The sequence below is a fragment of the Colossoma macropomum genome, unplaced genomic scaffold (genome assembly GCF_904425465.1).
Source record: "Colossoma macropomum unplaced genomic scaffold, Colossoma_macropomum, whole genome shotgun sequence".
Classification (NCBI taxonomy): Eukaryota; Metazoa; Chordata; class Actinopteri; order Characiformes; family Serrasalmidae; genus Colossoma; species Colossoma macropomum.
In genome coordinates, this window is record NW_023494784.1 from 6,405,469 (window position 1) to 6,466,404 (window position 60,936).

A 60,936-nucleotide genomic window follows, 5' to 3' on the forward strand; every position below is an offset into this window, starting at 1 on the left:
CAGCCAAGATTGTCTGGCTTTAGAAGACGGTCAACTACAGCTCAACCGGCCAAGATTGTCTGGCTTTAGAAGACGGTCAACTACAGCTCAACTGGCAAAGATTGTCTGGCTTTAGAAGATGGTCAACTACAGCTCAACCGGCCAAGATTGTCTGGCTTTAGAAGTCGTTCAACTTCAGCTCAACCGGCCAAGACTTCAACTCAAATCAAAAGACTTCAACAAAATGTAAAACTCCACAAGTGAGCTTGTTTGTTTGATTCCTGCTGTCGCAAAAGAGACAGATGAAGATCAAAACTATGAAATGTACTTTACTAACAGCTGTACAGAAGAACTTTTCTGACATGGAACAAAACTCTCTTCTCCACTGCAGCACTACTCCATCCAAGTTAGCTAATGTGGCATATTTAGCTAATGCATTTTTTAAAATTTAAAATCAACTAGATTTTACTGATTTAACTGTTACAGTACATTTCACTCATTTACACTAACAAATACTTCATTCTAAGTAGGTTAGTCAGTATGATGAGTACTAAAAAATATGTACTCGGTCTGAAAAAATCATATCAGTGCATCCCTAAAAATACTTAAAAAGCATTTGATACCTTTGATAAAAGATTTGATGCCCTGATGACACATATTTTAAGCTGTCTCTCACAAAAAAGCATTGCTATAAAACAGTAGATTGTTTCATTATTAATATAATCTACAGTGAGAGCCCTATATGTGTTATTACAGATGTGTTATCACAGATAATAATACAAGAGGCAAAGCACTGCTGTTTTGGATATATTTAGTCTTATATTATGAAAATAAAATTAAGTAAATACAAACTTGACACAAACAACAGAGAACACAGTGTAGCATGTCATCATAAATCAACAGATTAAATAAATAGATTTTCTGCATTTCAAATTAATTCTACATTAATCAACTTTAACAAATGTTAAATGAGTAGCCTCCTCTATGTGCTCACTGAAACACGGCTGATATAACAGGGCTTCAAAAACGCAAATGAAAGCGTTTGTGATTTATAATTTTAAAGTGCAGAAGCAGATTTGATATACAGTCAACACAACACACTGTGATCCATCACCGCACAGAGAGCAGCGCCGTGAAGGTGTTCTGAGTGTTGAAACTGCAGGGGATTAAATATGTGTTTGCACACGCAGCCCTACCCCGGTGTTCACTCTGAGGAGCTGCCGGTGATCTGCAGCAGGAAGATGAAGATCTGTACGATGTCTACGTAGAGAGAAAGAGCTGCGAAGACGTACTCCTCCGGGCTGATGGTGTGAGCGCGGTTCCCTATCAGCACCTGAGTGTGATACGCCAGAAACTACACAAGACAGAAGCACAGAAGTTCAGTTCAGACCCAAACTAGCAGCCAACGACTGCATGAAGACTCTAGTGGTGAGCAAGTACAGTAAGGCTTTGTTCACACAGCAGGTAAAAGTGGCCCAAATCCGATCTTTTTCTTCATATGTGACACAGATGTGTGTCTGTGTGTCAGTGTGAACAGATAAACACACTGAATCTGACATTTTCAATTCTGATTTGAGACGCTTTCCTATGTGGTACTGAAATCCGATACGTATCCGATCTGCAGCAATGTGACTCGGTCTGAGCAGCCAGATCAGAATTCATGACTTTTGCGTCAATCCAGCTCCACATTCATCATAATTTTGCACTGCTGAGACTCATAAACATTTAGGCTGATGTTTCTGTACCAAATAATCAGAAGAGACTCATCCAAAACCCTCCGTGTTCAAAGAGATTTTGAAAGAAATGTCCGAACGCGGCCGCAGGAGAACGAGGCTGCAGCGTCAAAGAACAGTTAAAAGTCTGAAAGCAACGTTTAAAGAATCCGAGGACGCGAACCAAAGAAGTGACCACGCCCTTTTTACGCCGAGCTCCAACACGTTCTGGGTGACGAGCCCAGCTGTCAGTCAGTGAAGCTTCATGATGGCTCCTGTGATGCTGGTGAAGATGAAGCTGATCCTCCGGGAGCGACTGGCGTTCGTTGGCGGTTATGATTGTTTACCTCTGGATGAGCCGTGAAGCAGCGTGACGCTCTGTTCTTTTGCTCATGTGGGTCAGTTTAGGAGCTGATCTGTTCAGACTGATGTCACATACAATGAATAACAATTAAAACAAAGGAAAATAAACAGAAAACTAGAAAATAAATCAAAATAAAGCAATTTTCAACAGATCATATTTAAAGGATATTGTGACCAGCCAAACAACGAAATCGGATTTGGGACACTTTTACCTGCTACATGAACGTAGCCTAAGTTTGTTGTTGAGTACTCGGACGAAAAAAAGAATAAGTAATTGAACAATCACTCAAAAATCATGAAGTCTAGAACATGAGTGAAATGTATCCTGTGCTCTATTCACAGCACCAGTTTACTAAAGGAAACAGCTGGACGGTTATCTAACTTAATGCTTTTAACTTAAAAGCATTAGGTTAGATTTTAAAAACAGCAACTTTGTTATTTGTGCATTTCATATCTTATAATTTTATATTATTTATATATCCAGATCCAATGCAAATCCCATAGTAGTGCAGACTTCTACTCTGGATGTTAAAGAGCACAGGGCTGGGTTTTTTGGGGGGGCGTACCCTTGTTAGTGGCAGATTTCACCATAATTTAGCACCAAAAGTAACAAGTTTTCCTATACTCTAGTTATCAGACCACTTTGGCCCCTTGTGACTAACTGCTTTCAGAGCAGTTTAACTATTATATTTCTAAACTATGCGTAATAAATATTACATATTATATATCATAGCTAAACTATTACCAGTGGTATCAGAATCAGCAAATTTCAAACAACACTCGACCCTAGAGCTAACTTCCCTTCACAGAACGTTCTTTCTGTCTTCACAGAAATCAAAGTATTGCCACACTTGACTCCGCTGGACATGCACATGGCTATTCTACAGCCTAACATAACAATCTTTTGTGAAAATGTAGCACAACAGTACAGGAACAGTTTTACCTTAAGATCTAGGTGAGGTACAGATGGGGATTTTTATGCGGTCTAAAATAGCACAGTTTGCGATTACTTGTCAGAGAGGTGTTTATGTAATGAGTACTCGGTCAGTAGATTACTCGGGCCAATTCCTAGAAGATTCTGGTAAACTCACCAGGGTGTAGACTATCGCTCCGATCGCAGCGTACAGCATGTGAAGCCAAGGAACCTGAGAGGTTAAAGAAAGGTGGTTTTATTAACTGGACAAGCAAAAAAAGTGCTGCAGTGTGTTCAGAGCAGACAGCTCATATATATATATATATATATATATATATATATATATATGCAAATCATATATACACTACCTGTCCACTTTATTAGAAACATCTTTATTAGAAACACCACTCACTAGCCACTTTATGAGATCCCCCCACTTTATAGGTCCACTATTTTAGTGTACAGTTACAGTCTGTAGTCCATCTGTTGCTGCCCAGTTTGTCAGCCCACCCTATTAGGCTGCTGTGGTCTAGATAATACTTGGGCAGTATCCATTCTCAGCACCGCAGTAACACTGACATGGTAGCGTGTGTGGAGTTGGTAGGAGGGTATCAGCAGCTCTGTGGTCAGAAACTGACCACTGATGAAGGACTAGAGGATGACTAACGTAAACTGTGCATCAACAGACGTACAGATCTAGATGTAGATCATCTGTACGCCAGCAAGGTGGAGCTACAAGAGTGAGGAGTTTCTGATAAAGTGGCCAGGGAGTGTACACCAGTGTCCTCAGACTGGAAGTGCGCCAATGATCAGTAACACTTACATACTGAAAGGAGAGCACGATGGTTGTAATGATGCCTGTAACCAAGACAACGACTCCCATAACACACAACAGACCGGTGCAGGAGGTGAAGTCCACCTGGCCAAAAACACAACGAGTCATCCAGTCAAAAACCCTGTTACTCATATTAAAGCAGAAGTGCAGTTTTGGGAACATTTCAGCCTACAATATGTCCAAAAGTATCCGGACAGTCCTTCTAAGTAATGAATTCAGTTAGGTTAAGGTTTATCCATTGCTGATAAAGGTGTTTAGTTGCTGGAGAAGTCAAACAAGAGCATAAGGTAAACCTACAGGAGCTTTTATGAATCCCGTTCTAAATCTATAGGCATTAATATGGAGTTGGTCCCCCTTTGCAGCTCTAACAGCTTCCACTCCTCTTGGAAGCTTCTACAAGATCTTGGAGAGAGTCTGTGGGAATTTCTGTCCATTCATCCAGAAGAGCATTTGTGAGGTCAGACACTGATGTTGGATGAGAGGGCCTGGCTCACAATCTCTGTTCTAGTTCATCCCAAAGGTGTTTGACGGGGTTGAGGTCAGGGCTCTGTGAGGGCCAGTCAAGTTCTTCCACACCAAACTCACCCAGCCATGACTTCATGGAGCTGCTCTGTGCACTGGGGCTCAGTCATGCTGGAACAGAACAGGTTCTTCCCCAAACTGTTCCCACAAAGTTGGAAGTGTACAATTGTCCAAAATGTCTTGTTCTGCTGAAGCATTAAGATTCCCTTCACTGGAGCTAAGGGTTCTAGATCAACCCCTGAAAAACAGCCCCATATCATCATCCCTCCTTCACCAAACTCTACAGCTGGCACAGTGCAGTCAGGCAGGTAACGTTCTCCTGGCATTCTCCAAACCCAGACTCGTCCATCAGACTGACAGATAGAGAAGCTGATTGGTCACTCCACAGAATACGTTTCCTCTGCTCCAGAGTCCAGTGGCGGCGCTTTACTCCACTCCATCTGTTTGGCATTGTGCTTGGTGATGTAAGGCCTGCATGCAGTTGCTCAGCCATGGAAACCCTGCCTGGTGCAGTTTCTGTGCTGATGTTGATCCAGAGGAGGTTTGAACTCTGCAGTTATTGATCAGCAGAGCGTTGGTGTTTTTTATGCTCTATGCTCCTCAGCACTCGGCGACCTGCTCTGTAACTTTACATGGTCTGACTCTTCGTGGCTGAGTTGCTGTGGTTCCTAAACACTTCCACTTTTCAATAATATCACTCACAGTTGATCGTGGAAAATCCAGGAGAGGAGATTTCGCAAACTGACTCATTGCAGCGGTGGTATCCTATTACAGCACCACACTCGAATTCACTGAGCTCTTGAAAACAAACCATTCTTTCACAAATGTGTGTAAAGGCAGGCTGCATGGCTAGCTGCTTGATTTTATACAGCTGGGGCAGTAAGACCGAATGAAACACCTGAATTCAATGATTTAGGAGGTGTGTCCCAATACTTTTGTCCACATAGTGTATCTAAGTGAAGTGATATAAATGTTATAACAGACACAATTGCCAAGTTAACTGTTTCAGGGAGGAGCAAAGTGTTGTACTTGTACTACAGTCCTCCTGACATTGTTCAGACACCACTACTGGAACAGTTTCTGTTATTAATCAGGGGGTTGTGATGGGAAAGGCATGAGACATTTACCAGTTGGGCATGAATGTTTTAAGAGGGACAGGCGGTCATTGTAAGCTGAGACAAAGGGGTCATTCGATACGGCCAACAAAGGCGCGTTTCAGAGCCACCCAGTCGATCAAAGCTCCAAAGCCTACAGTACTGCAGTTTTTACCTTTGTCTGAAAACAGAAGACCGTCACAGCGACACAAACTATCGCTGTTATCCCCAGGGCCAGGAACACTGCTTTGGTGTCAAAAAAACTGCAACGAGAACATCAACTATATTATTATATTACATTATTATACACCGATCAGGCATAACATTCTGACCACCTCCTTGTTTCTACGCTCATTGTCCATTTTATCAGCTCCACTTACTATATAGGGGCACTTTGTAGTTCTACAGTTACAGACTGTAGTCCATCTGTTTCTCTGATACTTTGTTAGCCCCCTTTTACCCTGTTCTTCAGTGGTCAGGACCCCCATGGACCCTCACAGGGCAGGTACTATTTGGGTGGTGGATCATTCTCAGCACTGCAGTAACACTGACGTGGTGGTGGTGTGTTAGTGTGTGTTGCGCTGGTGTGAGTGGATCAGACACAGCAGTGCTGCTGGAGTTTTTAAACACCTCAGTGTCACTGCTGGACTGAGAATAGTCCACCAACCAAAAATATCCAGCCAACAGCGTCCTGTGACCACTGATGAAGGACTAGAGGATGACCAACACAAACTGTGCAGCAGCAGATGAGCTATCGTCTCTGACTTTACATCTACAAGGTGGACCGACAAGGTAGGAGTGTCTAATAGAGTGGACAGTGAGTGGATACAGTGTTTAAAAACTCCAGCAGCACTGCTGTGTCTGATCCACTCAGACCAGCACAACACACACTAACACACCACCACCACGTCAGTGTTACTGCACTGCTGAGAACGATCCACCACCCAAATAGTACCTGCTCTGTGAGGGTCCATGGGGGTCCTGACCACTGAAGAACAGGGTAAAAGGGGGCTAACAAAGTATCAGAGAAACAGATGGACTACAGTCTGTAACTGTAGAACTACAAAGTGCACCTATATAGTAAGTGGAGCTGATAAAATGGACAATGAGTGTAGAAACAAGGAGGTGGTCAGAATGTTATGCCTGATCGGTGTATTATTAAATGCACATTTTTCTATTCTTTGACTGTTCAAAACCCCAATATAAGTTGTTTCTATTTACAGTAACCATACAGAACAGACCGGATTGTTGTCATTTTAGGAATAAAACCTTCGACCCTTATTATGAGCTCAGATACTTGAGCTTTCAGTTCCATTGTTGAAACAGAAGCAACAACATAAGTTAGAGGCTTTGAATGAATGAAAGCCCTTGACAGTGGCCTACACATCATATTAACAGTGAGTAGGGGTGGGACGATATGGCAAAAATCTAATATCACAATATTTTCACGATACACAATATGTCACTATTTTTTTTTTATCTAGTTAAATGGGACTAATTTTGCTCTCTTTAAAAAAAAATGTGGCTGGTCAGTGTCCTATAAGTACTGACGATGTCCACAATATGTTCAAAAAACATATATTGTATAGTAAACATGATCATGATGATTTATTTGGGTCATTCTACAGAAACGTCCACTTTTCTAGCTCTCCATAGGAGTCACTGGTGTTACCGATCCTCATTGGTGTTACACATAAGAAAGGAAACACCAGAGACGTTTCTAATGAACAATGCATTTTACTAAACGGCTGCTACGGAGCATCAAACCACATGTTGTCAATCATGGAATATCCACCAAAATATGTAATTTAATCCGTTTGTATTCTATTTTTTCACAGTTACCCCAGAATAAAGTCGGTCACACCAGTGACTTCAGCTAAAAGCTTCATATGAAATCATGAGCTAAATGAGAAAATCTCTGATAACTGAAAGACACAGTGGACTCACCATGTGCTTTTCTTCACAGATCCTCAGAAGACAGGTAAAAGGAAGTTGTGATGTCATCAGCGTAACTTTTATTTCAAAATATTTTTTTTTTTTTGTTATGTGGTAACACCAGTGATACGACTCCTGGGGACAACAACTCTCATTATATATTTTATAATATTTATTTATTTTCTTTATGTCATTTAATTCATATATTTCATAGTCATGTATAGATTATTGCAGTTAAAATTGTAGAAAAAAACTTTTTTTTGCCTCAAAATATGGCCTCAGCCTTTACACATGACTATGGGGATGAGCTTTTCTGTGGTGTTTGGAATTCTACGTAATTTTTTAAAACCAATATTGCTAAATTGATGGCTCAAGAAGGTGTAACTGTTAAAATAACTTTTATTTTAAAATATTGCTAAATTGTTTTTCAAGTGTAATATATACATAAACACTAGGAACACAAAAATGGACGTTTCTGTAGAATGACCCATACATACTTATATATATGTATATATATATATATATACTTATATATATGTATATATATATATATATATATATATATATATATATATATATATATATATATATATATACAGTTGTAATACTACCCAGCCCGAAAAAGTGAGCCGTGGTGTGTATGTGACTAACCTTGCTATTGTTCCTGTCATGTAGGACATGGCAAGAGTCTGTGAAAGAAACATGAATGTAGCTGTGTTCATTTAAAAACATACATTCTGGTTTATCAAAGAAAACAGGAACAGTGCAGTCAGTCCCATCAAAAACTTGAAATCCTACACAAAAATAATCTTCTAATACTTTGAATTCTCACACTTACGAAAACTAAGAGAAGAACCAAATTCCAAGGATATCGTCTCCTGTAAATAAAGGCAAATATTAATCAACGCTGGATAAAATAACCTGAATTGGCCTGAGTGGCTGTGATGTAGTGACGCATATGAGGGTCAAACTCACCGTGGCTTCTCACAGCACACCAGCACAAGGTATACAACAAAGTACACAGCACTGTGAAAAGGATGAATCATTTATCACAGTCAGTTTCCTCACAATCTGTTCCAGTACAGTATTTTTATTATTATAAATGCGATTAAATATTGCACTGTATTAATACACTGTAATCAAATTAATAAAGGACAAAAACTCACAATGATGCCCAGTAAATGCCAGGATTCTGGATTACAAACAGACGTACGGGATCACTGCAGGATGGGACAGTAACAAACACACACACACAAAGGCTATTTCATGTGTGTAACACAAAAAAGCCTGCTTTAATTTAAATAGCTGTTTATTGATACTCACACGAATGTGAACACAGCTACAATTGAGGTTGTGAGCAAAAGCTGTGCTGCCAAAATAAGGTAGACCTGCAACACACAACATGAAAAACAGGTGAAATCTATATAACTTCTAAAACAAATATATATATATATATATATATATAATGATCTATATTCAATTTTACAGCATCTAAAAGTCACCCATTCATACAGACAGAGTTTGGGAGCATGAAAATAATTAATACTTTTAATACTTTTAAGTATTTCATACTTTTAAACTACTTTCAAGTACACACTTAAAAATGATGGTTCTTTAGTAAAGAAAATGGTTCTATATAGAACCTGAACACTCAAAGAACCCTTTACATGACTAAAGCGTTCTTTGAACAGAGAAAGGGTTCTAATGAGGAACGTGTTGTATATGTTTCTATATAAGGATTCTATATAGTACCAAAAAGTGTTCTTCTATTGTTATGAAGTGAGGCTTGTTACAATAGAAGAACCCTTTTTGGTGCTATATAGAACCCTTTTCGAAAAGGTTCTATACAGAACCATCTAGAGCACATTCTCCATCAATCTGAAGAACTCTTTCACGATGCAACGAACCCTTTAATCATGGAAAGGGTTGTTTGAGTGTTCATAGCTCTATATAGAACCATTTTCTTTACTAAAGAACCCTTGAAGAACCATCTTTTTTAAGTGTGTAGATTTACTAAAAAAGTAACATACATAGAATGTATTTGGAATACACCTTGATGAGGCACATTTGAGACATGACATTAATAATTGATCATCACATTGATTTATCAGTCTACTCAGGCTTTAGCAGAGCTCAGTAACACTGAGATTAATAACCGATCACATTGATTTATCAGTCTACTCAGGCTTTAGCAGAGCTCAGTAACACTGAGATTAATAACTGATCACATTGATTTATCAGTCTACTCAGGCTTTAGCAGAGCTCAGTAACACAGATTAATAATTGATCATCACATTGATTTATCAGTCTACTCAGGCTTTAGCAGAGCTCAGTAACGCTGAGATTAATAACTGATCACATTGATTTATCAGTCTATTCAGGCTTTAGCAGAGCTCAGTAACACTGAGATTAATAACTGATCACATTGATTTATCAGTCTACTCAGGCTTTAGCAGAGCTCAGTAACGCTGAGATTAATAACTGATCACATTGATTTATCAGTCTACTCAGGCTTTAGCAGAGCTCAGTAACACTGAAATTCATAATAAGAGTCCCTCTTTAGAGTCTGTTTAACAAGCATGTTTGTGCTGATTTTAAAATGGTTAATAATAAACAAGCATTGATGGTGTTTCTTTTAAAGACTGTATGTTGTATAAATTTAGGTGTGTAAGTTCTAAAAGTTACTAAAAATTAAAAAAGTAAATGTATTCTAAAAACTGCCTTTACCAAATGTAACATGGACTGAATGCAGTCTGTATTTAATTTGAATACATATCACCAATACTTGTATTCCTTTACATCCCAACCCTGTGTGTACAGTTAACGTTCTCAGTACCAGTCAATGCTTGTCAAACTGCGCATGCAGACCTCCTTTTGAAGAGTCACAGCAGTTCAAAGTTCATCTCACCTTTCTGATGAACGCATGCCGGACGCTCAAGCTTTCCCATAATCCACTTGCTGCGAAGCCTTCAGAGTCTCCTGCAACAACAAACATTGTTTGACTGTCTGCTCTGTCAGCTCTCTAAGTCCGTCTAAGAACGAGCAGCGACAGAAACTGCTTTGTCTGCCTTCTAAAGATGTTTTATTCTCTCCTGTAAATCTGACGCCGCTGTTTCTCAGAGCGTCGGCCGAGTAGCCGTGCAGGCTCCGCCGCCTTGCATCTGCACAGAAGCCAAACTGTTTCATTTACAGCTTTCAATAAGGCAAAAGCTCATAATGTAGAAACATCAAGTGTCTGTTAAGAGTGTCTAAACACGTCGTTCTCTCCATCTCTGTAGAGAGTGCAGACTTTCCTCCTGGCTTAGTGCCTCTCTGCTGTATTCCAGAATTCCCTTTGAGTATGAAAACAGGGCTGAGTTTGGAACAGATTACGCCTGGATGCTCTCTGAGTAGATTTTGAAAGAGTTTTGAATATAATTAATGTAGGTTTTTAATAGGGATGCACTGATGTTTTTGGCCGATGCCCGTATCTGATCTTATTTTTCATGTGCATATCTGCTGATGATACATAAAGATTTATAAAATGTACAAACTGAGGCTACATCTACTTGGATTAGCGTGGTGGACAAATATAAAACGTTTCAACAGGGTCACAAATGCAGAAAAAAACGAATAAAATGCACACATTTTAATGCAGTGACTCTTCGTTGGCTAAACATTGGGCTCTACTGGAGTTTAGTAAATACATCATCAAATATCAGTTTGAAATAACTGTCAAATCTAAATACCTGTCCGATGCCTCTAATTTATCTGCAGATATAAATGTGATCGTGATATGATTGTGTATCATTAGTTTTGACTGATCACTTTTACTGGGCAACACAATCTGGAAAACATCAGTGAGAGTTATAAGAAAAGGGCAAAAATGTACAATAATATAAGCCCACTCTGAGTGAGTTTACATGCACTCAATAATCCGATCATAATTGGATTTCCACAGTTATCTGATTATTCAAATGGTCATGTAAACCGCACACTTCGATTTCTTAGATCGGAGTAAGGTCTAGAAATCTGATAAAGAGGCTGGATTTTAGCTCAGTAATCAGATTTCTCAGTGCATGTAAACTCTTACTCTGATTTCTTTCGGATTTCTCAGTCTGAGCATGAGCGAAAACAGACGGCGGTACCGAGACGCAGCAAAACACTTTTGGAGTGACGATGAAACCAAATACATGCTTGACGAAATGAAGGATTTAAATATTCTTCGTCTTCTAGATGATACATGTTCATATTCAGATAAAGTGGTGCAATGATTTTTTAAAAAAAGCCACTCATGAAGTTTGAGTTTTACATTACGTTTACGTCGCGTCTTCTTCTGTGAGTTTATTGGCTGATTGCAAAGCAGAAATCTGATTACTGTCTGACTCATGTAAACCGAGAGTTTCCACATTATCTGATTACTCACATGCATGAAAATGCTTTGATCGGCTTACTGACAAAATCTGATTTTCTGCAGTTATCAGATTATTAAGTGCATGTAAACATCCAAAATCACACCAAATAAATGCTTGGTTTATGTTTACAGTGTATTCCACTCCAATGTAAATATTTCCCTTAGCCACATTTTTCTTAATAACACCAAATCGTACCAAAGTAAGCAAATTAAAATGGTGGAATTTAAGATTTTATATGGAATCACAATCGAATTGAACTGATTTACACCCTTCACAGCTTACCGGGGTTGGAGGAAGGCATCCCTGAAGGAGAGAAGGTTGGTATGACGGATGGCATCCCATGTGCTGGATATCCTGGTCCGTGCCACGTTCCGGCCGGAGGGTGCATCCCAGGCTGCCCTGATCCGGCGTAGACCCCTGGCTGTGGGGGGAAGCCGTACGCCGCGTATGGATAGCTACCCCCCTGCTGCTGAGGACCATACTGATGATGTGCGGACTCTTCATAACTCGGAGGAAGATCAAACTTAGACATCGTGACGTCCCTGTGAAAACAAACCATTGTGCAGTGGTCACCATCCCGATCTATAGGTCTACCTTCCGGCAGGTTTCACCTCCAGCCCAATCCAAACAAACCTCATTCAGCTAAACAAGCACTTCTGAAGACAATTAAGGACAAATAAAGGCAATCAAGGACGTCTGAGAGCATTAACTCAGTGGGGACCTGCTCAAAATCACCACACTGTGCAGGAATCTGGCCCTCCAGGAGCAGAGCTTCATAGACCTGTGATAATTAGATAATTAGATAATCTGGTGGGGTTGGTTAATGTTCCGCTCAAATCTGCGGGAAGGTTGATCTCGAGGAGAAGAACTGGAGCTGGTTTCTTTGATGGGCTGAGAACCAAATGTTTCTCTAATAACTGTAAAACAAAAAAGTACAGGGTGATTCAAAAAGATTCATCCGATTTCAAAGCGCCATGTTTTTACAACCGTGAGGCGCCAAGGAACCAATCACAATCCAACTGAAAGAGGGGGTCACAGAGTTTCTGACTGTCAGTGGAAGATGGCTCCCTTCAGTCTGAGAGAAGATGAGACCCCTGAGCAGAAAGTGTTCTGCGTTCTCCAATTCAATAAGAGAATCACTGTGCACCTTGATTTTCGTTGTCAGTGAAGCTCCAACAGCTCAGAGCGTTCGTCGTTGGTTCCACAACACTGGATGATCTCCGAAATCACACTGAAAGAGCCGTGAGTGCAGCGACACCCGACACGCTCAATCCAGTATGGGATGAGTTTGACTATGGTGTTGATGTCTGTACAGTTGGAGGAGGTTCATACTGAGACCTTGTACAATTACATAATAAACTTTATGCTCATTTAGACCATTTACAGTTCACTGCATTGATCTCTAATGATTTACAAGTGAAATGTATCATTTTGAAATCGGATGAATCATTTTGAATCACGTACTATAAACAACTAAAGGGTTTCATTCCAAAACACAGTAACCACCACACATTTTCATGATGTATGTTGTTGGGCTTTACACAAACAAAATATTTATGCTATATCATGCTTAATACTGCTTTTATTAGAGAAATATACATATTTTTTACAGTGCGTTATATGTCAGCTGTTATTCTTTTCAAATCTCTTCTTATTACAAATGAATACGCTGCATTATGGAATGAAACTCTTCAATTTCACAGGATGTTTTTACAGTCAATTTACAGTCAACATGAATCACAAATCATAACACTTTGTTCTCCTGCACTATGACGTATATCAGGGTGAAACTCAGTATCAGGGAGGGTCTGTGAGCCCAGCATTTTCTCTCCCCGACAGGTGAAACAGCATTGTCTTTCCCTGGCTGCTGGTGCATGGTGACGTAATCTGTTACAGGAACCCAAGAGTTCTGTCACACTGTGATGTGACACTGTTTCTCACCGTTACACAACTTTAAAAGCTGGTTTTTGTTAGTCTTCCTATTATCATCATAAATCATGCACTGAAAATCATGAAATGGTGTAATGAAAACTCATTAGTAGCAAAATAATTAACTAACCTACTGAAGCTGATCGTACACTCTCAAAAAACGTCCTCGAAACCATGAGTTCTATATGGAACCATTTCATGCTTAAATTGTTCTTTGAATGGTGAAATGGTTCTTCAGATTAATGGAGAATGCGTTGTATACGGTTCTATATAGCACCAAAAAGGGTTGTTCTAGTGTTACAAGCTTGAAATCATAAGAAAAGCAGAACCATTTTCGGTGCAGAACCATTTTCAAAAAGCTTCTATATACAATCATATAGAACACGCTCTCCATCAATCTGAAGAACAGTTCCATAATGCAAAGAACCATTTAGGATGAAGTGGTTCTATACAGAACTTATGGTTCTAAAGAGAACCATTCCATTTATCCTTTACTTAAGAACCCTTAAAGAACCATCTTTTTAAAGAGTGTAGCAAATATAGCCTGTTGCTTTAGGCAGATCATTAAAATATAAACTATCTAGATATCTTTAAAATTGTGTTAGTGTGTGTTGTGCTGGTCTGAGTGGATCAGACACAGCAGTGCTGCTGGAGTTTTTAAACACCTCAGTGTCGCTGCTGGACTGAGAATAGTCCACCAACCAAAAATATCCAGCCAACGGCGTCCTATGAGCAGCGTCCTGTGACCACTGATGAAGGACTAGAGGATGACCAACACAAACTGGGCAGCAGCAGATGAGCTATCGTCTCTGACTTTACATCTACAAGGTGGACTGACAAGGTAGGAGTGTCTAATAGAGTGGACAGTGAGTGGACACTGAGGTGTTTAAAAACTCCAGCAGCACTGCTATGTCTGATCCACTCGCACCAGCGCAACACACACTAACACACCACCACCATGTCAGTGTTACTGCAATGCTCAGCCAAACATCGGCATATTTTGTAAAAGCAGGTCCCGTCTGACTTTAACTCGAGCTCTAACTTAATCACATCAGCTACACAAATGTTTCCATAATGAAAAGTAAGATGGGTTTGAACTCTTAGTTCTAAGATGAGCTGAATCAGCCAGCCTTTGTTGCTGGCTAAGTTCAGAAGTGAGTGTGAGAGAAAACTCAGCTGTACTTGTTGGTTTGTTGGATAAATCAGCAGTTTTGTGGGTGTTTATCCTCACTGTGGCCTTCAGTGTAGGAGCGGCAGACAGAAGCACTAACCACATTAGCATCTCTATGCATAATTCATGTGTGCTTAATTCACATCTTTGTGGCTCACCGTCCAGCTACTAATGCCTTAAAGGGAAATTCCACCAATTTTTCCAATTTTCTCCATAATTCAGTGTGTGAGATGTAAACAGAGAGATTCAGAGTGGTTTGGTGTGAAATGGTTCAGATCTCTTTACAGTGGTGGTGATAGGAACCAGGGGTCGCCATGGCTACAACACAAATATAGACATTTTATTTACTATCCAGAACCACCAGTGAACCTACACGAGTCTTCTGAGTTTATATGGAATTTTGATGATGGAAAATAGTGGAACATCTGAAATAATTTAGTTTTATTTGGGGACTATTTTGCCTCACAACACCCTGCATATGATGTATCCCTCCACCATGAATGGATTAAAATACATATTAAGCCAAAACTATCATAAAACAGTGTCTCAGTCATCAGGCAGAGAATTCATAACCATTTCATGTAGTAACTTTCTGTGAGGGAGCTTTTAGAGGTGGACGTCTGGTTCCTATCACCACCACTGTGAACAGTTCTGACTCTGTAAGTTTCTCTAGAACAGAGCGTTTCACACCAAACCACTCTGAATGACTGTGTTTACAGCTTAACCTTTTAAAAGAAATCCCCTTTAAACCTAAAAAAAGTGTCCATCTAATAAGACACTTGCACATAAAACTATATTTCCAATGGTGTTTAATGTAATTTAAAGGTATAACTTATTTTTCCATCTAGTATTGCTGTACAACTTTGCTAACGGACACAGCGACCATTTGAGCCGTTGGTTGACATGGAGACCAACCGTCCTGTTTAGGTTTCAGTGTTAGTCTATAAGTGTTTCTCTGGTGCTGAAGCTGTTTCACTCACCGCTGTGTCTCCGCTGTGCTCACCGGTCTGCCGGACCTCCACCCTGAACCCCTCTGTCTGTCTGCCCGCTGCCTCCACTGCTCTCTCTCTGCGGCGCTCTGTGGAATCTGAGGCTGGACGCACAGCCAGGCTGGAGAGGAGGAGGGACACAGTAAGGGACATTCTCACTAAACGGCCTCCAAACATGTCCATAAATATTTAATCATCACCACCACGCAGACAAACAGTGTTCATATAATTTAATAGCTCAGCTGGAGCTCTAAACAAGATAGCAAAGGCATTAATAGCAAATTATTAATAATTTCCTATTTTCCTAAAGACCATTTTTTTAAATTATATATATATAATTTTACATAAGAACCCTCTTAAAGAACCATCTTTTTAAAGAGTGTAGCAAATATAGCCTGTTGCTTTAGGCAGATCATTAAAATATAAACTATCTAGATATCTTTAAAACTGTGTTAGTGTGTGTTGTGCTGGTCTGAGTGGATCAGACTCAGCAGTGCTGCTGGAGTTTTTAAACACCTCAGTGTCGCTGCTGGACTGAGAATAGTCCACCAACCAAAAATATCCAGCAACACACACTAACACACCACCACCACATCAGTGTTACTGCAGTGCTGAGAATGACCCACCACCCAAATAGTACCTGCTCTGTGAGGGTCCATGGGGATCCTGAACAAGATAGCAAAGGCTAAATCATTAATAATTTCCTATTTCAAAGACCATTTTTTTAAAATTATAATTATAAATATATATATATATATATAATACGTTTGTATTACTTTTAAAGGACATCTCCACCACCAATGTTTCAAAATTTCTGCATAATTAAGTGTTTAAGCTGTAAACAGAGTCGTTCAGAGTGGTTCAGAGTGGTTTGGTGTGAAACGCTCTGTTCTAGAGAAACTTACCGAGTCAGAACTGTTCACAGTGGTGGTGATAGGAACCAGACGTCCACCTCTAAAAGCTCCCTCACAGAAAGTTACTCCATGAAATGGTTATAAATACACTGCCTGATGTCTAAGACGATAGTTTTGAGAAGACTTTGGCCTAAAAAACATATTTTTAAAATGCAGTCATGTCAGAGAGCAGGGCGGGAGTGGGACTGGTTTTCAGACTGGGTCCCACTCCAAATTTCCAAACACGCTAATGTCCCACAGTGTAATTACATCAGGCTATAGGCTGTTCCCAACAGCAGTATAGTCATCACCCTACGTAATCCATCACTTCTGACTTGATATAAAAGAACAGCAACCCTTCAGAAAGCTGGATTCACATAAACACATCAAACACCGCGACACCCTTCACTATAAATCATATGTCTGCTCAGCACAGGTACCATACACAGGGGGTCCTGGGGGATCTGGGACCTCCAGTTAACCTCTTGGATCCCTTGAATGTCTCAAAATCATTATTATGACGTTATGCTGTCCGTTAGGGGACAAATAGTTACTCAAATATGGATTGAGTGAAGCTCATTGTTTTTCTGCTTCACCCACAATCAGCTTCTGTCTCTGGTGTTCTTAACTAACTGGAACTGCAGCACTGCTCTGCCTCAGGGTGGCGCTGTAGCAGACTGGTTCACCCAGTCGGTCCTTGATAGCCTAGAAACTGTAACTCTGCCCGGATTCCTCTGAAAAACTTCACAATGTGCTGCAGCAGATCTGAAAATCTGAAGGGAAACTTTGTACATTTCTGAATAATTCAGTCCTTCAGACGTAAACAAAGTCATTCAAAGTGGTTTGATGTGAAATGGATAATTTCAGAGAAACTTAAGACTCAGAGTTCTTTACAGTGGTGGTGATAGGAACCAGGGGTCGCCATGACTACAACACAAATATAGACATTTTATTTACTATCCAGAACCACCAGTGAATCTACACAAGTCTTCTGAGTTTATATGAAATGTTGATGATGGAAAATAGTGGAACATCTGAAATAAAAATAAGCTTTCCACCATAAATGGATTAAAATAAATATATTTTAAGCCCAAACTGTGTCACAAAACTATCATAAGACAATCAGACATCAGGCAGTGAATTCATAACCATTTCATGTAGGAACTTTCTGTGAGGGAGCTTTTAGAGCTGAACGTCTGGTTCCTATCACCACCACTGTGAACAATTCTGACTCTGTAAGTTTCTCTAGAACAGAGCGTTTCACACCAAACCACTCTGAATGACTGTGATTACATCTTAACCGTTTAATTGTGCACATTTTTTGAAAAATCGTTTCCATTTTAAGTACCAAATTTGCAGAAAATTGAGGACGACGGCGTTTTTATTTGTTTTCAGCTTTAGATTGATAGAAAATGACACACTTTAAGGTACAGATATACTTTTACACATCCAAAATTAGCAAACTTATAGCTTACAGTCGCAACTGGCGCTTCAAATTCAAGCACTGCTAACGCTAAGCTAGGTTAGCTAACTGGCCTGAAGTAACGGCGGTTAGCAACGGTTGCTAAGCAGCGATCGGAGACGTTATAGATAAAAGGCCCGATCATAATCGCCCTAGGGATTTTCATTTTTACCCATAATATTTTACCCAGACAACGCAGAATTACAAGGCGGCTGTGAGACGATGGTATATGCTCCAATTAAAGCCACGAGTTAGTCTGGTTTCAACTTGGTTTCTGAAAAATCGCGTTTTATTCCCCCATTTTAAAGAAATACATTACCCATAAGTCCTAGAGCGCGCTCCGCCAATCAGAGGCGTCGTTGTTGCCATGGAGATTCAAACAGTGTGGTTTGGCTCCGGAAAAGCAGTCTGTCAGCTTCGGAGCTGTACTGACTCTTTACGGCTTTTGGAAAGATATTTGTTCTTTTATTGTACAGAAATCTGATGGTAACTTTTGCTTTGCGCCTGTGTTGTTTGGTTTTATAAAGATCTCCCCGACCAGGCAGATAAATACTATATAAATGCTATATAATCAGTCTTTTTTTTTTGCCAGCTAAATGCCATGTTCATCAAGTTCAGTGAATTTTCAAAATAAAAGCCCCTTTTAATTTAATTTTTAACGTAGCCAAAGAGTATTTGAGTGTCTCCTTGCTCCTTGGAACTAAGTTGTAGTGGTTGAAATCTTTCCTCTGAAATGGGACCCTCAAATAAAAAGAGCATCACTTCATTAACAGCTACCAGCGCTGCTCTGTAGGCGACCCTGCCAGTCTGCAGTGACAGCAGAGGAGGGTAAAGTTCAGCTCCTCACTGCTGGGCTTTAGTTACATTTAGGGATCATATGCCTTCAAAGAGGGAGGCAATTATTTATTGTCACCCACCCCTAATTCTTCAGTGATATGAAGCTGAAGTCAGATATTCACCAGCTTCTCGTTCATATTTTTCAGTTCCACTTTAAATGGAGCAGCAATGTAACTGCTGGGAAATTTAGACATCAGCACTACTAGTAATTTTTTTGCTTGTTGTGAAGAAAATGACCATAATACATTGAAATGACAATAAATCAATATGATACAGTGGTTATTGTAATTTTTAACAAACAGAAATTAAATTTGTGGTTTCTTTGGTCACGTGTCCATCTTGCCTGTTTTTCTTTTTTTCTCATAACACTCTGGAGTCTCTTAAAAACCTCTGTTTGGAGGGTCATGTAGCTCTAACACTTCACCCAACCCCTCTATCTCAACAAGAATCAGGTTACCCCAGCCCTAGATGTGAACATGCAAAACAGAGGGATAAGGGCTAAATGGTAGGGCCGAGGGGTGAAATGGGACTGGGCCTTGAAAGCAATTACTGGTTCCAACAATAAACTGCCAAAACACTGAAATTATGTAGATCTTTTGATATTTTTGTATAAAGTATTTTTGTATTTTACAGACAGACATGGTGAACTCCTCACTTGCCCGGAGCAGTGGGCAGCCCTATCCACAGTTGGGGGTTGGGGGTTTTGTTCAAGGGCACTTCAGTCACGTACTGTTGACTCAGGGGATCAGACTGGCGACCCAATCAATCAATCAAGCAACCTTTATTTCAACTCAGAATTACATTGAGAATGACTCTCATTTACAATGTAGCTGAGCAAACACAGGAACTGAAACAGTTAAAATGAAATTTACCAACTAAAACAAATGGCAATAACTGAGACAAAAACATTTATTAAAATAAACAAATAAATAAAAATTTAATTAAAAGAAAAATAAAAGCTGAAATAGAAAACAGACATAAAATATTAATAAAATATACAATGAAAACACAATAAAATGAAGTAAAAAACATCTTAGATAGTAAGCAAAAAGAAAACAAAAACTTTAGAAAAATCTAATTATTTATATATATATATATATATATATATATAATATATATATATATATATATATATATATATATATATATAGTTTATAGCTCACAGTAATAGTGCCAAAACACTATCAGCACTGGGAATCCCCCCTGACTCTCCTGATTACCCACACTGACACTGGAAGAGAGTTTTTAATCATTTTTAATTATTTATTTATTTATATATTTGGTATATATTATAGTCCCCACATTAATCTTTTTTTTTTTCTTTTTCTACAAAATTCCTAACATCATCATTCCGTATAAAGCTCAGAAGACTCGTGTAGGTTCACTGGTGGTTTTGGATAGTAAATAAAATGTGTATATTTGTGTTGTAGTCATGGCGACCCCTGGTTCCTATAACAACTAATTAACTCAAGTTAAATGTAATATTATTGTATATTTTTTATATTAAATATTTCATGTCAGTGTTAATGTTGTTGTAGTAACTGCTGTTGGCCAGCAGATGTCAGTGCAGTATGGAGGACCAGATTTGCCAAAATGAAAAATAAATAAAATTAAAAATAAACGACTTAGTAAATTAATATATGGAGTAGAAGAATAATGATGATAAATAAACTAAAACTAAATATAAAACCAAAACTAAAAATAAATAAATATACATAATTAATATGTTAATAAATAAAATCTTATATGAATTAATATGTCTGCATTTATTTATGTTTATTTACTAATTTCCCCTCCTCACTAATTTTTGTATTTATTTATTTTGATATTTATGTTTCTTTATTAACAATTTTTTTTTCACTTTTTCTATTCATTTATTTCCATAACTATTAATTTATATATTTATTTATTTCCCTGTTTATTTATTTCTGTATTTCCTTGTCCTCATGCTAATAAAGGGGCTGTCAGTCAATGATGTTATAGCGTCTTAATGTTCCTATTGGTTGATCGATGTCAGATTCTGCAGATCGATTGTTCATGTCTTGCTCTCTCAGCAGTAACTAAGGTCCAGACAGTACAGTAACGGCTGCTTACAGCAGCAGACAGTCAGAGATCTGAGAGTCTCGGCTGATCTGGCTGAAAATGCAGGTCTGGATTATTGACTCTTCCGTTGGAGGCTGTGGGGACAGTTTGGTCCATTTTGCTGCCTCTGCTGATTCATGTCACACAGACATTCGGACGCCCTCCTCACATACAGCCTGTGGAGCCATCGAGAGTTATTCATCGGCAGGTTTGTCTGACACTGCAGCTCTTTATGGAGTGAAAGAACAGTTTAATCAGCTCTTCTCCTCCTGGGCCTGATTGCTGAGCCTGAACCTGAAAAACACGCCCCCTCATTATCATATGAACAAAGAAATACAGAAGTAAATAAATGAACTAATGAAAAAATAAATAAATAAAATACATGAATAAATGAAAAAATAAATAAATACATGAATCAATAAATAAAACGAACAATTGTTAAAAATATAAATACAGAAAAAATATATAAAAATGAACAGAGGCATTAATAAAAAAATTGATTGATTAATTTACTGAGCCATTTATTTTTTCATTTTCTTTATTTTTCATTTTGGCAAATCTGGTCCTGTATAAATGCCAAGCGTGGGCTAGAGGGGTCTAAAGCCCCCCAGCATTGGGCTGTGGAGCAGTGGAACTGTGTTCTCTGGAGTGATGGAGCTCCATCCAGTACCTTTGGGTCACCCTGGAGTGACCCAGAACTGACCATCCAACATCAGTACCTGACCTCAATAATGCTCAATCAAATCCTCACAGCAATGTTCAACATCTATTGTAAAGCCTTCCCAGAGGAGTGGAGGCTGTTACTGCAGCAAAGAGGGACAAACTCACTATTAATACCCTTCATATGTGTGTTATGAAGTCCCTATGTAGGTAGCCTTGGTTGACTGATGCTGTGAGGAAGAACAGGGAGGTTCTGTCAGGTTCGTTAAGGCTACCTTCACGTTACAAATCCGATTTTTTGCTCAAATCCGATCTCTCTGACAGGATGGTTCACACTCGTTTAGTTAAGTGACTCAAATCTGTCATTAATGTGATGAACCGGCGTCCTGAAATGACCCTCATGAGCTCATCCTACTCAGTAACGTCACATGAATGAATCACGGTCATCATCAGCACAAACTAACGAGCAGAACGAGCTTCGCTGAGAAGATAATTAACTCTGATCAGCTCTCAGCTTCATTATTAGAGTGAGACGAAGGAGAAAAAGGGGAGATGAGCTGCTTTTCCTCCGTTTACAGGCTTTAACCTCTGTTCGGCGCTGTTGCCATGGTAACGCTGAATGATGGCACAGTGGAAAAAAGCACATGAATTCCGATCTGAGCGTCACATTAAGGTCACATGGCTACGAATCGGATACGTGTCCGATCTAGGACCACATATGAAAGTGACTCAGGTTAGATTTAAAAAGATCAGATTTGTGTCCACACAGCCCTGAAAACATCAGATCTGAGTCACATTAGGGCAAAAAATCTGATTTGGGCCACTTCAGCCTGGTAATGTGAACGCAGCCTTTGATTTACTGTCACTGAGTCTGCAGCCCTGATCGGTCCTCTCTCAGCTTAATCTTGCTTAGCTGTCCATCCTTTTTCTACAACGTGGGCTCTTTAGTAAAGAGAATGGTTCTATATAGAACCATGAACACTCAAAGAACCCTTTGCATGATTGAACAGTTCTTTGCATGGTGAAATGGTTTTTCGGATTGATGGAGAACGTGTGGTATACAGTTCTATACAGCACCAAAAAAGCGTTCTGCTATTGTTACGATACAAGCTTGTTTGTAACTTTTTGGTGCTATATAGAACCCTTTTCAAAAAGGTTCTGTATAGAACCATCTAGAGCACGTTCTCCATCAATCTGAAGATCTATTATATGATACAAAAAGCCTTTTAATCATGTAAAGGGCTTTTTAAGTGTTCATGGTTCTATATAGATCAATTTTCTTTACGAAAGAACCCTCGAAGAACCATCGTTTTTAAGAGTTTACTATGAATCTTAATCACGATGAATGATTAGTTCAACAGTTCACATAAATATAATCTGTGAACAATGTCATAAACTGTGAATAAAATCTGATTACACAGGAAATAATAGATTACACAGACTGTCTAATAATAGACCACTGTAGTCGTGTCGTCATTTTGTAGTCGACTCCGTGTTCTTATGCCCATATTAGGAACTCCAGGTCTAAGCTCCATTTCTCTGTGGCCAGAATGAATAGGGTTTTCGAAAAATCGCCTCTATCGCCCCCTGTGTTCAATAAAAATGTTCAGAACCCGATACGTTCTGTCCTGTGAACATTCTTCTCTCGAATATCACTGGATCCTCTGAATTACGAGGTCGTTAAAGAGTTTAAATATGAATATTGCTACATGTGAGCTAAAGCTACTGCGCACTGAGTTCACGTCATTAGACTGGCAGCCTCCTTAATCAGGTTATCACCCCCTGATAAACTGATTTAGCCTCTCAGAACATCCTAATTATTTTAATGCTGGTAACATTTTTCTGAGAACATTTTCTCAGGACATTCCCCAGCTTTTTGTTTGACTTTTCCAGTTCCACCTTAAATGGTGCAGTAGTCACGTTCTGAACTGCTGCGCCATTTAAGGTGGAATGGGGAAATTCAAACAAGCAGCCGGCGAAAAAGAAACTGACTTCAGCTTCATGGAGGGTTGAAAGGCCTGATATGGGGAGGTTTCTCTATTTCTGCTGAACAGCTGAGTAACATTAACTTGTTTTTGCTGTTTCACAGAACCGACAGGTCAGTATTTTGTCTTGTTTGCTAATGTTCGTGATAACCAGTCACAGCTGCTGCACCATTTAAGGTGGAACGGGAAGATTCAAACAAGAAGCTGTGAAAAAAGAAGCTAAATTCAGCCTCGTAGTTTTAATGCTGGTAGTATTTGTGATAAGGCGGTTTAGCCCATCAAAATATCCTACCCACAGATTTTATTTACGGGTATATCTGTAATTATGCGCTACGGTAGGACATTTCGATAAGGTAGCACAGCTCGTTAGAGCACCACCACAGCCCGCCTTAGATTAGTGTAGCTTAGTGACATCAAATTGATGCGCAGTAGCTTTAGCTCGCATGTAGCAATATTAGTATTACGGCTCTTTAACGACCTCGTAATTCGGAGGATCCAGTGATATTCGGGAGAAGAATGTTCACAGGACAAAACGTATCAGGTTCTGAACATTTTTATTGAACACAGGGGGCGCTAGAGGCAACTTTTCGTAAACCCTATTCATTCTGGCCATAGAGAAATACAGTGTACTACAGTGGTCTATACATGCACATGTGAGTGTATGTGAGGCGGAGTCTGAGTGTTTCCCTCAGGGGCTGCGTTTATTGATTCGTGTCACGTTTACAGTGATGATGTCAGGAAGTCCCCCAATGACCAGCTGCTCTTTAATCTGTGAATAAACAAAGAAGCGAAAGTGTAAATAGAACAGATTCAGATCCGTTTAGCTCTGTGATTCTCTACCCTTAATGAGCTCATTTAAATATCACTTAAGTCCTTTGTTTTAAATTCCCTCTTATTTTTTATCCTACACACTTAAAAAAGTTGGTTCCTCAAGGGTTCTTTAGTAAAGAAAACTATTCTATATAGAACCATGAACACTCAAAGAGTTCTTATCATGGTGAAAGCGTTCTTCACATTGATGGAGAATGTCCTATAGATGGTTCTATATAGAACCTTTTTGAAAATGGTTCTACATAGCACCAAAAAAAAAGAGTTCTTCTATTGTTACAACACCTAAAAAGATGCTTCTTCAAGTGTCCTTTAGTAAAGAAAATGGTTCTTTATGGAACCATGAACATTCAGAGAACCCTATGCATGATTAAAGGGCTCCCTGCATCTCAAAAGTGATTATACAACCTTTTTGGAATGGGTTCTATATAGCAACAAAAAGGATTCTTCTATTATTACAATGTCAAGCTTGTTACAGTAGAAGAGAACCCTTTTGGTGCTATGTAGAACCCTTTTCAAAAAGGTTCTATATAGAACACATTTCCCATCGATCTGAAGAACTATATCACCATGCAAAGAACCATTTAAGCATGCAGATGGTTGTTTGAGTGTCCATGGTTCTAGATAGAACCATTAGGCCTCATTCACCATCTACAGCACATTCACCATCGATCTGAAGAACACTTTAATGATGCAAAGGGTTCTTGGTTCCATGCTCCATATAGAATAGTATATGTGGTATATATATACACATATATATATATCACAAAAAACATCTTTTTGGATATCAACTACTTGGATATCATTATAGTAACATCCTAGTAACACCTTAGCAACCACCCGGGATTCTGGGATACCATAGCAATGTGCCCATCAACACCTACCATCAAATAGCAGATAATGTTATTTATCCTGCACCTCTGTTTTCTCACGTGTCCCACACAGTGTGAGCTTTGAGTATTAACATGTAATCAGCCTTAAAGGTTCATGATCAGTGCAGTTCTATCATAACCCCAATCAGACGTGTTAGAGCAGGAACAGCTCCAGATCTGGTCCTGAGAACTGCTGGTTTACAGGCATGTCTTTCTGTTATTGGACAACACTTCATTTACCCAATGAACTTCATGTTAATGGAGCCAAACTGAAAACCAGTGGAGTGTTTCATGCACTTTCAGCACTGGGAGAGCAGCTCACCTTCTGAGACACCAGATCCCTGATCTCAGACTCTGACAGGTTCCTCCACGTCCTGAACGCCACCCTCAGTCCAACCACAGGATCTGTCTTCACTGAAAATCAACAGTTAAAACCACACTCACTCCCGGGATCTCATACAGCAGGATGTCTTGCTTATCTAGCCAAGTTAATTTGGTCTAACACTGGATTTTCTCTCTTATGACAGTGGATCAAATGCTCGTGGGTATATTTTGGTTTGTCCATCTGAATTTACATGCCTGAATCATAAGGCAAATTATTCAGTAACCGCATATAAATGAATGTACATTTTTATTTTATTTTATTTTATTTATTTATTTTTCTGTAAAAGCTCCCCTCAAATGAACAGAACATGTGTTTTATGATCACACATATTGCTATACACTTACAATTTACTGCTGAAAGCCAAAAATCTTAGACGCTCTTTGTATTATTTTATAAAAATAATTTTTACAGAGCAGATCACTGAAGAGACGCCATCTGTTTATAGTTTATAGCCCAGATTTGTGGATAAAAAAGTTGTGAGTTCAGCTTTTTTTATTATAAGAGTTTAAAATGACATCACCCATCTATTTGACTGGAAAGAAGACAGTTACAGCTCTCATACGACCCCCACCTTTAGAATGTAGCTTATGAAATATGAAAGTTATGAAGTAAAGAATATGAAGATGTGTGTTTTGGAACCACCGGTGGTTCTGAGGAGTTAAAAAGGTTAACCAGGCTATGGTAATTCATTCTGCTCCACAGCAGGTTAAGTTCAAGACTTCAGCTTGGAAAGGGCATTTGGACCAATCAGGGCAATCAGGTGAAATTGGACCCTCTTTGGTTTTTAATGGGTCACATTTATTGAGAATTGCTGCAAGTCATCAGTTATTACATTTTATAGTACACAATTTAAACCACTTAATTCAATGTTTCATGCAAATGTCTTTTCATCACAAACTTGACATTTTTACACTTTCATGTGAACATGCATGGAGATTAAAGGAGGAGTTTGAGTTTTTTTTTTCATTTCTGGAGAATTAAATGGTTAAAATATGGTTAAAATCTAAACAGAGTCACTTACAGAGTCAGAACTGTTCACAGTGGTGGTGATAGGAACCAGACGCCCACCTCTAAAAGCTCCCTCACAGAAAGTTCCTACATGAAATGGTTATGAATTCACTGCCTGATGACTGAGACACTGTTTTATGATAGTTTTGGCTTAATATGTATTTTAATCCATTCATGGTGGAAGGATACATAATGTGCAGGGTGCTATGAGGCAGAATAGTCCCCAAAGAAAACTTATTATTTCAGATTTTCCACTATTTTCCATCATCAACATTCCATATAAACTCAGAAGACTTGTGTAGGTTCACTGGTGGTTTGGATAGTAAATACAATGTCTATATTTGTGTTGTAGTCATGGGCTGCATTCACATTACAAGCCTCATTGCTAAAATCTGATTTTTTGCTCAAATCTGATCTCTCAGACACAATGGTTCACACTCGTTTAGGTAAGTGATTCAGATCTGTCATGATCTGTCGAAAAAAAGCACATGAATTCTGATCTGAGCGTCACATTAAGGTCGCATGGCCACGAATCGGATACGTATCTGATCTAGGACCACATATGAAAGTGACTCAGGTCGGATTTGAAAAGATCAGATTTTTGTCCACACAGCCCTGAAAACATCAGATCTGAGTCACATTAGGGCAAAAAATCTGATTTGTGCCACTTCAGCCTGGTAATGTGAATGCAGCCCATGGCGACCCCTGGTTCCTATCACCATCACTGTAAAGAAATCTGAACCATTTCACACCAAACCACTCTGAATCTCTCTGTTTACATCTTGACCAAATTTTGGAATGATAGTCATTGCAAAGTGAGTTAAACACAGCTGATCGTCTTAATGTGTTTAATGAAAAATCATATACAATGAAAAAGATTTCGGGGATTAATTTCTATTTGATGACTTTTTAATAAGGACAGAGCTGAAATTTACTCACCGCTGTGGCACACGAAAGGCCGAGTGTCCGTGCAGTAATTATCTGTCCACTTTCCGGAGTCGTAAATTGACGTAGCGGTACAGTACGGCGTTCCTTGATACAAATGTGGCTGCCCAGCAGCCCAGTATCTAAAAGTGGAGTTACTCCCGTCTGACCACGTGAGAGTGTTGGTCCTGTACAGGCCGATATAGAAATGGTGGCTGGTCTGAATGCTGGCGATCATGAGGTCCTCAGACACGTCTCTGGCGCTGGCGAGATCAGTGTAGTGCTGCCGGCAGTAACTCTGAGCATCAGTGAAGTTCATAAACAGCGCTATTCGGACGTAAGGCTGGACAGCGCTATCTCTCCCTGGAAGGAAGTGTCATCAGAAGATAAAAGGTTCTGGTTATAAGAAAGGTTCAGCAAAAAAAAACTCATTTACACAACTGTCCCCTGTTATGACCCCCATTATGTGGAGAGCTGTGATTAGCCAAATGGGGGCGCCCTCAAATATAAAAGGTGCCTGACAAGGCACCACAAGCAGAGCACTTGTAAAGAGGAGAATTACCACTCTATAGTGTCTTCTGGGTTTCTCAAACACTAGAGGGCGCTCCCAAGGGAGTCCAAAATGAATGTGTGAAGGTGGAGCATTTGGGCAAAATCATGGTGCCTCATGTAGTTTAACACACTGTAGTGACTGACCACTTCTGTCCCAGCTGTGTGGAGTGAACACATTTAGTGCTACTAAAGCTGGAAAAGGAAGCGTGACTCTGAGTCCCGAGTTCTTCTCAGAGAACCTTACCATCATAGCAAATGAAATACTGAAGAACGTCACAGCCGACGTCGGACCAGAGCCCGTTGTACAGAGGCTTTAGCTTCCAAATGCACTGTCCGTCCAGAGGTCGTCCAGGGTACCAGTTGGTGTAAGTGAGTTCCGTAGGACCGCCGGAGTTGCGGTCATCCAGGGACCACCTCCATGGATTTATGACGTTGTACAGTCCGATCCAGGCCGAGCCGTTGTAACTGCCGTTGACAGATGCGACCAACTGGTTCATGTCGTCCATGTTCTGCACCGTGGCCAGGTCATCGTACTGCTCTCTGCAGTACCTCTGGGCTTCTGTCCAGTTCCTGGACTCATTTACAAAGTGATAGCGCAGAGAGAGGCCAGAGGCCAGCGTGAAAAAACCTGTGAAAAACACTCAGATTTGTTATGAACCTCTCTTCATCTCTCACTATATGAGTTCTATCGACACTCTTAAAAAAGATGGTTCTTCAAGGTTCTTCCGTAAAGATTTTATTTTTATATCACTCTGTAATGGGTTTGGTCAGGGAACATAACTGAACCATAATCCACTGAAATGATATGTTCTAAGCTGTACTGACTCCACACACCCCGTCTCGTCTCCAGGCTTTTATTTTACTGTTCTGTTTTAAAACATTCGGTTATGAAAAGGTACAAATATGAACTTTTCACCTGGAAAAACTTATTTAAGGTTCACAGTCAGACCTTAAAACCACTGTTGTACCTCTGAGGGAACATTTACATTGTTTCTACCCTGATGAATGAGAAATGTACCTGAACAGAACCTTTATTTCTAACAGTGTGTGTTACATGTCATATGTGTGACTCACCAAGACTGATTCCCTGTTTGTGTAACACACCTGGCAAAATAAAGTGATTCTGATTCTGATTCTGAATCTGACGCAGACTCTTTCTTAGAACCTTTCTCAAGAACACATTTAAGAAAAAACTTCCAAAGATATTGGAGAATGTCTTTCATGAAGAACCATCTTTTTTTAAGAGTGTACCTTATAGATCCACCATGAAGGTGTGCAGTTATAGACAGTTAGAAAGTCACATAAATAGTAATAGACTAGTGACTCACCTGTGATCAGCAGCAGACCGATGCCCATGGTTGAAGTGCTGCTAGAGTGGACAGCTGGCTGCTGATATGTGGTAGACGTGTGGGGACGTCCCTCTCTTCACGCTTCCTCATGACAGTCAAAATATAGACCTTAACTTCAGTTCATCACAACAGATAAGACAGGTCATGTGTCTGGGCAGGGTGGTGTACTGGATTCTTTGCTCTTCACCTGAGAAATAAAGGACCTACACTCTTAAAAAAGGTTCTCCAAGGGGTTTTAGCAAAGAGAATGGTTCTATATAGAACCATGAACACTCAAAGAATCATTTGCATGCTTAAATGAATGTCTGTTTACATGGAAAGATTTTGTCCAATCCGATTAAACACATTCCGATTGTAGATTAAGACTGAGGTGTTTATGCTCACTCTACTCAACACTCTGATGGAAAACCTCTGTTTACATGCCAAAATGATGCACGTGTAGAGAACCACTTAGTGTAGACGTTACCATGACAACGAGCATCATGTGAGTCCAGTCAGAGTGAGACGAGCAGCAGTGAGCAGTGCTTGTGGTTTTAATGACTTTAAAATGATGTCAGACTCAGGAAAACGTCCTTCACCTGTCCTTATTAAAGAAGGCCAAGAGGAAGACGTCGTGTTCTGAGACACATAAGCTGGACGTCCGTCCCACCGCCGTCTTTTAAAGATCAGAGCATAAACTTCGTCTCCTCTGCAGACCAGTTTCTGCTCCGCCATGTTGAACGGTATAAACTCTCACTATGACGTGACGAACATGATCAGAACGGACTTAAACTTTCCGATAGGGAATGTAATCAGATACAGGCGTTTACATGGATATTATTCTTCTATTTAACAGATTATTTACAGGATTACCCACCTTGATCAATCGGATAAAAACTGTATTCCTAATGGCCTCAACTGGACTAGACTATTCCGATTGAGGTGTTTACATGGACGTATTCTATTCCGATTGAGCTATTAGTCAGATTAATAATGGATTATTAGGCTGCATGTAAATGTGGCTATTGGTGGAGAATGAGTATAGATTGTTCTCTATAGAACCTTTTTGGAAAGGGATCTATATACAGTGGTGCTTGAAAGTTTGTGAACCCTTTAGAATTTTCTATATTTCTCCATAAATTTGACCTAAAACTTCATCAAAGTCAACATGTAGTAATAACAGATCTGTAATATTGGACCATTTTCTTCAATAAATAAATGACCAAGTCTAATATTTTTGTTTCATTTGTTTACTTTGGTTCTCTTTAGGACTTGTGTGAAAATCTGATGAAATTTTAGGTGAAATATTTGCAGAAATAAAGGGTTCACAAACTTTCAAGCACCACTGTAGCAAAAAGGGTTACTAAAGAACCCTTGAAAAAACATCTTTTTAAGAGTGTTGAAGAGCTGATGTTTGAAAAAACTAACTAGCATAAAAAGGAGTGCAGATTTGATCACCTTTAACCCTCTGGGGTCCACAAACTCACCTATGTGCCATATTTGATGTTTCTATCTCTGTGTCTGTATCTTTGTGATGATCCAGCTCAGAAATCCAGTTCAAACACTTCCTGAATCTGTAGAGTCGCCCTTTCCATCCCATCTTATCACGAGATCATACGAGACTCACATCCGGAGTTATGAGCCTATATGAGGGGCTGATATACACGTCATCTGCCTCTCACCGTGTGGAACTGGTGGAGTCGGGTGTCTACATGTCTACATGTGTGAAACTGACCAATGGACACTCAGGAAATCACTAAGGACTGACCATCATGCCGGAAACCCTTCATTCTTCCTTCAGTCCACATCGGAGACTCATGAGCTCAATGGCATGTAGAGAGTTTACAGCTGCTGAAGCTGCTGAGGTTTGATATTAAAAATATGGGAATTATGTTGAAAGGAGAATTTAAGAAGCTATGTAAATATTGAGAAAATGCCCTCAGACCCCAGAGGGTTAATGATGTTTGAACCACTCTGTGTCTGATTCATGGAAGTTGTGTAGGACGTGGAAAGAAGCAGAGATTTGAGCACAAACGAATCAGCTTCGGTGCATGAAATCAAGCGCCAGCCTACCAACACCTCATTTACACATCAGTTACATAAAGCATGCATCTGTTTCGATGAGGAGCCAATAAAACAACAGTGTTCAGCGTTGGAGTTTGAGGTTGCACAGCTCCCCCTACTGACCAGACTGTATAATATATTAAAATTACGACCACTCGAAGAATAAAAGGTGAAAAAAGGTGAAATAAACAAAACATCTTAGTTGTTTTAAGATGGTAGTAAGATGCGAATTTGTATTGTAATTATTCTCCCAAAATATCATGTTTAAACGCTGTATTATTGTAACGTATGACACTAGCTGTGTTGTGTGTTGTTTATTTTGTGGGCGGAGTCAGTAGTATAACACAAAAGCACAGTGTAATATGTCTTTAAATGGATTGGGAACAGTTGCAGTGTTTGTTTATATCAGTGTGCTTGTAAAATAAGCACAACCACTTGTCCTGGATTACCATGTGCAAGAATTATTCAATTTTTATCCTTATTATTGGTGTTGTAGATTATTTTGGTAATACTCTTGGTTAGTCAATTTCAAAATCAAGGATTTTGTATGTTAGTGAGATAATTTTACTTAATAAAATGGCTTAAAACAAGTAAATAAATGTCTAGAAATAAGCTATTTTGATGACTAAGGACCATTGTGATAGCTTTGTACTGATGTCCTCTCTTGTAATATTATGAGCAGATTATATAGCAGGAAAATAATGACATTGATTAGCCATATATAAAAACAGTGCTGTTTTTCTGGTTGCCATAGCGACCCTGCATGCTTAACTTCTCCACTGTTTCCAGACTGTTCTACGCAGTTTTACCACCGTATCTTGAGGCCTCAGCCTGCAGGACACTCAGACACACAAACATCCATCCACCACTTATCTAATCTGAATCTCAGCCGACATGAATTTCTTCATTCTTATGCAAAAAAGCCACAGAGAACAGCAGCTCAAACAAATCCACCACAAACACTTCGAGCAGTTCTTGGAAGCTGATGTACACATTCACATACACTTTACACATGAATGTATCTTTTACATTGAGACATTTTGGGCACTTTCCCCTTTTTTGATGTATATGATACCAGTTTTTGGACTAAAATTCATATTCACACTTGTTTTTTTCAGTTAGTGTCTTCATTGTGAACTCATATGCACCAACACTACATTTTTAAAGCTAAATACAATAAAGAAAATATAAAAAAAATCAAATATGCTTCTTGCATAAGTTTTCAAACCCATGTGCTCTGGAGGCTCCAAGCTCAAACACACAACAAGCACACAAACATCGTTTTTGGACTGTTTGTGAACCATTAAATTATATTTTCTACATTTAAAAATCACTTTGAGGGACATTTGTCAGGGTATGCTGCTGTGGGAAAAGTTGTGAATGAAGAACAAAGACTACATTATTCACAACTTAAATTGTTCTGAATTCTAAATAAAACATTATTCAGAAGTTAAATCAGAACTATGTAATATTTTCTTGTTAAAACTGTTAAAAGTAGTCACATTACTAAGTATGGAGAATAAAAAAACACGTTAAAATATGGTGGGACTGCACCGCTGAGGCGCCCTGTAAAGCCTGAAATATTCATTTACAAGTCATAGAGTTTTTTAGACCACCTTGTACATCTTTAAGTATGAAGTGTTTGAATTCTCTTTCAATGCACGTTTCGGGCTCCGAAGCGCACCTGACATACAAAATGTTCCTCTGCATGTTGCATGCAATTACATATTTCCACCAGAGAGGTCTCCAAATCCCCAAAAAGTACATAGTGTTTCTTTAAAGTAGTATAGTACGCATGAAAGTCCATGTTTGGATCTCCTGAAGAGCACTACTGGATTAATAATCAGAATATTAAGGCTGCACAAGACCACCCAGTCGATAAAAGGCATTTATAAGGAAATGTGGGCAGCGTCCTGTGACCACTGATGAAGGACTAGAGGATGACCAACACAAACTGTGCAGCAGCAGATGAGCTATCGTCTCTGACTTTACATCTACAAGGTGGACTGACAAGGTAAGAGTGTCTAATAGAGTGGACAGTGAGTGGACACAGTGTTTAAAAACTCCAGCAGCACTGCTGTGTCTGATCCACTCAGACCAGCACAACACACGGTAACATACCACCACCACGTCAGTGTTACTGCAGTGCTGAGAATGATCCACCACCCAAATAGTACCTGCTCTGTGAGGGTCCATGGGGGTCCTGACCATTGAAGAACAGTTTTAATGTTCTTCTGGAAGTTTAACTTGTCCGTCAGGGGAAACTCTGAGTACACATCTGTGTTCATGATAGAAAAGGGAAGTAAATGACTCCTCCTGTGCCCAGAGCGGGGCAGGACAGGCTTCATATGTCAAATACCTTACTGACAGAGGTGCTTAAAAACATTCTGTAATGCAGAGATTGACAAAGCCAGTCATGTGGAAGACACATAACTCAGGAGGAACTTCAGAAGGACCCGATGCGTTGAATCAGGTGTATTAGAGGAAGAAAAATACAGAGAAATCCGATCAGAAGGGGATGTCCAGGTGTGGAACTGAGAACCACTGTTCTAAAGAACATGCAGGTGAAAAAAAACAACAAACAGGTTACTTGATACGTTTTAATCAACATCAGATCTAAAGAAAGTCACAGATAGAGCTTCCTCGTAGATGAAGCACAAAACTGAATGATTATTCCCAGCATATCATATAATATTAAAATAAGCATCATCTATCTAAGCTCATCTAACTGATACTTTGAAGTAAGCAGTTCCTTATTTGGCTGGAAAAAAACCCAGACAACAAGACTTCCTTCATGTTTGGGACCTGGGTTACGTTCAGTCTCGAAACATCGCACTGTTTTGTTACAGTTTCCGGGTTCAATGACATGTTTTGTTGAAACGGTGTGCAGCAGGCTTTGAGGTTCATGTTCTCTCATTTGATGGGCCTGTCAGAGGTGTTACCCAGTCAGCAGCGACATGTATATAAACCCTGTCATACTAAAAGTAAGTAAAGTTTATTTATATAGGGCTTTTTACAACAGGTGTTGTCACAAAGCAGCTTTACAAGGAAATGAGCATTACAAAAAGAAGTCCGGGTCCGAGCCCCCATGAGCGTCGCCAGTGGCGACAGTGGCAAGGAAAAACTCCCTAAGAGAAACAGGAAGACACCTTGAGAGGAACCAGGACTCAGAAGGGGAACCCATCCTCCTCTGGTCGACACCGGATAGTAAACATTGTTAGTATAAAGTATTATAGTACAAAAAACAGGGTAAAACGTGAAGGAAACAATTAATTTGAATAGCTCAGTTCATGCGGCAGAAGCAGCAGCATCAGTGGGGTCAGGTTGTGAGGGTGAAGTTTGCACGGTGAGCAGTGGCACCCGATCAAGGCAGCAGAGGCAGCAGCATCAGCAGCAGGATGGGCAGCTGTTCAACTCGGCAAAAGAAAGAGAGGAAAAACACAGTCAATGGGTGATTGATTAATTTGAATTAGTTTGAATGATTGATTGGTTCAAGTGAATAATTTTGAATAGTTCATGCAGCAACAGCAGTAGTATCAGTGGGGTCAGGTTGTGAGGGTGAGGTTTGCACGGCGTTGTACAGCAGGAGGCTCAATGTTGGTAACCCGGTCCAGAGGGCTGGCGAGCAGTGGCACCCGATCGAGGCAGAAAAGGCAGCAGCATCAGACGCACAGGATGGGCAGCTGTTCAACTCGGCGAAGAAAAGAAAGGAAAACACACAGAGAGGAAAACACACAGAGTTAGTTCTGTAATGGGTGACCGATCACAAATTACAGTGTTAGCAGAGACTCTGGCAGGTATAGAACTAACAGGGAAAACTAATTACCAAAGGCTTGAATATACAAGTAAGTTTTTAGCTTAGACTTAAACACTGAGGCTGTGTCTGAGTCCCGAACATTAACAGGAAGACTATTCCAAAGCTGGGGGGCTTTGTATGAGAAAGCTCTCCCCCCTGACGTAACTTTATTAATTCTGGGTACTAATAGTGAGCAGCACCTTGTGATCTAAGTAGGCGTGATGGTTCATAGTGAGAGAGAAGTTCACTCAGGTACTGAGGGGCGAGTCTGTTTAGTGCTTTATAAGTCAGTAAGAGGATTTTATAATCAATCCGAAATTTTACTGGCAACCAGTGTAAGGCTGATAAAACTGGGCTGATATGGTCAAACTTTCTGGTTCTAGTAAGAACTCTGGCTGCAGCGTTCTGGACTAGCTGAAGCTTGTTAATGCTTTTGCTGGGACATCCAGCCAGCAGGGCATTACAGTAATCTAGCCTTTAAGTAATAAATGCATGAACTAACTTTTCTGCATCCTGTAGAGAGAATGCATTTCTCAATTTAGCAATATTGCGAAGATGCAGGAAGGCTGTTCTAGTAATATTAGTTATATGTGTGTCGAAGGACAGATCAGGGTCTATAATGACACCAAGGTGTTTTACATATGAGCTTGATGCAACTGAGAAATTGTTAAGTTTAAGTGTTAAATTAGACAGTTTGTTTCTGGCTGCTTTTGGACCAAGAAGCAGAACCTCTGTTTTATCTGAGTTTAGAAGGAGAAAGTTACTCGACATCCAGTCCTTTATGTCTTGTATACAGTCTTCAATCTTGCTAAGGTTAATTCTATCATCTGGGTCGCTTGCTAAATATAACTGAGTGTCATCGGCATAGCAGTGGAAGTTTATGCCGTGTCTAAAAGGGCAGTTCACACAATGGGTTCTGATAAAGTCCCCTACAAATGCAGCTTGAAGTACGCAACTATTGAAGACATGTTTCTCATAAGTATTTTACTGTTTAAGTTTTTTTAAAAGAATACGCAAGAACACGTGTCAGGCTCGAGTCCTCGTGGGCCAAAACTCTGCAGACATTATCACAATGCCTCATTAACCCTTTTCTTGCCATATGAAGGCTAAATCAGAGAGCTATTAGCAGGTTTACAGTGATCTGGCTGTGTGTTTGTGCTGTATTTCTGGGTTGTGGGATGTTAGAGCTGGTTTCTCTCACTCTGGCTAGTGAAGGCAGGTTCCTCTGAGTGATCTGGTTTGTGAATCATGTCACTGTTTTAAACCCTTTGTTTATAATATGAAGGCTAAAAACAGATATAACAGTAGTGAGTGGGGTTTGGGTGATTTTGGAGCTGGATCTCTGGCTGATGGACAGTCACAGGTGGATGAAATCACTCTGGATGGTGAGGGCAGAGTCTGATAAGTGATCTGATGTGTGAATGATGTCACTGTTTTTTAACCCTTTGTCTATAATATGAAGGCTAAAAGCAGAGATATAATATAACAGTAGCGAGTGGGTTGTGGGTGATTTTGGAGCTGGATTTCTGGCTGATGGATGGTCACAGAGCTGAATTACTCACTGATGCTGAGGACACAGCTTGATGACGTCATGCTAGACAGTTTGGGTCGGGTCTGCTGAATGGTCTGATATGTGTATCATGTCTGTAGCTTAAACTGTTCTGAAGTTAGTAAGCCTAGAAGTGACCTATGGTTTTGCCTGCAAAATGATTCAGCTCATCAGCTAATTAGCATTCATCTACTGAATCCAGAGTATTAGATGAGGGTAAACGCTGATCTCCGCAGCACTTTGGCCCAGAGGGTCCTCAGTTTGACATCCCTGTGCTGAAGCACGCCAAGAATGGCCTTCTCAGCTGCCATAGTTGCAATGCTTGCGTAACACAGAGATTGTTCAACACAGCATCGTTTCCTTTCAAATAAACTTTTTGCTACATTTTGCTGGGGCTAAATGCAGCCCTGTAGTCAAAAAGAGCCCAACTGAACTACTGTTAATTTAAATATTTTGGTAACACTTTCTATGAATGTCACCTTTGTAAGCATCTATAAACACATTCATAACATGTTATAATGCATTCATAAGACATTATAAACATAGCCATAAATATTTATAAAATGCATTATACGTTATAGCCATGTTTATTATGCATTATGAATTGTTAACATAATACATTATAAGTACTGATCAAAACAAGTTATAAGAGCTCATAAGTCGTATTTGTCCACTCTAAGTAAAGTGAAGCGTACTGTACTAAAGCCTCCTCCAGTGTTCAGAGTGAGGCTTCAAGTTGAAGTATTTACTGAAGGATTTACTGAAACACTAAAACATTCACAGTAAAGCACATTACAGGCTTCAAATGTCAGAGTTTAAACTAGTGCTGCCATCAGTGTTTTACCCAAAGTGGGAAAGGTAATGTTCACCACCGTTAGCTTGGTATTTGTCTTTACTTTACGCTCTCCAAGCTGGGACTGACTTCTTTGGCACTGACATTATAACATGTTATTAACACTATTTATAATGCATTATATTAACAATTCATAATGTATAATAAGCATGGCTATAAAGTGTAATTCAGTGTAATTCTTTTTTATAAATATTTATAACCACGTTTATAATGCCTTATGAATACATTATAACATGTTATAAATGTGTTTATAGATGCTTACAAATGCGACATTCATAGAAAGTGTTACCATTATTTTTTTGCTTCCTCATGTTAATAAATAAAAACAATAAAAACACAAAGTGCATTCTTGTATAATTGCCCTCCATCATTATAGCATTACACTGTACAGTTTGGGCTAATAGTGCTATGAGTAATCTTATGTATTACACTCTAATTTAGCCAGAGGAACTGTGATTATAACAGTTACAGCAGTTCACAATTCCATGTTTTGGCTGTTGTAGGTTAATCGCAGACAGCAGAAGCTTGTAAAAGATATTCCATGTGTTTTATTTGAAGCTTGTAATAGATATTATCATATATCTGAGCTTGTCTGTATCAGTGTTACAGCGAATCTTTAGGTAAAGAGTTCTGACATAGAGCTGCTGCTGCTGTTTTACATTCCTAACAACTAACCAGAACCTGCTAGGACTACGACTTGTGTTTACAGTGAGTGACGTATCTAGAACTTCCAGAAAGACTAGCGTTCTTAATCCTTGCTTCCCAACTATTTTGTTAGTTACATTATCGCTAGATCCTGCTGGCATAGGCTCCAGCACCCCACCGCGACCCAGAAGGATAAGCGGTTTAGATGATGGATGGATGGATGGATGGATAGTTCCTGCTGGCGCCTCTATGGGGTTTTATTATTATGTTAGCGGTGAAGTGCTGGCTGAAGTGTGCCAGACGCCACTCAGGTGGAGATCCGGACTATGAGTGCAATGTGCCCTGAATGAATACGACTCATAACTCTCAATTAAATATACATAAAGGAGAAATGTGTTCTGTATTAAGATGCTTTCACACCCACCTTGTTTGGTCCGGACATTCAGACTTATCACTTTGGTCTGAACCAACAAAGCAGGTGTAAAAGGCGCCTCAGACCACAGTCCGGCCCAAAGGACCACAGTGTGGTCCGACCAAAAGAGGTGGTCTAGGTCCAGATCAAACCGCAACATGGTTTGATTCATTTGCAGTGTGAAAACACTTGTGATGGTTTGGACTTTCAGACCATTTATAGGAAGTTTATGGCAGACTATCATCACCCATTAAACAACAGAAGAAAAAGAAGAGAAGTAAAATGAGAGAAGTAAAAAGAAGAGAAGTGAAATGAGCCGCGGTAGCACACGGGGAGAGGAGGAGGTGAGATATTTGATTGTAATTTGGTCCATGAAAAAATAAACATGCAGAGACTTTTCCCTCATTCTCTGAGTGGATGAGAGAGAGACTATATGGGTCATTCTATAGAAACATCCACTTTTCTCTCCATAGGAGTCACTGGTGTTACTGATCCTCATTGGTGTAACACATAATAAATGGAACACCAGAGACATTTTTAATGAAAAATGCATTTTACAAAATGCTACAGAGCATCAAACCACATGTTGTCAATCATGGAATATCCACTAAAATATGGAATTTAATCCATTTGTGTTCTATTTTTTCACAGTTACCTCAGAATAAAGTCGGTCACACCAGTGACTTCAGCTAAAAGCTTCATATGAAATCATAAGCTAAATGAGAAAATCTCTGATAACTGAAAGACACAGTGGACTCACCATGTGCTTTTCTTCATAGATCCTCAGAAAACAGGTAAAAGGAAGTCAAGTAATGTCATCAGTGTGACTTTTATTTCAAAATAAGAGATTTTTTGTTATGCGGTAACACCAGTGACATGACTCCTGGGGACAACAACTTTCATTATACATTTTATAATATTTATTTGGCTTTTGTTTTCTTTATGTCATTTAATTTATATATTCCATAGTCATGTATAGATTATTGCAGTTAAAATGGCAGAAAAACATGTTTTTTATCTCAAAATATGGCCTCAGCCTTCACACACGACTTGAGGATGAACTCTTCTGTGGTGCTTGGAATTCTATATAATTGATTTATAAACCAATATTGGTAAATTAAGGCTCAAGAAGGTGTAACTGTTAAAATAACTGTTTTATTTTAATATATAAATAAATTGTAACCCTAACATGTTTTTTTTTAAGTGTAATATATCTGTAAACGCTAGGGACACAAAAATGGAGGTTTCTGTAGAATGACCCATCTATTTTTCTCCTTTTAAACAGAAAAGGCCGCCTGCCGAATGTACAACACGGCGACATCAGACGCTCCTCAATGAACCAATCAACCTCTATTTTCACTCAGAAATACACTGAGAGTGACCCTCATTTTCAGTGTAGCAGAGCATTTACAACATTAAAGGGACTGAAAAAGAAATTAAAACGGATTTTAATCTGGTTAGACTTGATGAACCAAACTACAAAAACAAAATAACAGAAAAAACAAAAGAAGATAAATGGCAAAAGAATTAAGAGAACGGTTAAGATTTGATTAAAAAGGAGAAATATAAAATAAAACTGAGATAATAAACCAATTAATGAGATTTCAACAAAGGATGAACAGCCAAACTAGAATTTAACACAGTCAAGTAAAAGGGTTATAAAAGGTAATAAAAATAAATAATAAAAAAAAAAAACAGGAATAGAGTTTAGATAAAATAAAAATAAAATAAAATTATTGGGAAGAAAAAAAAGGAAAATAATAATAAAATCTAATAAAAAGGAGAAAGGAAAAGTTAGGTTTAACTAAAACAGCTACAGGCTGTCTGAAGGTGGTTAGAGACTAGAAGTGACTCCAGCGAGCCGAGATTTAGAGACTCTTGCGGTGAATTCCAGCTGACTGGTGCTCTGTAGCTGACAAACCAATCAGTGTTGAGTTGAGGGAGGCACAGGCCACATAGGTGAGGACGACGGGACGCAGGTGTGTCATACAAAGCGCTTTAGTGCACTCAGACTTTCAGGAGTGAAAACACACTTAATCTCCTTAAGGCCCTCCTCAGACTGCAGACCCTCAACATGCACATTACAGACGAGGTCCACAGGGCCTGAGTCTGACGTTCCTCTTGGCTGTAAGGACTTTAAGGGAGTCCGTTTGAGATGCAGACTTTGCTTATGGAATTACCTTAAATTCATAGTGATGTACTTGGATATCTGTAATAGAGTCTATTTTTAAGATTTACACGTCAAACAAATTTGGAAATATATTACAAACACGACATGTATTTTGAAAAATATATGAAAATGACTTTTATTTTGAAGTAAAAGTAGAAGTTATCTATCTATCTATCTATCTATCTATCTATCTATCTATCTATCTATCTATCTATCTATCTATCTACCTACCTACCTACCTATCTACCTACCTACCTACCTACCTACCTGTGCAGACAGTAATTGTCAGTAATAAGTCCATCGCGCTACGAGGAGGTGCTGTAGTCTTCTAAAGAGACTTTTATTTTGAAGTCACACACCCGGACGTCACCGTCACCGTTGTCTTCGCCTGCTTGGGAAGCACAGAGGAAAGTAAACAGAGACAGACAGACAGAAAACACCGTGTTTACACTTCATACACAGCGATATAAAACCAGTGTAAATAACAATGTGTAGTATAAATGTCTGAGACTTTAGGAGATTTAATAACAGCGCTGATTCGTCTGAAATAAGAGCAGAGGATGCTGAAAGCTGTGATTCTGATCGGAGGCCCTCAGAAAGGTGAGACAGCTGCACAGTAAATAGCCTTAATATTAATATATCTGGATTAATATCGATATTAGTGAATATGAGGACAGACCTGACACCTATAACCCCACTTATACACAAACTATGCACTTAGATTTACCATGATCCTCGCCCTGAGCCCCGCGTTTCAGAAGGTAGTTCAGTTTCAGGTTTGTTTGTCATTCGCACAGCATGGCAGGACAGTGATGCGCTGAAATGCTTGTGGTGAGGCAGCAAAGTAAAAATAAAAATACAAGAAAATACTGAAACTGAAATAAATTAAATATACACAAAATATAGAGACAGCAGGGACCTATGTGAGGAGAAAAAAACACACCTCTCTGCTGTGTACAGATATATTTCTATTAAACAAGAGATAATCTGTGAAGAATATACACAGTTTAAAGTGACTTAAGTGACTCAGTGTTATTGTTATGTAAAGTGACTTAGTGTTAGTGTTATTTGTTTTACTTTATTACTTTTTTCTTCTCTTTAGTCTTCTATATATATATATATATATATATATATATATGTATATATATATATATATGTATATATATATATGAGTGCATGCATGTATCACATGTAACACACAGAAAATAATATTAAAACATAAAAATACCATTAATAGAATAAAGAAAATTTTTTTTCACACTATGTAAAGCATCCTTAGGTTTGTGAAAGGCGCTATATAAGTTGAACTTATTATTATTATTATTATTATTATTATTGTTATTATTATTATTATTGTCCATAGCAGTAATATGATACAATAATAATAATAATAATGACGAAGTGACTGAGTGAAATGGTAGTTGGGGAGTATGTTAGTAAATAGTAAGTAAAAACAGGGCTGCCAATAACCGTGATTTTGGTAAATGATATTTTATAATAAGAGTCTTTGTTTTCTTAAACTAAATTTGCTTCAGTTAAAGGTTAGATTTCTCTCGTGTTTTAGTGTGAAGTTGAACAGATTAACCGCAATGCATTTTATTATTATCCAAGGTGGCAATAATGATCAGAATTAGGTTCAATTTATTTTGCCAAGTATGTTACACACACACACACAATCAGTTAGTCTAGATGAGTGCATGCATGTATCACACTGAATTTAACTAAGAGAAAATAATATTTAAACATAAAAATACAATTAGTAGAATAAAAAACAGTAAAGAGCCAATGTGAATGGAGCTAAAGCGATAAAGAGGTAAAGAAATGTGTGAATATCTGTACATATGCAGGTCTGAGTAGACATAACTATTACATACAGAATATTACATACAGAATATTACAGAAGGATATGAACATCTGTACACTTGTGCATGTAAGCATTGTTACTGTAATGCAGTGAGGGAGGTTTTTGGAGCCGACTGTACTGGCGTCCACCTCTGTTACATGATTAAGTTGTAAAATCACATATATATGTGATTATATATATTATATATATATATATATATATATATATATATATATATATATATATATATAATATAATAATATATAAATATATATATATGTATATATATATATATATATATACATATATGCTAATTAATGTGTGTTTTGTAAATGTATTTAAGATTTATAATATAATACATACATATTAATAAAAAAAAATATATATATATACATATATATAAATATATATATATATATATATATATATATATATATATATATATTAATGTGTTAATATATAAATGTATATGCCAGTGTATGAAATGTGTTTCCACAATCCCACAATGCTCCAAAATAGGTAGCATATAAATGAAGCCCAGTGTAAACAGTGCACTGTGAATGCACTGTGACTTATACAGCAGAACTCTTAAAAAAGGTGGTTCTTCAAGGGTTCTTTAGTAAAGACAGTGGTTCCATATAGAACCATGAACACTCAAAGAACCATTTGCATGATTAAACGGTTCTTTGCATGGTGAAATCGTTCTTCAAATCGATGGAGAATGTGTTCTGTATGGTTCTATTTAGCACCAAAAAGTGGCCTGCTATTGTTCTGATGTCAAGCTTGTAACCATAGCTTGTAACCTTTTTGGTGAAATATAGAACACTTTTCAAAAAGGTTCTGTATAGAACCCTATATAACACGTTCTCCATCAATCTGATGAACCATTTTACCATGCAAAGAACCATCTAAGCTTTCAAATGGTTCTGTATGGAACCACTGTCTTTACTAAAGAACCCTTTTTAACAGTGTATAGTGCTCCAAAATAGGGAGTAATGATTAGGGGGCCATTTCGGTTCCCTTTAATAGTGTTCTAAATAGTGCTTCAGTGTGAATAGTGATTAAGGACTAGAGATTAAAAAAACAAAAACAAAACAAAAAAAAAAACGAGTGATTAGGGAACAGTGATTAGAGGATCATTTCTGGTCACTATAATAGTGTTTTATGTAGTGCTCCAATGTAGGGAATAGTGATCAGGGAATAGTGATTAGGGACTAGTGATGAAGGAATAGTGATTAGAGGATCATTTCTGGTCACTATAATAGTGTTCTACGTAGTGTTTCAATGTAGGGAACAGAGTTTAGGGATTGGTGATTAGGGACTAGTGATGAAGGAATAGTGATTAGAGGATAACTTCTGGTGACTATAATAGTGTTCTGTCTAGTTCTCCAATGTAGGGAATAGAGTTTAGGGAGTAGTGATTAGGGAATAGTGATTAGAGGATCATTTCTGGTCACTATAATAGTGTTTTATGTAGTGCTCCAATGTAGGGAATAGTGATCAGGGAATAGTGATTAGGGGATAATTTGTGGTCACTGTTGCTCCACTGTAGGGAATAGTGTTTAGGGAGTAGTGATTAGGGACGAGTGACATCACAGCGCCTGTAAGAGTTGGGAAGCGCTGCACTAATGTTATTGTTTTTTTAGGCACGCGGTTCCGGCCGCTGTCTTTCGAGGTGCCCAAGCCTCTGTTTCCGGTCGCAGGAGTCCCAATGCTGCAGCACCACATAGAGGCCTGTGCTCAGGTACGCACTCTCTCACTCATTAGTGTGTGTGATAAGTTAGAGTGAAATGATCTTCCTCCAGGGCCTCAGAACAACATACAAAACAAGACTTTTACATGAGACCACACGTTTAGACGAGTCAGGCAGGCGGGAATGTCCTTCGTGTATTTATTGCATAACACAAGAAAGCCAAAATAATGTTGAGCAATGTAAATAATGTGCTAAAAAACTCCACAGGTCCCAAACATGAAGGAAATCCTGCTGGTTGGGTTTTACCAGCCGAACGAAGAGCTCAACCGCTTCTTATCGTCCGCACAGCAAGAATTCAAAGTGTCAGTTAGGTGAGCACATTAGTAGATAATTATTATTAAATATTTTTATTATAGAGAAAACAAGTCACGTGTAGTTTGTCTCATCAGGTCATCATGACTGGCTCTGTGAGTCACTGCATTAGAGAATGTTTTTCTCTGCTGTATCTACTGCAGTAAGTCATTTGCTGTATGACCCCTGTTGTGGGAGCAGGTACCTGCAGGAGTACGCTGCTCTGGGCACAGGAGGAGGCATTTACCACTTCAGAGATCAGATCCTGTCGGGTTCCCCGGAGGCCTTTTTTGTCATGAACGCAGACGTTTGTTCAGAGTTCCCCCTGATGGACATGCTGAACTTCCAGAAGGAGCACGGAGACGCGCACAGCTTCATCATCCTCGGCACTACTGTTAGGAGATTTGCATTACATTACAGCTGCAGTACATTACATTGCATTACTTTACTGTATGGCTGCATTATATTACATTATAGAAGCATTACATTACATTACATCACATTACACTACATTACAGAACTAGAACAATCCTTTTAGCTGCATGACCTTTACATTTAGTGCATTACATTATTTTACAGTACAATACAGAACGTTTACATTACAGCTGCATTATAATACAGTACATTACAGAACTAGTGCATTATAGCTGCATTACATTACATTACAAAACTTTTACATTATTTTACAGCTGCATTACGTGACATTAGAGCAGCATTACATTACAGTACAATACATTACAGAACTAGTGCATTATAGCTGCATTACATTATATTACAAAACTTTTACATTACTTTACAGCTGCATTACGTGACATTAGAGCAGCATTACATTACAGTACAATACATTACAGAACTAGTGCATTATAGCTGCATTACATTATATTACAAAACTTTTACATTACTTTCCAGCTGCATTACTTTACATTAGAGCAGCATTACATTATAATACAATACATTACAGAACTAGTACAATCCTTTTAGCTGCATTACGTTAGAGCAGCGTTACATTCTATTACAATATGTTACAGACCTATTACATTACAGCTGCAATACATTACATTACAGCAGCATTGCATTCCATTCCATTACATTACATTGCATTACATTACATAAGAGCAGCATTACATTCTATTACAATACATTACAGAACTATTACTTTAAAGCTGCATTACATTACATTAGAGCAGCATTACATTACATTACGTTGCATTACATTACATTAGAGCAGCATGCCATAACATTACATTGCATTACATTATGTTGCATTACATTACATTAAAGAAGCATTACATTACCTTACATTGCATTGCATTACATTGCATTGCGTTATAATACAATACATTATAGAACTATTACATTAATTTATAGCTGCTTTACATTACATTAGAGCAACATTACATTACATAACTGAACTATTACTTTGCTTTGTAGCTGCATTACATTATATCAGCATTACATTACATATGTCAGCATTGCAGTACATCACATTTTCAGCTTCTGTCAGCTTTAAAGTGCCACCTAAAACTGAAGGAGATTTCCTGACAGTGATGCCTTTATATTTGCAGGCCAACAGAAAGCAGTCCTTAAACTACGGCTGCATTGTTGAGAATGAGCAAACGAATGAGGTAAGACACTTTTAGGTGTGTGTGTGTGTGTATATAATATACAAACACACACACACACAAAGCACTGCACAACAAAAAGTTGTTTTAAAATCACCTGATCACCAAAGAACATCCAGGTTTACTTGGAAATGCTATTTTATTGTTCAGTTGATGATTTTTTAGCTTTCACCCAAATAAAAAAACTCATATTTTTCTCTTCAGGTGCTGCATTATGTGGAGAAACCCAGCACGTTCGTGAGCGACATCATTAACTGTGGAATATACCTGTTCACCCCGGACATCTTCCAGCACATCGGTGCTGTTTTTCAGAAGAACCAGCAGGACCTGATGCTGTGAGTGGGAGCAGATGTCTCTGAGTTCAGCTGCACCTTTTTCATTTCCTTCCCTTGGGTTTCCTCATTCATTGTTTACCTTCACTCTTCTTCCTTTCTTCCATCCTTCTGTGTTTTTTTTTTTCTGCTCTTCTCCATCGTCAGATATCCATATGAAGGGTAAGTCACGGTGTGGTCCTGCTAGTGGAGTAGAATTAGACAGAGGCTTTGCTGCACCTGTGAAATGTAGTAATAACAGTAGGTGGTGCTGAGTAGAGTTTAGCTGGGTGTGTTCAGCTTGTTTTTGGCCTGCAGTCAGAATGTGTGGAATAACAGGTACGTTTTAATGTTATTGCATGACTACAGAACACTTTGCACTTCTTTTGGCCTCAGAACAGCCATTAAGTACAAGTTATTTATTTTTCAACATCAGAAAAACAAACAGAACCTCAACAACTAAATCTAATCTCAGCTGTCTGAGTGTTCAGTCAGTGAGTCACTCTTCACCTTTATTCCAGCTTCCATTCTTTTCAGGAGACTCACTTTCAGTTCCTCAAAGAATCTGCAGACACACCTCCAAAGTTCAGTCTTAGAAGCTGGTTGATCATTTTCTGAAGTAATCAAACACATTCAGTGGTGTTGAGGTCTGGACTCTGGGGTGGTCAGTCCATCGTTCAGCTTCTTTGTTTGATGTGTCCGTCTCCTTTTCTCAGTGAGGTTCTTCTTGATCAGCTACACATCCTTTCAGACCCACAGCGCTGAGTCGTCTTCTCACAGTGGAAGGATGGACAGAAACACCTGTGGATGTTTTCAGATCTGAAGCAGCTTGATTTTCTCCTCTCTCTCAGAGATGAAAGCTTTATGCTAAAAATGCACTAGAAGACTTTGAAAAGACTTTTGAGAGAGTCAAGCCTGACACCCTGTCACAGTGAAGTCTGACACCCTGTCACACCAAAGGACAATGTCACAGTTTTTAGTCTCAGGTTGTGATGGAAATTTACAAGAAGAGAAGCCCTTTTTCTCCTCTCTGCAGTGGGACAAATAGAAACACATGCTGGCTGGGCGTGTAAAGAACTGGGGCTCAGTCCGGTTCACTGTAGCGCTGTGTGTTCTGGCAGATCATCACCCTGAATCTTTTTCAATTAACCTGTAAAATGTGCAGTTACTTTTTTATTTAATATAAGATTTACACACAAAACATGCAGCGATTCAGCGTTGCTGATTGGGTGTCATGAGTTAAACCAGGAAAAACAAACAAAATAATAAACCATTGTAACAGAAAAGAAACAAAAAGGAAAAACACACTGATGATTCTTCACTAGTGCCATTCTTTACATCACTGTTACACTCAGTGAACCTGAAATGTTACAGCAGCCAGTTTACATTAAGTTAATATGATTGTTTTAAAGTGGAGCAGATTTGGCTTTTTTACAGAGATTTCAGGCTCTCATGCATGCATTCTCTCTCTCTCTCTCTCTCTCTCTCTCTCTATCTTTCTCTCTCTCTCCCTCTCTCCCCGTCTCTCTCTCTATCTCTCTCTCTCTGCCTCTCTCCCCGTCTCTCTCTCTTTCTCTCTCCCTCTCTCTCTCCCTCTCTCCCCGTCTCTCTCTCTATCTCTCTCTCTATCTCTCTCTCTCCCTCTCTCCCCGTCTCTCTCTCTATCTCTCTCTCTATCTCTCTCTCTCCCTCTCTCCCCGTCTCTCTCTCTCTCTTTCTTTCTCCCTCTCTCCCTCTCTCGCTCTCTCTCTCTCTCTCCCTCTCCCTCTCTCTCTCTCTCTCTCTGTCTCTGTCTCTCTCTCTCTGTCTCTCTCTCTCTATCTCCCTCTCTCTCTCTTTGTCTCTCCCTCTCCCTCTCTCTCTCTTTCTCTCTCCCGCTCTCTCTCTCTCTCTCTGTCTCTGTCTCTCTCTCTCACTCTCTCTCTCTCTCTCACTCTCTCTCACTCTCTCTCTTTCTCTCTCTCTCTCTCCCTCTCTAAGACCCTCGTGATTTTATTCTGAAATTGGAAATTTGTCTGCGACAGTAAAATCGCTTGAAAAGTCGTTTGGTGTGAGGCCGGCATTAAGTGCTGTTTATCTGATGGGGCAGTTTTGGGGTCCACCAGGTCTTCCAGGTGGTTATTAGGAGCCCCATTTTCTCTGAGACATTTAATCACTTTTCTTTGACCTTGTCCTTCTTTATGCAAGTGGATCATCTTATATCTGATCTCCTCAGAAACATCTCCTGACAAATGAGTAACTTGTACTTATTGACTGTTTTGACAGGAAAGTAAATGATTGAAGGGTGGTCTCTGACGCGCTCAGTACTGTATTATCGTTAAGTTACTAATTCCTTTTTTGTATTTAATTTAATTTTGTTGGCTTTGCAGTTATTAACACTTGTGACTTTTGAGGATCGTTGTTTTATTTTGAACTAAAAAAAGATTCACAAAGGAGACAAATGACACCAAACACACTTCATTAACTTTAATTAACATTAGTCAGTGTGGGTTTGGGTTACGCCTCCCACTTCTGCCCAGGAGCCTGAACTGTCCGACTGCATTTGTTACTAACTCATACTTTTCACACAGCCTGATCTTTTATTCCACCTCTCCGTGGCTATGATAAGAATATCCGGGAGCAGTAGGAGGATTCAGTTAAAGGTCCTACTAGCCTGTTATCCCCTTAAAATCTTATTACATATTAAGGCTTATTATTCAGTAACTACAGAGACTTCAGTGCAAACTGGCTGAGCTGACTATGTACATGATATGTTCAGAAAAGCATATTGTATTGTATTGTGATATATTGTGATAATATATATATATATATATATATATATATATATATATATATATTAAGAGAAATTATTTTTACATGGTATGATTTTCCATCCTCTCTTTGCTGTACTCTTATTACTTTATCCGCTGGAGTTTCACTCGCTCAGTAACAGTCACTTCTCTCCGCCGGAGTCTTGCGGGAGTAACGCCGAGTGTTGTGTGTCTGCAGAGACGAGCAGTCTAACGGCTGGCAGCGAGCCGAGGCCATCCGTCTGGAGCAGGACATCTTCACCGCGCTGGCAGGCCAGGGCAAGCTCTACGTCTACAAAACGGACCGATTCTGGAGCCAGATCAAATCTGCCGGGTGAGCGCCGGACACAGACAGCCTGCGTGCGCTTGTGTGCAAAAGTTTAGACACCCCTGGTCAGATAAATTAACACGTCCCCACATATCCACATCAGAGGACGCACTTCTGCACATTTTAATGCACGGTTTGCTGAATTTAACATATTGGGGGGGGGGTGAAAAGATAAAATGTGGCCTGTGCAAAAGTTATGGCACATTTTTTTCTGTTTTCTGTTTTCACTGCTAGTTAAACTCAGATGTTATTATTAAAATTAGCAGTAAAAAGCCATTTAAGTTTGTTTGTAAAAGATGTGTTTATTTGGAATTCAACAAAATGTGTAGTTTGGCAGTTCCAATGTTTGCATGTTTGACTGTTTAGTGTTGATGCATTTAACGTCAGGTCTGTGAGTCCATTTGCATGTTAAGGTACCATTTACAATAAATTGCAATTAAGTGCATGCGCCCCAGCTGTCTCATGGCTGTCAGATGTTAATAAAACAGGTTAAAATAAACATATAATAAAATGCTTTGCTTAGACCCAGTATGGCTTCAGTTAAAGTCACAAACAAATATAATATGAAGCCAAATAGGCCATAAAATGTAAATTAATATAATGTCAGTGATCTGTTTCTGCTTTTCGCAGATCTGCCATCTATGCCAGTCGACTGTATCTTAACCAGTACCATAAGACCCATCCGGAACGACTGGCCACGAATAAGGACGGAGGGCCTAAAATATGTGGTAATTGTTTCTGCTGAGGTTTTGGAGGACTTGGTTTGAACCTGTTCTGCCGACACTCCTCTAAATCTACATTGTCTGCTTCCAGGAAACGTTTACATCCATCCGACGGCCAACATTGACCCCACTGCTGTGGTGAGTGGTCACTGAGTTTAAAAAGGACGAATGAAGTGCTTCATGAAACGTGTAAAGATTTTTTAGGAATGGGTTTGACAGCTGGACACGAGCAGAAGTGCCTCATGCAGTTACAGCTTCTTACCACATGAGGGCGCCTTTACCTTAGCCATGTTCTTTTGCAGCTTCAAAAGCCCTACATGTCCTGCATAATACATACTTACAAAAGATGGTTCTTCAGGGGTTCCTTAGTAAAGAAAATGGTTCGATATAAAACCCTTGCATGATTAAAGGATTCTTTGTATGGTGAAATGGTTCTTCAGATTGATGGAGAATGTGCTGTGTATGGTTTGACATTGAAACACTAGCAGAACCCTCACTATTTTCATAGTGATTCTGTATAAAACTGTCTACAGCACATTCTCACTCAATCTAAAGAACCCTTGAATCATGCAAAGGGTTCTTTACGTGTCCATGGTTCATTATAGAACCATTTTCTTTACTAAAGAACCCTTGAAGAACCATGTTTTTTAAGAGTGTGTATATCACAATCCAAACTGGTTTGAATGATTGTTATTTTGCCATTTTTATAAGAGAAGAACCGCCTGTGTGTCCAGCTCACAGTTAAAAGGCCTAAATTATAGACAAACCAGGATTTCCTTGCTTTTTCGAATTTTTTGAATAAGGGATAAAGAGAGGCTGGAAAACAGTCATATAAAATAAATTATGAGGGATATTGGGTATGGGCATTTTAATCACTTCCAGCCATGCCTATACATTTATATTCATTGTTCTTGTAATCGCACAGTTGGGTCCGAATGTGTCGATAGGAACTGGAGTGACTATCGGAGCTGGAGTTCGAGTGAGAGAGTCCATCATCCTCCATGGAGCCACGTTACAGGTTCGTCCTCTCCAAAATGGTAACTTTACAGGAGAAGGAAAAAACCTACTTTACTTTTAATGTAAGTCAATGGAACCAGGTTTTTTCCCAAGTGATTTTGGGCCGTTTCTTTTGGTCCATTCATCTTACACACAATATAAAGGACTGTAGGTATTTTCCGATTATTTCAAAAACTGAAAAATGAAACAAATGGAGATACGAGGTTTTGGCCCGACAGCAGTGATGTATATGTGTGAGTTTTTTCTTTTATGTAAACCTGCTTTACTGTTACTACTTTAATGTTGTATTGGAAAATGACAAAAGTCACTTGTGTTAAAGACGTAAGAAGTAGTGTAAAGTGAGGTGTCCAAACTTTTGACAAGCAGTTTATCACAGCACAGCAGATGACACAGCTGCATTATTAATGCAGAACAGCAGCTAAATTCATTTGGCTACAGCTTAATTAAGAAGCCTTGTGCTGTTTTATTTTTTTCCTGACATCTGCCAGTAAATATTTATTGTCCATTTCTAGAGTAATTTGGTAGCAGCATAATATATGCAAAATTAATTAGTGTGTGTGTGTATATATATATATATAATATGTGTGTGTGTGTGTGTGTGTGTATCATTTTTCTATATATATATCATTTTCTGTATATATATATATATATATATATATATATGTATATATATATATAATTTTTCTATTTTGACATAATTTGAAAGTACTCGTTACCCTTTACATTGTGCATAAATTTCATGATGAATGGACCAAAAGAAACGGCCCAAAATATCTTGGAAAAAATGTCTGGTTCCATTGACTTACATTAAAAGTAAAGTACGTTTTTTCCTTCTCCTGTAAAGTTACCGTTTTGGAGATAAGATAAGGCCTTGTTCCGACAACAGCAAGATATATATATATATATATATAGATATAGATATATAAACAACATGCAACATTGTAAAGTTTTTGTTTTTGTTAGTTTTCTTGTCTTAAGTTAGTTACTGTTAGTAGGTTAGTTAATTTGTTTGTTTCTTAATTAATATGGATGGTTCTTAAGAGATACTGTCGATGAGATATGTGAGTGTGAAGAACCTTTTTAAAAGTTTATAGAACCTCTATGTAGTGTGAAGGTGTGAGGAAGAACCCTTAAATTGATATAGAACTTCTAGATCTTCTTTTTTAGGGAACCAAAAGTGGTTCTTCTATTGCATTGCTGAGAGAACCCTTTGTGGCACCTTCTTTATATGTAGTTTGTTTATATGTTAGTTAAAGTTAGTCATATGTTTATTAGTTAGTTAGATTGTTTGTTAGTTGGTTTCTTTGTTGGTTTGTTTTTTTATTTCATTAGTTAGTTTGTTAGATTGTTCATTAGTTAGTTAGTTAGTTAGTGTACGTAGTTTCTCTCCAACCTCAGTAGTTACAGGTCACTGTCTCCTTTCATCCTTATTGTACATTAACACTGTAGAGCAATGGTGACCTCTAGAGGACCCAGCGTGCAGATACACTGACTCTGTGTGTGTGTGTGTGTGTGTATGTGTGTGTGTGTGCTGCAGGATCACAGCTGTGTGTTAAACAGCATCGTGGGCTGGGAGAGCACTATTGGTAAATGGGCAAGAGTGGAGGGCACCCCGAGTGACCCCAACCCCAATGACCCGTACGCCAAAATCGACAGCGAAACGCTCTTTAGAGACGGAAAACTCACTCCATCCATCACCATTCTGGGTACGGTTTGACACCATCATCCATACAGACCATGAAAATATACACTCACACTTAAGTTCAGAAGGTTTGGAAGTCGACAATCAACTGTCGTGTCTGTTGCCTAGCAACCGACCATACGCGCACGGCTGAAACGTAAACACGTAATCAAGTTAGTTAGTCAGACAGCTAACGTTAGCTGCCGTTACTGAGGTAAAAAAAAAAGGTCGAACAAAACTAAAGCACAATAAACTGAGAGTTAAGAATACTGTGAGAGCGCCCCCCGCTGTTTATCAGAGCGTCGCCGCTCCACAGTTTCAGTCTCCATTTCCCAAACGCTTTAGCCGAGCGCGCTAACGTTACTCATCCTAATAAACAGACACACGTTCAGCTCCGTCTCCTCATTATTCACCACCATCACTGTAATATTTCATCATCAACATTAACACACGAAGGTGATCAGAGGGACGGTGGAGATGTCTGTACGTGTCTGTAGCGTCTGGGGGTTTTAAACGCTGTTAAAAACAATAAAACTGCACAAAACAACAGAAACAGACGGTTAAACAGAAGTTAAGACGCTCTGGGGTTTATCTTAAAATTCAGAAAATATTTAGGATATTTTGGTTTCTGTAAAACTGTTTTCTTATCTGGAAATAAGATAAGATTATAGACTTAAGAACTGTTGTTCTCTAATGGCTTTTGTCCCAACTTCAGTCTTAACTGAAGTTGCCATGACAACAAAGGAGATAAGATATGATCTCAGACTTAAGAATTTTCTGTAATACGGCCCCTGGAAGAAACAAACAAACAAATAAATAACAGTAACGACAATAACAGTACATTTCAGATGTGCCCAAATTGATAGAGAGCTGTAGCTGATCCCAAAATGACTGAGAAAGTCAAGAATGAATACTATTCTGAATTACATCATCATAAATTAATAAAACTGGGAAGAAATTCAAAACAATTATTATCCTGAATGATAATTCAGTATATTTTGCACTTTGAGCTGCCACCTGCATAAAAAATGCCACATAATTAAAATTATTATTATTATTATATTATTATTTATTATAATTATATATTATAGTTTTTCCGTTTTTAACATAATTTGTAAATGCCTGTTGTCCTTTACATTGTATGTAAATTTCATGATGAATGCACTAAAAGAAACGGCCCAAAATTGCTTGTAAAAAACTCTGGTTCCATTGACTTACATTAAAAGTAAAGTAGGTTTTTTCCTTCTCCTGTAAAGTTACCATTTTGGAGTTACGAGGTTTTCTTTCAACAACAGTGATATCTTGATTAATTAAGTAACTGATGGCTTTTGTTTCCAAAATAGTTGAAATATTAAATCAAATGTCTAAGAATTCATTTGTCGCTGTAGTTTAGTATTAAATTCTGCACTGTACAGGTTATGAGAAGTGATTCTAAACAGAGTGTATCAATGCCAATATATCTGTCTCTGACCGAGTTGTTGTTTATATTAATCGCAGGCTGCAACGTGACGATTCCGTCTGAAGTCATCATCCTCAACTCCATCGTCCTTCCACACAAAGACCTTAACAGGAGCTTCAAAAACCAAATTATTCTGTAAAATATTGCCATCCATAGGTTTTAATGTTATAGTTTCAGCCACATCTTAGCATTTTATGCAAAAACCAAGCAGGGAGCCGTTAATGTTATTCAAATGATCACCTTTAGCAGTAATGTGTGAAGGTCAGTTGGGGTCATTTTGCACTCAGAGTTGTCTGTGTAAGTGTACAATATTAACACCTCCAGAGCCACAAACTCTCTTCTCTCTGCGGCTGAAAAGTTTAGAAATGACATTTACTGTCGCAGCTTCTCACTGAAAGCTATAATGAGCTTCCGAACAGCCGCGTCTGTAGTGGTCTTCGCAGAAATGTACACAGTGTTTATTTGTACAAATATGTGGGAGATAAACTTCAACTGAGCTGCTACGTTTGCCATTTCTCTCCACTGCCTGTTCTATAAAGGGAACTGAAACGCCGTAAATCAAGTCTCCGAGCGGCTGCTGAATAAATCACGTCACGTTGCTGTTTAATGGAACTGCTGTCATGTTTATGTTCATAGAGAGCGGCTTTTGAACAGCATCTTCATTATTGCAGACACATGAGAGACAACTCAATAAAGGCTGGTTAATTGTGGCTGTTATCGTTTGTATGTGTAGATACCCACGCATGTCCAGTAGGTGGCAGCATCACTGCAAAACAGTCAGCGTATCTCTTAGGCCTTGTTCAGACTGACAGCCCAAATCAGATTTTTGGCAAATTTCGATTGTATCAAGATTGATTTTTAATAAAAAAAACACAAAATCTGATTTGATCGTTTGAAATCCCTGTCACCAGCTGAGCTATACTATTGGGAAAGTATTGGGACACCTACACATCACTCCTACAGGAGCTTTTATGACTCCCATGCTAAATCCATGGGCATTAATATGGAGTTGGTCCCCCTTTTCAGCTCTAACAGCTTCCACTCTTCTGGGAAGCTTCTACAAGATGTTGGAGAGAGTCTGTGGGAATTTCTGCCCATTCATCCAGAAGAGCATTTGTGAGGTCAGACACTGATGTTGGACGAGAGGGCCTGGCTCACAATCTCCATTCTAGTCCCAAAGGTGTTGGATGGGGTTGAGGTCAGGGCTCTGTGAGGGCCAGTCAAGTTCTTCCACACCAAACTCACCCAGTCAGGCCTTTATGGAGCTGCTTTGTGCACTGGGGCTCAGCCATGCTGGAACAGAAAAGGTTCTTCCCCAAACTGTTCCACAAAGTTGGAACCTTACAATTGTCCAAAATGTCTTGGTGCTGAAGCATTAAGATTTCCCTTCACTGGAACTAAGGGTTCTAGACCAACCCCTGAAAAACAGCCCCATATCATCATCCCTCCTCCACCAAACTCTACAGCTGGCACAGTGCAGTCAGGCAGGTAACGTTCTCCTGGCATTCGCCAAACCCAGACTCGTCCATCAGACTGACAGATAGAGAAGCTGATTCGTCACTCCACAGAATACGTTTCCACTGTTCCAGAGTCCAGTGGCGGTGCTTTACTCCAGATTCCATGGTCTACCGCTTCGTGGCTGAGCTGTAGTTGCTCCTGGACCTTCAAGCCTTATAACAGTAAAAATAATAAGTTTTCATGTTTCATAAAGTTTTATAAACTTTCCCTGCAGTCACTGAGCAGAGCGGCGACATGACAAAGAAGCAGAACCTGATTGGTCCTCTTGCGTAAGGTGTAAACAGGCTCTTGGAGAGATTCAGAAACTGTCTGTTTTAGGAACGAAAGAAGGCCAGACCAGGGAAAGGACAGTTCATTCTGGGTCCAGTCTGTTTAGATGTCTGTGGGCTGTGTTGTGTAGGATGGATATATTTTGGTTTTGAATGAGAAGAGGACGCTGAGGGGAAGGAGGGTGGACAGGGTGGACTGAGAAGGCAAACGTCAGCATGAAAGCAAAGCCAAATCCTGGACGTTTTAAACTATTTTTAGGTCCTAAATAGAGGACTTACGGCCAACTTACTGCTGCTTTCATACTTCAACCAAACTCCACCAGAATTCCTTCGGAAGCTCACTGTGCCTACTGTGCACCGGGGTTCAAATGGGAGCGTTCCTCTGAGTGAATGGAACAGTTGCATGGGGATTTGCTTTAATTGAACCAAACCTGCACTATAAAAAAAAATAGGTCCCACTTTGTATTAAGTGTCTCTAATAACTGTGTAGTTACACATGAATAACATATGCAACAACACTGGAACCACTGATGATTTAGTCAGTGTTATAGATGTACTACAGAAGTACAACCTATATAATTACACTGTTTTGTCAACTTCAGTTTTGCCTTATGTAATTACACAGGTGTATCTTTTTGATACACTACAGATCAGAAGTCTTTTCCAGCAGTTAAAAGAAGTATGTTTTACATAACATTACATTTATATTTTACACAATTATATTTTACATAATTACTGTGGAATAACTGTGTTGTAACAAGGTAACTAAATCACATTGATTAATGGTGTTCTGTATTTATGTAACAACAACACAGGAACTTTCCTGTAGTGTAAAGTTAAACTTTAAATAAGTGGACAGTTCCTGTGTAGTTGTTATGTAGGTACTGTGTAATAATGGAGTGGTAATATAGACACTGCTTTGGGGAAAATGCAACACATTTAATATCATAAAGTTACATGTTCAGATAAGGGGATGTCTGCTGTGCTTTCACATTACAGAATGGTTTAAAGCTGAAACTGGTAACAGTGTCTCAGCAATAGCAACATAAACGTTCGCTAAATGTTAGGAAAGCTGGCAGATACAGTGTAAGAAATGTCAATGTTATTTATTACAGACTTCCTTTTACCTCTGGACAAGACCAGAAAACAACTGCAGTTCCAGTCTGATTACAATGTAATTACATTTACGTTATTACCCTTGTGTAATTACATGAGAGAGAATAGACTGTTACAACTATTAAGGTACACTTACGTTCTCAGCACTGCAGTAACACTGACGTGGTGGTGGTGTGTTAGTGTGTGTTGTGCTGGTACGAGTGGATCAGACACAGCAGTGCTGCTGGAGTTTTTAAACACTGTGTCCACTCACTGTCCGCTCTATTAGACACTCCTACCTTGTCAGTCCACCTTGTAGATGTAAAGTCAGAGACGATAGCTCATCTGCTGCTGCACAGTTTGTGTTGGTCATCCTCTAGTCCTTCATCAGTGGTCACAGGACGCTGCCCACAGGACGCTATTGGCTGGATATTTTTGGTTGGTGGACTATTCTCAGTCCAGCAGCACTGCTGTGTCTGATCCACTCAGACCAGCACAACACACACTAACACACCACCACCATGTAAGTGTTACTGCAGTGCTGAGAATGATCCACCACCCAAATAGTACCTGCTCTGTGAGGGTCCATGGGGGTCCTGACCACTGAAGAACAGGGTAAAAGGGGGCTAACAAAGTATCAGAGAAACAGATGGACTACAGTCTGTAACTGTAGAACTACAAAGTGCACCTATATAGTAAGTGGAGCTGATAAAATGGACAATGAGCGTAGAAACAAGGAAGCTCATAATGTTATGCCTGATCGGTGTATCTGCCTATTCAGCCAATAATAGTTCAGCTTTTGGAGTGAAGCAAAATTAGGGCAACCAATCAGAACAAAGCTTATTTACATACATCAATCTTGAAGGCACAGTAACAAAAACAGCCTGTTTAATTCAAAGGGATCATTTAATGGAAAATGATTATGAAATAAAAGAATTTTGATTGTTTTGGAAGACAAAACCACAGAAATGTCATAAGTAGATATCAGGATTGTGCTACACCAGGTTTGCGTAAGTTTATACTTAAGTTTGTTCATAAAGTCTTTACTGAGTCCTCAGTTAGTTCAAACTATTCTTTCTCTAAATTTGGCTGCGCTGCAAATCCATAAGTCAGGTCTTAACTAGTAGCAACTAACTAATGTGTACGTCGCTTTAACATGACGATAACATGTTTAGGACCAATCGGTAAACCTGCTCTGACTTTTTCAATGGAAAAAATATCCATAGAACAGAACGATGTGTACAAGTTAAACTGAATAACCTGATGATCTGCAGCCGCTGTCTGATTACTCTTTAATATTTCCCTGAGAAACCAAATATGCAGCTTTTTGAACGCCGGTTTCTGGATAACCGACACAACAGCAGCCTCAGTTTAGGAGTCTCAATGAGCTGGAGCTGTGGGGGTTTAGCTTCACGCTTGGAGTTTAAACCAGGCTGATGATTAGAACTATGAGAAAATCATATCTCGTTCAGAGTTTTTAGCTTAGTTAACGCAAAAAAGTCACGTTTTTAGTCTTGTTTGTGTTTCCTCTATGTTGTTTCTAATAGTTTCCCCTAAACTTACACCTGCTGAGGGGGTGTAAATATTTACTAACTAATAAGCTCAATGTTAAAACTAGTTTGTGGTGCAGCTCGTTCTGATTTAGTGATGCATAAACCTGAACTTAGTAAACACTCACGTTACAACTAGACTACGTTTGAAATCATGCACAGCTGGTGCAGCCGGCCACAGAGCTATAAAATACAGGAGAGATGAAAGGTTTGGGCCTTTAAAGAGCAGCACACAGATAATGAGTGAGTTTAATGTGCTACAGAAGCATCATGTGGCCAAAAATCTAATGATTTGACAGACAGGCAGACAGAAAAGCAGGCAGGCAGACAGAAAAGCGGACAGAAAATCAGGCAGGCAGGCAGGCAGACAGAAAAGGAGGCAGGCAGACAGAAAAGCAGACAGAAAATCAGGCAGGCAGGCAGGCAGACAGAAAAGCAGACAGACAGACAGGCAGGCAGGCAGACAGAAAAGCAGACAGACAGACAGACAGGCAGGCAGAAAAGCAGACAGACAGGCAGGCAGGCAGACAGAAAAGCAGACAGACAGGCAGGCAGGCAGGCAGAAAAGCAGACAGACAGGCAGGCAGTCAGACAGACAGACAGACAGGCAGGCAGGCAGACAGAAAAGCAGACAGGCAGGCAGACAGAAAAGCAGACAGGCAGGCAGGCAGACAGAAAAGCAGACAGACAGACAGGCAGACAGACAGACAGGCAGGCAGGCAGACAGAAAAGCAGACAGACAGACAGACAGACATCAGTGGATGAAGTTTATTTATTTTTTTTAACAAAAGTGCTTCCCAAGTGCTAATATTGGTAACATTTTTTTTTCATTTTTTAATGTATGTATATTTAGTATAATTGATTTTCAGAAGAGTCCAATGTTTCAGCTGGCAGTCAAATCTGGAACTTTCTTCACATAGAAAGACATTTTTCTTAAAAAAAAGACATCTAACTTGGAAAGTAGATGAGCCTAAAGGTGAGATCTGCCTGACTCCAGTGTCTCTCACATCTCCTGCTGTTGGACAGGCTTAAATTATCTGGCTACGAAAATCTTTTAAAGACAAAAAGACACAAATCAGACCAAGCTTAGAACAACAGCAGATGTGCTTTAAAGGGAAATTCCACTCAATCTTCAAAATGTCTACATAATTAAATGATGAAGATGTAAACAGAGTCATTCAGAGTGGTTTGGTGTGAAACACTCTGCTTTAAAGAAACTTAGAGTCAGAGCTGTTCACAGTGGTGGTGATAGGAACCAGACGTCCACCTCTAAAAGCTCCCTCACAGAAAGTTACTACATGAAATGGTTATGAATTCACTGCCTGATGTCTGAGACATTATAATAGTTTTGAGAACTTAAAATGGTGGAGGGATACATGCAGGGTGCTGTGAGGCAAAACAGTCCCCATCATCAACATTCCATATAAACTCAGAAGACTGGTGTAGGTTCACTGGTGGTTCTGGATAGTAAATAAAATGTCTATATTTGTGTTGTAGTCATGGCGACCCCTGGTTCCTATCACCACCACTGTAAAGACATCTGAAAC

General features: G+C 39.1%; 3 protein-coding genes across 4 annotated transcripts; 1 reads left to right on the forward strand and 2 right to left on the reverse strand.

Moving 5' to 3' along the window:
* Positions 1-789: 789 nt before the first annotated feature.
* On the reverse strand, positions 790-15,906 carry LOC118809647 (protein lifeguard 3). Its single transcript, XM_036573134.1, has 12 exons — positions 15,828-15,906; positions 12,030-12,289; positions 10,262-10,332; positions 8,677-8,741; positions 8,520-8,573; positions 8,329-8,379; positions 8,192-8,231; positions 8,005-8,042; positions 5,594-5,681; positions 3,791-3,886; positions 3,146-3,199; positions 790-1,333 (listed from the first exon to the last, which is right to left on the reverse strand). The coding sequence occupies exons 2-12, from the start codon at positions 12,277-12,279 to the stop codon at positions 1,184-1,186; spliced, it is 957 nt and encodes a 318-aa protein (XP_036429027.1). The 5' UTR covers positions 12,280-12,289; positions 15,828-15,906; the 3' UTR covers positions 790-1,183.
* An 8,518-nt stretch (positions 15,907-24,424) lies between these two features.
* Positions 24,425-29,680, reverse strand: LOC118809376 (putative C-type lectin domain family 20 member A). The gene is made up of 5 exons (XM_036572621.1): positions 29,653-29,680; positions 28,569-28,952; positions 27,788-28,135; positions 25,778-25,869; positions 24,425-24,524 (listed from the first exon to the last, which is right to left on the reverse strand). Exons 1-5 carry the CDS (start codon positions 29,678-29,680, stop codon positions 24,444-24,446), a joined length of 933 nt encoding a protein of 310 aa, XP_036428514.1. The 3' UTR covers positions 24,425-24,443.
* An 11,825-nt stretch (positions 29,681-41,505) lies between these two features.
* gmppaa (GDP-mannose pyrophosphorylase Aa) lies at positions 41,506-55,840 on the forward strand. Of its 2 annotated transcripts, XM_036576850.1 has the most exons (13): positions 41,506-41,741; positions 44,631-44,728; positions 44,945-45,048; positions 45,230-45,422; positions 46,594-46,653; positions 46,855-46,985; positions 47,130-47,144; positions 49,950-50,084; positions 50,709-50,806; positions 50,892-50,938; positions 51,726-51,818; positions 53,355-53,523; positions 54,996-55,840. In XM_036576850.1, the coding sequence occupies exons 1-13, from the start codon at positions 41,702-41,704 to the stop codon at positions 55,094-55,096; spliced, it is 1,284 nt and encodes a 427-aa protein (XP_036432743.1). In that variant the 5' UTR covers positions 41,506-41,701; the 3' UTR covers positions 55,097-55,840. The 2 variants fall into 2 exon arrangements, with proteins under 2 accessions (XP_036432743.1, XP_036432749.1); XM_036576856.1 differs by lacking the exon at positions 47,130-47,144.
* The last annotated feature ends 5,096 nt before the right edge of the window (positions 55,841-60,936 follow it).

Excerpts from the sequence above, each read along its gene's own strand:
- LOC118809647 (XM_036573134.1), bottom strand. The coding sequence starts at position 12,279 with ATGTCTAAGTTTGATCTTCCTCCGAGTTATGAAGAGTCCGCACATCAT. Across the intron at positions 3,887-5,593 it reads TCTTCTGTTTTCAGACAAAG|GTGGACTTCACCTCCTGCAC; the intron begins GTAAAAACTGCA and ends GTTTTTGGCCAG. Across the intron at positions 1,334-3,145 it reads GAGCGATAGTCTACACCCTG|TTTCTGGCGTATCACACTCA; the intron begins GTGAGTTTACCA and ends TGTCTTGTGTAG.
- LOC118809376 (XM_036572621.1), bottom strand. The coding sequence starts at position 29,680 with ATGGGCATCGGTCTGCTGCTGATCACAG. Across the intron at positions 28,136-28,568 it reads GTATTTCATTTGCTATGATG|GGAGAGATAGCGCTGTCCAG; the intron begins GTAAGGTTCTCT and ends ACTTCCTTCCAG. Across the intron at positions 25,870-27,787 it reads GCCTTTCGTGTGCCACAGCG|TGAAGACAGATCCTGTGGTT; the intron begins GTGAGTAAATTT and ends GTTGATTTTCAG.
- gmppaa (XM_036576850.1), top strand. The coding sequence starts at position 41,702 with ATGCTGAAAGCTGTGATTCTGATCGGAGGCCCTCAGAAAG. Across the intron at positions 41,742-44,630 it reads GATCGGAGGCCCTCAGAAAG|GCACGCGGTTCCGGCCGCTG; the intron begins GTGAGACAGCTG and ends TTGTTTTTTTAG. Across the intron at positions 50,807-50,891 it reads CGGAGGGCCTAAAATATGTG|GAAACGTTTACATCCATCCG; the intron begins GTAATTGTTTCT and ends GTCTGCTTCCAG.